Source organism: Telmatherina bonti (assembly GCF_933228915.1).
Source record: "Telmatherina bonti genome assembly, chromosome: 18".
NCBI classification, from domain to species: domain Eukaryota; kingdom Metazoa; phylum Chordata; class Actinopteri; order Atheriniformes; family Telmatherinidae; genus Telmatherina; species Telmatherina bonti.
The window spans coordinates 24201608-24273696 of record NC_136616.1 but is presented as its reverse complement, the minus strand read 5'-3'; the positions used below and the strand labels follow the sequence as shown (position 1 = coordinate 24273696).

The following is a 72089-nucleotide window of genomic DNA, read 5'->3' as shown; positions in this document are numbered from 1 at the left end:
AAAACTTCAAGCACAAAAACATTTAATAGGATTATACTATAGGTTTTTAAATAATTTATAGTTTTTAAATCATTTAAAAGCGAGAGGAAGAAGGTAAAATTCTGCCTCTTTTATATCAATATATTATGCCAAGTAGCTCAATTACTCTCCCCTACACGGCTGTCTTTATAGGATAATATGTGTGGCATGAGCTTAGATATAGCATGAAGCATTGCCTTGCTTCATTTGACAAGATCTCATGTAAATAAAAAAAGCAGAAGTAGAACTTTGATACTTTAGCATTACCAGAACAGACAACAGTGGGACATTCCCAGCCTCTTCACAGAGCTTGTCCACAGTTTTTGTGACAATAGCCATGCTGTTAATAAGAACGCCTGACTAGAACATGAAGCCAACGCAGAGGAGGCAAAAAAAGCCTTTGATGTGACCACCGCGGTGTAAGATTTCAGACTGGATGGAAGCAGAAAGCAAATGGAAGCAGAAAGAGCAGCCACTGTTAGAGTCTTGTCAACTTGGATTTGATTAGTTTGTCTTTGTTTTGCTCTTTTGGAGCAAACTGTGCAGCGTTTATCGGATAAAATGGGCTCAATCTGAGCTTATCTCCTCAGCCGGTGAACAGCTTTGTCACATTTCAAGATGTCCCGTACTGATGGAGTACTTTCCTCACCCGCTCCTCCATTTTTACCCCCTCTTCAAACAAATCAATACCTCCATAGTTTAGCCTTTCATAGGAAAGATTACAGAGAAATGGCTATTAAGAGCTTAGCCTCTATCACTTCTCCCATCTCAAAGCCACTTAAAGACTCTGGCAGTCTTGGGTTAGGACCCAGGACCCATTGCCCCGTCACACTGCAGGAGTAGTGAGCCAGTTTGAGGATCACATTGACTTCAAAGATCCAATTGTTTGAGAACAATTAACAAAAACCCTAACATGGAGCTTTGATGAGATACATCAGAAGACAGAAATGGACAAGGAGAAGAAAGACGATAAAAAAAAGAAAAAAAAAAAAAAACTGGCTTCTTATTTGAAGTTATTTTTTCAAGTCACCTGGCACTTCTTTCTGACAGTGAGACTGACCGCTCCTTTAAAATGGCTTCCTCCTCTATCTGGCTCTGAGTGAGCGCGTGACTAGAATGAACAGCAGGTCGTCTGGCCTGAGCAACTAGAGAATCAAAATAGCCACCGCAATCAGTGCAAATGTAAAAGGCAAGCCAGTGCGACCGCTGGCCTTTAAAAGGAAGCACCCCAGGTGATTGAAACAAATAGCCACTTTATGGTCGTATCAAGTGATGTGCTGCAAAGATAGTGCTAACAAGCTACAGCAATGCAAAAAATGTTTTCCAGGCCTCTTAATCTTTCTGCTGAATTTTAGTTTATTTTTGTACACTGAGCAGTAGCCTCTGAGAGTTCCCCTTGCACTGGCAGCACATGATGTTGCTCACACAATTAGCCGTCTGTAAAACGCCTTCCTCAGCTCTCGTTTTCCTTGCAAAGCGATGAGAGAGAATATGAATAGCATATAATTAGGGATGTTGGCATTGCTTGTTTGTCTTCTAACTGTGTTTGTTTCATAGTCTTTTTCACTTGCCTAAAATAATCACAATGTTCATTTAAACAAAAAGAACAAGATTTGTGTTGTTTTGGGGAAATTGCTGTGGCTTATTTGCTCAGTATTTCTGGCATTTGTGTCTGAAATGGTATTGTGCTTTCTCTTTCTGTTTCTTCTAACTCTCTCACTAACTTACGCACTTAATCCTCATGATTTAAAGTGCGGCAAATAGGTTTTTCTCCCTCTTTTTTCTTATTTTCTCACATAGAAAATGTGTTGTCAGAAATGAAGCATAAATAATCACCAGCAGAAAGCAGTGAGGGGTAAAATGAAGCTACTGAACCACACTCATGGGCGGGATTAGCATGCAGTCAATCATTCACTGATATACTCCAATGAGCACTCCTCAATCAATAAATGGCCTAGCTCGTTTCAGGTGAAAACTTTTAGGGCTACCACCTCCAGTGACCTCATCACCCAGTTAAATGATGAACCCTCACTGAAACCTGCACATTTAAAAGCTACTTAGGAATATTTCTGCTTTGCAAAAGGCTGCAGCCCTTCTTTGCATAGCATTTATGAAACTTTAACAGTTTCAAATAAGTCTGAATTCTGTTCAAAGAAGCACACAGAAAATGATTTTTATTCCTTAATGCCTTGTGCTGTCTTAATGAACAAAGATTGATGTGTACAACCTGTATGATGGATTTATAATCCTTCTATTTTGATAGAAGGATTTGATAAAAAAAAAAAAATTTCTATGGTACATAAAGAGGAGTAATCAAAGACTGAAAGGAATGACCAAAAAGTAATAATCTCACATTCGAGGTATTCATGTACTTTCTTCCAAATGGTCAGATAAGACACACCACTGGTTCTGTGTTGGCTTTACATGATCACATAATAATTGTGTTATCAGAGCAAACCCTAGCATGTCCAGGTATATCTTTGTAATGCCACTATTTGTTGATTTTAGAATAAAACACGTGCAAATAAATCAATGATCTGTATACATGTCGATTGCCAGATTTAGTTGCTTTCCAACAGTGTCAGGATGTCCACTTCCTGTAGTCTTAGTAATCAGTTAGCCAAAGAACCAGACTGCAGTGGTTTACCATTAAGCCATGACAATGATACTGATTCTGTAAATGTTGATCAGTGAAAAAGCAAACATGCAATCTTCTGTGCAGTTCTGGAATGGACCTTATTTTGAAAAGTCTTTGTTTCTTCCTGCCCTATGGTGGAGGTGGCCTGAGAGTGAAGCTTGTACCACTGCTCCCACAGTGCAGTCAAACTGTCTTGCAGAATTTTGCACTGACATAAGATTTATCTTAATGTGATGAAAGAGTCTCTGATTGGGTTCAGTACAGAGGGGTGAGCTACATCCCATCCCTACCTCCAAAAGCTATGCTGCTTACTTTGTTGTTGTTACTGTTATACCCAATCATGACACCTATGCTAGTCTTTTTTTTTTTTTTCTTTTGTGTGTATTGCTGGCATCAATTCTTAATTGTATTTGTTTGTCTTTGTCTTTGTTCGTGTGATTTGGTTCAGTTTGTTTTTATTGGTTTGTTTTCAAACTTTTTTCTGGAAATGAGGTTTGTATGTTCTAAAATTTGAATCTATACTCTGTAACTAATCTAACCTGAGGCACCAGATGGTTTATTACACACATCCGTCTGGGAAGTTCTTGTTTGTTGGGGGACTATTTGGACAAGTGCCATTGGTTTCTAGAAATACTTGGCAGGTGATTGGGTGAACCATCTGCCTATCGCCATCTATCATGAAAGATCTTCATTGAATCAGATCCCAGCAGTGAAGCCTGTTGGTACAATTAAAGTCTTGATCGATCCGTTCGGGAAAACAATCAAAACATTTTTTCTCAAACAAAAGCTTTAACTTTGTTTTTGCTTTGTTTTTTATTAAAGACACACCCCCACCCCCTTTTCTGATATTACTGTGAATCATGCTAATCTGTTTATGAATTTCCATTGTTGACCAAGTTCTCACCAAAAACATGCTTAATAGCTAATAGCACGACCTCTGGACAATACATGGCAACCCTGAAAACATGTTTTAAACCTGGCAGAATTTATTCAGTCAATCTTGTGATATTGGACATTTTTAAATAATCCATCCTATTCTTTAATGTGAATTTTAAAATCCTAAAAGCACATCAGACATTAAAAAGGAAAACTGCATTTGAGTTTTTTAACTCATTGTCGATTCACAGTGATTAATCACTCTCTTGCTTTTTTACATCATCAGTTCAATATTTTTGAAAATATGCAATTACTTGTTAATATACTATTTGTCTTTCCTGTTACTGGAGCAGTATACATGTGGAAAACTTCTATAAATATAAGACATCATGACATGAACATAAGCTGACTGACCAAACTGCTATGATTATTTCTCAAATAATATTCAGGTTTTCCTGCTGAAACCATACCATTTTGATCCAGCTCTCTCAGATGGCAATATAGAGCAAATCTACAGAAAATTGTGCCCCAGAGCAGTACACCAGAGTTGTGTTATGACACCTGCATTTATGATTGGTGGATGTGGGTGGATGTGGCGTTATGAGCAGTTTCACAAAAGGAGTGAAAAGACATCTTACGTTAAACAGTTTTTTGAGCGAGGGTAATGTCACAAAATGGTTTCAAGCTGAGGCTGGGTTGTTCTGAGCCATGATGTTGAAAGATGTACAACAGTTTCCAGGATATGCCACTGTTTTTTGTCTGCTGTTTTTTCAAGCCTCGTTCATTTAAAGCGTGCAAGAGCACTGTTTCAGGGTGAGAGCGTACAAAGTAGTGTGACTGTTTATCACTAAATGATAAAAGTATGTTGAAGCGGTTCGTACGATTTCTACTTGCTAAAATTCAGTTGGTTAGCGCTTTTTTTAATTTAATCCTCTTGGCTCAGTCCACCTTTTTTTCTTTCTAGTTCTCAGTTTATAACTGCCTTTCTGGCTGCCCGTGGCTTTCTCTGGCCGGGGGTAGCCAGGAACACGGGTGCTGTGATATGGACAGCTGGTCGCTCCATCTCCACGGGCCCCAGAAGGTGTGAAATCTGGGATACCTTTCATAGCACATTACCCTCATTTTGGCAAAAAGAGAAAGACAGCATACAGCCAGCAGAGAGAAACTAGAGGCAGGCAATATATACCAGAGTAAAATTTCTTTAAAGCGCCCTGGATCATGTATCTTGTTACTGATAGTCTCTCATTGACTACTTTTCTTAATTGACTGCGGGAAAAGAGACCTAATATTAGTCATTTTGACATGTCCATTATGGCTGTGGTTCCTTATTCATTGAAGCTTCAGATGTGTCAATAGATGCAAATTAATTGCAGGTGATAGTGAGCTTTTTGGTTAACAAGCATTGCTTGTTATTAAGTTATTAAGGTTATTGCTAAACTTGAAGTTTCACTATTATTTGCACAAATTTGTAGCTGCAAGCACTTTTTTGTCACAGCTTGTGCTGTTTTTAACCTTAGGGATGAGTTCAAAACATTACTCGGCTCATGTCAAAGATGATAAATAGGTGAAGTTGTTTCCTAGCCTTTGAAGACTGGTTGAGAATGGCATCTGTACAAGTTCACCAAGTTCATCAAGTACTTGGGTCATGTCTATTTAAGAAAAACTTAAGAAGACTACACCCAAACTATCAAGTTCAATGGTAGTCTTAGGCACCAAATATAGTGGCTCTCCCTGAGAAGGACAGGCACTGTATTTGGTCCTTTCTGCTACAGCTACTGGAGAGGGCAAGGTAATCCCATTGTGAGCAAATAGATGCAGAAGCACTCACTCCCTCTCTATTTACTCTGTCTAAAACAGATATTAGAGTCAACATTGGTGACAAAGAATGCCAAAAGGGGAAAGAAAAAAGGACCAAAGTTTGCTGATGTGTGAAAGCAGATAAAGTCAGGAGTAGAACTGCAACTTTTGCTTATCTGATGGCAGACCTTTCTAAATGTATCAGAAGCGCCCTGGCTCAGAGGTCGTCCGATTTTGCCGTCGATATGGTCAGTTCTCATTCGATTAGAGCACCCATCATCCTCCTCCTGTGTTTGGATTAGTGGCCGGTCTGCAGCGGGTGTCGCACATGTACCGGGCCTCTGCGTGTTTCATCCACAGCTTGTCAGTATGCGCAGAACACAGTGGATCAGTGTTTATTGAATCATTTTCCAAATAGGGAAAACGATAATTATAAGAAGTGGCGGCTCTGCACATTATGCAAGTGCTGTGCCATGACTTTGGAGCCAAACGGGCCTTCTTATTAAAGGCGGCTGGGCCAGCGAAGCTCCTAATCTATTTCCAGGATTTCCAAAGCTTCAGCAATGCAGGGATTAGACATTTTCTCACAGATTTAGACCCCCCCCCCCCCTTCCTACTTCACCCCCACTTTCTCCTCTCATCCACCCTTTCTGCTCTGTCTCTCTACGCCTCACGCCCCTCTACTCCTGCTTCCTCACTCTTGTAGTGTTGGCGTCTGCAGTTTGTCAACTTGAACCCTTTCAATTTTAACACATTTACACACACGTACACAGACATACTCTTTAAACACGGCATACACACTGTCACCTGCCTGATGTCACCTTTGATTTGTCTGTGGAGTCATCCGGGCAAACGATCATGGACATTGAATTAGCAGTATCAGAGTCACAAAATGTTAACTAACCTGCCTTGTAGCACTGTTGAACCTTGCACGGCCAAATGTGCGATGTGTGCTCACAGTTGCTGCTGCCAGTTATCAGTGTTGACTCTTTTTTTTTTTTTTTTTACATCTCGAGACAAAACTTACAATCATGTTGCACACATAAAAATACACCCTTCATTGCACCCATGCTGTGATGTCTAAATTAGCTAAATCTGTTCGAACAAAAAGGCAGTTATCATCCTCAGTAACCACTAAAATACCTCATTATACAACTAATTAAAATGCTATGGATAAATGTGATTGTTAACTTATTTCACAAACCACTTTTTTTCATTTTTCTGGCAATTTTGGGACGACGCCCTTGGAGCGCGACTAGAAGGGTTGTGTTGTCGTGACATGTAGTTTATGAGGAAGACAGCTGTGCTAAGGTCAAACTAGTGGCTTAAGAGAATATGACACAAGGGAGCAACAGGCAGGATATAGTTTTAACACTAGTTGTGATCAGCTGTGCTCAGGCTATAGCCCGGATGTCACGGTGAAACGTGCAGATACAAACAAAGACATAAAAATTGGAAAAGGTGGTGAGATGCAAGCATACACAGCCATGCAAATCTCTGACAAACATACACACATTCACATTGTAAACATGTGCAACATGTTTGTTTGAGTTGATGTAAAACAAAATAAATCAGCTTAATTGCTGTCACATTCACATGCATGGTTTGTCACACAACAGACTTATCTTTACTCCCTTTGTCTCTTTAATTAGATGTTGCGTGACCCACTCCTGCAATTTCCTTTGTCACTTTCAGTTCTTCATACCCCCGTGTCGCTTTTACTCACAAACAAACAAATAAAAGTCATTGACTAGCGCTCAATAAATTGAGATACCAAACAGATTAAGCTTTTCGGTGAGTTTCCTGATGCTATCAGCAGGGTCAGGGAGGTCATATTTGGATTTTTAGATTTTGGAGAGAGGTATTGCATGCATGGACATTTTCCCCAGCTGTTGCAGTCCAAGCTACTCTCAGAGGTGTTGATCAAAGTACAGATTTTTGCTTCTTCCTCGCTAATACAACAGATTCAGCTCCTGTGTAGCTTGCAGGAATCCCAAAAATGGTCCAGATGAGAGGTTTTGGTAATATAGTCTCATTTCCAACTCATCACATGGTGCTGCTTGGTCAAAGAGCTTTTCACATCAGTGTTCAGTGCACCGCTTATGACTTTATTGTCACTCATTTGAACTGCACAGCATCTGCATATTGCCAGTTATCCCTTGGCAACAGCAAATGAGGCACTGGAAACATATCCAGATAGCTTAGTTTTAGTGGCTATAAAAGGTTTTGGATAAGCTGAGATGTTCACATTGTAAGCTGTAAGATAGTAATAGGTAGCCAGTTTATTTGATGACAAGTAAGTGAACCAAAAGATGTTTAATGAGGATGAAGAAAATTGAACAGCAGCTATAATCATTTTGGATGACGAGTTTATTTTAGTTTAAGTAGCTAGAATTTAATATCTGATGCAAATAAAAAGTACAATTTTGCAGAAGTGGTCTGACAACTCTTGAAATAAGACTTTTGCAAAGCCAGGCTTCACGTAACAACTTATTTCAGAGATGCAAACTGAATGTGACCAGATGAGACAGCCATAACACACTTCTCCTTCGCCAAGTCCAACCCCCTTCAGGGTGCTCAGGTGGGACGTGGCCTCAGACGAGACATGTCACCACTCGCCTGATGGGATCCACCGAGCGGAATAATCAGGTCCGACAAACAGTCCCCTTCCTCCTGCTTTCTAGTTTTCCTGCTCCTTCCCTGTTCTCCTTAGCAGCCCATTCTTGACCAGACATGGGACACTGGTGAGAGACCAGAGAGGAGGAGGGTGGGTGGGGGTGGGGGGGGGGGGGGGGGGGGGGGGGGGGGTTGGATTAGATCTGATCCCTTCTGCTTTCAGCCCAGAGCTGGAGGAAGGCTGGAAAAAGAGGCATTCTATCAGCGAATTAAACTAAGATTCATCCAGGGCTTATGTGATTAAAAGGGGAAGAGGACAGCATCAATTAACAAAATCCCTCCCCAACATTTTCACCAATATTTGTTTGAGGACGTGCCGTCTGCGATGTAAGCCCCTTTTGATGGCATGCACAAATATTTGGAGTTTATTTCACTGGGGCTTCTCACAGAAAATGAGCCTGTGGATTACAGCGAGAATTTTAAAAGAACACATTATTTGTGTATGTTGAGAAACTGACATGTTTACGCCCAGATTATGCTCGAAATAGCAACAAAAGAGACGTATTGTGTCACTAAAGTTGACAATGCTATTTTGCTATCAGCGTAACATTCAAAAATCTGTCGGCAGCTTTTTCTTCAAAAGGCAATCCTGGCTTAGTCTCTCCAGAAAGCCGGTTACCTCCCAAGACCTTGTCAACGAGTGTCACCTCAATATGACCCTTTCTGAAATGTCACAGTGAGCTAGCCATCGCACAGAAAAGATTTTACAACACCTTTGTATACAATGTGTCGCCATCTCATTAGCCCTACAATACGGTGATCTGACATCTCCGAGGGCTTTTGCTGCTCCCCGAGATGTCCGTAATCTCAGTTGACACTGACTCTCCATTCATTGTTTCTTCCGTCATTGTTCACCTGCCACATCATCGACAAGATAAACCACAGACATGTCACTTACAGCACCTCCTCCCGTTATTAGCTCAGCCGACAAATCCACAAACCGTGCACACACGTGAGCCCTTATAAAATGACACACTCAGAATTCACACGCAAACAAGTGGCAGCTTATAACATGGCCTTAATGCAGCACAAGTGCATCCTTAAAAGTTGCTTCTGCAACTATTAATCCTAATTAACGGGACTGGTGTGGAGGAGCGATAACTGCTGAACAGAGATTATCGTCCAGCTTGACACTCAAGAAAGAGCGGTGCTACACACACAAGCCTTGGCTGAACTTAGTGGCGACTGGCAGCGAGGAAAAGGGGAAGAGGGAAGCAGTAGGGGATGGGTGTGGGAGAGGATCTGCGGGAGAGGAAGGAGTTAAAAAAAGAGTGAGTGACAGAGGCAAGCAGTTAAGACAAAGGTTAGAGGAATGTTAGAGAGAGAGAGAGACACACACACAGAGGAGGGAGAGAAAAAGCAGTGTTGAGAAGAGGAAAGGGTCCTTTATCCCTGATCCCCAGAGTGTGGACTGGAGTGTGAGCAGCCAGATCAGAGGGCTCTGCCAGCCATCAGGGGGTTCACACTAGTGTGGCTGCAAAGCGCAGCTTTCTAAGGCACACAGAAGTGGCCCCTGGGTACATGCTGGAAATAAGATGTTATAAACAGGTTTAAGGGTATGGCTGTGAAACCCCTTAGTTTTAGTCACTGATGACAGTGTCAGTCTTTCTTTCCTTATGACATTGTCTGCTGGGTAGAGGTAGAAATGACTGCTGTTTGATGACAGTTTTGCTCTGTATTAATAATGTGAATTGCACTACCTTTCATATCAAGTTAATTCTTCCGCAATCCCACTATTGCTGAGGACATGAAGATTTCCACATTTATGATTTAATGTAATATAAAATAAAAATGACATGGGCTGTGTGGAGAAGTTTAGCAGGATCGTGATGTTAAATGACATGGTCTCACTGAAATGAATTTGTAGGTTATGTTTTTTTTCATGCTGTGCTAATTTCAGTCTGCACACAAACACACACAGGGATTTAATAGTGCGGACATGGCTCTGCCTTTTAAGGCCACAGGAACAATAATTGTCATGCATTTTTTGTCTTTATTATTATTTTTTATTCATTGATTTGAAGAGTTTAAAGCAGGGTTGCCCATGTCCGGGCCACAATCCTGCAGGTTTTCCATGTATCCCTGTTCCAACACACCAGAATCAAACTAATCACTCATTGTGCAGAACTTCATTGGCTGTTGGATCCATTTAATGGAAGCCAGGTGTGTTGGAACAGGGGTACTTCATGAACCAGCAGGACAGTGGCTCTCGAGGACTGACTTTAGGGACCCCTGGTTTAAAGCATACAAATGTTGAGAAAAGTCATTTATATGCAACATAAATTCATTCTTTATATTATCACTGGAAGCAGTTTTAGCTTACTCAGTGGAATATTTGCAGTATTTGCATTGAATCTGCAAAAACATAACAGCATGGGCGCTCAAAGGGACTGAATGAAAGTCTATGTTCTGTCATGAACAGTCGATTCACAAGTCTCAGCACATCATCTCCTGCTTGTTTTTTGGAACGAGGGAGCCGCTGTCAGTTCACTGATGTCACAAAAGAGCTAACGCTGTTCTGCAGTAATCAGTGGCAGGTGTCATACTTAATACTTCAGAAATGGATGCTCATTACAGAAGGTGTCATTGAAAGCAGACCAAAACAAACAAACTAAACCAAGGGCTCTGTAGATAATCAGATGATGATTCTCTTTGAACATAAGATTATATAACGTGTAGATCTAACATGCTGTTTATGCTTTGTGTCAGTTCGAGTTTGTTTCAGAAATAATCATTACGACTCATTTCTTAATGCTCTGTCTACTCAGCCTTCAGATATTTTTGAAAAGCTTCTCCGAAGCAGATAAATTTAGTTATCGTGTGTTGGTAGTCTGAGAGCTCTCTTTGCATTTGATCAAGAAGAATGCGTCTGGCATCCCTGATTTCTACTTAGTCCCACCCATGCAGGAACGATCGAAGTTTATACCACACAGTGATGTTTTGATACAGAAAACTTGACATAGTATACATATATATGTGTGTATATATATATATATATATATATATATATATATATATATATGTATATGTATATGTATGTATATATATATATATATATATATATATATATATATATATATATATATATATATATATATGTATATATATGTATGTATATATATGTATGTATATATATATGTATATATATGTATATATATATATATATATATATACATTTATACATTTATACATATATATATATATATATATATATATATATATATATATATATATATATATATATATATATATAGGATAAAAATAAACTAAGCTTGATGTGTCATCAGAAAATGGCCATTTATGCTTGGTTACACACTGCTTTACTAAAGAAGATAATACAGTATTGGCGTGAACAAAACCTTGCCCACAAACAAACACTAATGGTTACATGTGTGATTAAAAAAAGATCAAACTGGGAGTTGCTAGATTAGAACCTACCAAAAGAACAAAAGTCACCTTGAACAGAAAAAAAAACAGAAATAAAAATTATTGTGCTTTTATTTTTTTAAACAAATTTGTATTTTCTATCCTTTCCTAAAATGCTCCTAACTTAAAAGAAAGATGCATGGATGGAAACAGAATTATTGCCTATTATGCAATTTAACATAAAACTGCAAGGTAAATTTGCATACCGTCTTATCTCAAATGTCAAAATTTAATGTAGATGTAAATTTGAACAGCAACTTTAGAATTAACTATAAAGTTACAAATAAACATAAGTGAAGCTTTGCTATTAAGGCTGATATGTGTAAAAAACGAATCGCTGAAGGTGAGGGATGACACAATGCATAAGCTTGATGAAAGAGACTTGTCTGAATATCAGTGTGTGTGTGTGTGTGTGTCATTGGGGGAAAAAAAGGAACTTCATCTCTTAAAGGATGTCACACGCCATCAACAACTTGAAGTGTCATCTGTCCCTGACATTCACCTTTCAAAGGAGCTTCCTAAAGCATATTCATCGCATGAAGGTGTTTGCCCAGGACATATGGAGCTTTCGTCACCTTCATCCCTTCTTTTTTTAAATAGTTCTCCGTAGCTTAATGTCAGAGCGATTTGGATTGACAAGTAGAAAGCAGGTTTTTCTTTCTTTTTAGAAAACACAGTTCCTATTTATGTTACTTTAATCAAATAAATTAGCTGTAGATTTACTGCCTGTTTGCACTGTGAACTGCTAGTAGCATAAATTATTTTAAATTGAAGCTATAACAAACAGATTTGCTCATGTATTATTCAAAAAAAGAAAATTAAAATGACATTTTGTAGTCACGGCTGTGTGCACAAGCTTTGCAATGTCATAACCATATAGTGCCCAGAGTGGTAGTTTGCGATTACATGCACATCGCAGTCCAAAGCAGCTCTGACTTGCACGTGATGTGATCCCTGACTTGGGGTTGCCAGTTCAGCCGATACTTCCAGCCTTGCCACACCAGGAGAAGCCACTTTCCCTTAGCCTCATATTTAAAAGGCCTGATGTGTGTGAGCTGGCGTGCAGCATGAGCAAACAAGCGAAAGCGCAACGAACACAAACCATGCTTGACGTGGCCATCTCATGTGGAAGGCGAGAATAAATAAGATTCCAGCAGGGAGGAAAATGCACAATCATTGCCTGGAAACTGGGGCCTCCCATCATGCAATTCATGCAAACCTAAGCAGGTTCCTTCTTAGATTCTTCGCTGAGTGCGTTAAAAGTCCTTGCCCTGCTAATTCACTTGGAGAACACGCCTGGTCTCCTGGAGCAGCTAGCCTACTCTCGGAGTATCTACGTTAGCTTACAACACTTCAGGTTGTGACTGAGAAATCCACCACTTTCCTCCCCCTCCATTTCTAAATGTCAGCCTCTACAGTATGTTCCCTGTACAGAAATGCTGCCCTTCAGCATGACTGAATTCTCTCAGGAAGAGATGTGAGAAGACACAGGAAAATTCTCGGCTGTCAATAGAAAAGTGTCCGGTGTTATTACAAGACTGTGTGCACTCATGTCCAGGCTATAACTTAATCTTCGTGAGGAAATGGTGTTTGGGTCCTGGGAAAGAAAGGTAATTTGCAAGTCAAAATAGTGGCTTTAATAGAGGACTTGAAACGAGGTTACTTGATATCGAGCAAGTTTTAAAATCTGGTTTCCCAGCTATCTCACATGAAGACCATGCATGACTTAAAATACCCAGCAGAAGAGCCAATCATAATACTTTATTTTGAGAATGTAATTTTCTCATGCCTTGCCAGTAATTAACCTCCGCACAATAAGGTATTGGAAGCACCACAGACACAATTCCAGACTCGCAGTTTGTTTAAAAGACAAGGCTATATGATAGGCTGTGTGTAACGGGGGAATGGAGGAAGAGAGAAAAAAGGAGCCAAGATTCGACTTTATCTTTTGCAAGGAACCTTTTCTTCTGCATTCTCTCCCTGGTTTTATTCAAAACTGCTGTTTCTTCACTTCTGCTGAATTGGGTTTTGTTCGTGGCTAATTCCAGCCAGTCTCAGTCTAGGGCTCGTGGGAACTGCCGCGATCGCTTACAATCACTTCAGTCAAACACCTGGGAGATAATTGACTGGGCTTCGGTCAAACTTGTTTTTTTTTTTTTTTTCCTTCCTTACGCCTCTTTCTCGCTCTCTCTCTATTCCTGAGTCTTCACAATGGAGACAAAGAGCATGAGCACAAAAAAAAGATCAGAATCACTAAATCCATTCCCAGACAAGGAACTGCATAGATGGCCTGAGAGCCAAATTGCCTTGCCCCAGCCTGGGCTAACTGAATGTGAAAATGGTTGAGGAACAGTTGCTATATGAGCTTGGCAGTCCTAGAGGAGATCTGCTGTTGGAGAACATAACAGAAAAACACACATTTATTGTCTTTTTTTATGCCTTAACAAATGCTTCCAGATCTGAACCCAAACCCAGAACCTGTAGCACAGCAAAAATTTACACAATTCTCATTTGCAGCTAAAATAGCTTAACAACAGGTCGATGTTGCAGGTGACCAAGATTTTTTTTAAAAAAAGTGTTTTTCCTGCTAATTGCTACAGCAAGGATCAAATCAAACAATGGCTTTACAGAGAGCCCACACTCCAGACGTTCATGGACATGCTTGTATGGGTAAGTCAGATCAGTCCATCAAAACCTTTGTTCAGATGTAAAAACACACTCAGAAGACATGGGATATGTTAAGATGTCTGACAAAGACCCGATTTAGTCACAAGTTATCCTGAGCTAGGCAAAGTTAATCACTTTCAGGCAAAATATTACCAGTGTGCCTTGAAACAGCTACAGCTACCACACATACAACCACAATATATAAAGCTGAATTATTCTTTTAAAATAAAGAATGGAACATTTTCTAAAGGTAAATGGGTGTCAGACAATGACAAAGGGGAAATGTGAAATAAAGAATTAAGTTCATCCCAAGGAAATCCCATTACAAATCTGCTTTATTTATTTAGTTCAAAATGGATTTTTTTTTTTTTTTTTTTCCTTCATAAAACAAATTCAGTTTCAGCCTCAGATCATGTGCCTCCTGCAATCCTTCACAGATTAACCTGAAGAGAAAACATTTGCAGCATATGATACTGCATTGGACTTTCCTACAACATGCAAAAAAGTGTGTGTGTGTGTGTGTGTGTGTGTGTGTGTGTGTGTGTGTGTGTAGATTCAAGATTCAAAGCTGTCATATGCACAGTTAAAAAAACATGTCTACCTGTGCAATAAAATTGTTACTTTGCTGCTCGCATTGGATGCCAAGAGTATCAAGAAGGTATAAAATCAGGTATAAAATCAAAATATAAAACAGATAAATAATAATAATAATAATAATATAAAGAGAAGCATAATAGAAATAAACATGCTGCACTCTGACCTGCAACACACCCTTAAACCTAAAGAACAGAACAGGTCCTATGGAAATCTACATTTGGTGGAAGGCTGGTCATATTTTATGTATTTTTCTTTGACAGTGTTAACCTGTTAGATTTTTAGATCTCAAGTTACAGTGTGTATAATTCTTTTTTTAAATGTATTTTTATCAACTTGCTTAACACTTCAAAGTCTCTTAGATAATCCCTCAATATTGTCATTTTTCTCATTAGCTCAGGGTGGTCAGTTGATAATTGGCCACCTCAGTTACCCCAATGTACTACCACGCTCCCGCATTTGATTGCACACATTTCTCTCCAGGAAAGGAACTAATCATTTTTGAATTAGTGCATGGCAGCAGCAGGAGCAGTCATTAAAATCACACTGCCATTAGTCATTATGCAGCAGTTAGATGTTACAGTTTTACTGTTAAACATAATCACGCCCTAGTTTCATTATCCATCGGAAGTATTTATTATGAAACAGTTCTGCGGTGTGGCCTTATCAGCAACTGCAATTTGGTGAATTCATGTTATTGACTCAGTAATCTTATTCGAGGTCATGATCCACCATAAATAAAATTCATAAAAAGGAAGCTTGTAAACAACAGTGGACTAAGTTGTCTCCTTATCTTACTTGGCAACATACACACACACACACACACACACACACACATTAATATATATCTTTAGAAAATGATTTATCTTCCATACCATGTGGCCACCTCCTGATGTGAAATCACATTTAAGAATGGATGTGGTTATATTCATGGCCTGCTTACTCCAGATGCCTGGGGGGCAGAGGGTAAATAAAGGGTAATTATTATTAGGCTATGGAAATGTGAACAGCTTTACAAAGCTGAGTTTGCCTTACTTCCAGGACGACTAACAAGAACACAAAGTGGCACAGTAACCAGCACTTGTTTGTATGGGACTTCTTCCAGCATGTTCTGAAATCAGTGGAGGGATTTTACTGACTTACTGTTTAGGAGATCTCCTTTCCTCATTTGTTCCATTTCCTGTCTCAACTGTAATGCGACCATGTTGGCAATGTATCCATTCATTATAAACACTCTTTTCCATGTTGTCCATATGTGTATCTAATGTCCCTCGTTGCTTGGAACATGCATGAAAATATAATTGCTTGTCAGGAAATGTTACATGACTGCTGTTGCATGCTCTACCAATGCTCTTCAAATGTTGCCCTCAACCCCTATGCCTGCTGCTTTCCCATTGATATTCTTCACAAATACATTTGCGCATTAAAAATGGTCACCCGTCATCCCCACAAACTGGAATCTTTTTTATGTCAGTGGTGGTGAAGTACCCAACCATCCACCCAACCACTAAGACCTAAAATAAAAGATAAAAGATAAAAAGCAACATTTTTCAACCTAAAACAGGAAAAAGCTGTAAATCAGACAATACTTATGTGTTTGAGCAGCAGCTGGAATGAGAAGAAAGAGAAGAGTTGTTGCTAAGGGGCAGGACGGTGTGAGCTATTCTCTCCGTCCCTTTGAGCAATCATCAAAGTCTTAGAGGGTCTGCTGCACATGTGATTGCTCCACGGTGTAACCTACTCGGGTTTCATGAAAGCATTCTTCAATGGCCTGCATCTTAGCACTTCTCCCTGAACCCCCTGCTGTGAGAAGTTCATACAACAGTAATAATTATGTCATGACAGAAGCTGTTTACCAATGACCTCAACCTTTTATGACATAGTGGGCTCCAATGGAAAGCTAAATTTTCGTTTTCATCCATGGGGCCATGTGTGTTTGTATCACCCCTGCTCTTGTACATCCACATTATATTCGGCTAAAGATACATTATTTTCCTGCCGTGACACCTTTATTTTCTGTTCTATATTGGAATGACTGATGTCTTGAAATGAGAATTGATACCTCCGAGATGATTATCTAAACACCGTAGCAAGAGCATTAACAGATTTCCTTTCCATTATCAGGCTAGACCAAGATTAGATCATGTCATTTTCCCCTTTCATATCTAACTTTGTGCTATGTGCAGCCTCCTGGCTGCTCTCACATGGGGCTTTGGCTGTGAGAGGTATTTTTCACATTTCTGGCCCATTACACCCAGCTAAGCCTTGATGAAGCCAAAAGTACCTGTTTTAATTGCTGTGTTTTATAGACTGTACACGAGGCTACACTCACTAAATACAGCATGCTTAAATTAATGGAAGCGTTCAGCGTTGGTGCATTTTTAATGAGGACTGGAGGCTGCCAGGATAGTTTTCTATATGTTTTCGTTTGTGACACTGGCATGATACGATGTGGCGCCCCAGTGCCCACCAGCTGGTATCCACTGCAAAGCTGAGAGAAAACTGGTGTGGTTGGTAAAATACATCCCACAAGCTTTCTTATAAGTTTTTTTCTTTTTTTTTTTTTTTTTTTTACTCACCCACTGCAGCCTGAAACGCACTGTCTGACATGGTAATAGCCACATTTACAGACATGCCCTCACACACAAATATACACACGTGCACATGAACGATTTGGTATATTTCCATGTCCATACACAAGAGCGCATCTGTTGTCACCATAAACACACAAACACACACACAGAGCTTATCAAAGAAAAACAAGAGTTTAGAGTCGTACATGTTGCAGGATGCAGGGTGTGACCCTGATTTCCATTTGTATATGGAGTGCAATGGAGTACAGAGAGTAGAAACGACAGTCAACAGAGAAGATAACCCCAAAACATTCACTCTGAATTTATGCCAGGATTCTATTCCCTCTCACTGAATTAATGCTTTAATCTCTGCCTCTTTGTTGCATGTGTACTTGTGCTCAGTGTGTGTTTGTGTGTGCGTGTGGTGGGAGGTTGGCGGTGGGGGATTATATTTCTCACCAGTCACTGTTTTAGTAGTTTTTTTTGGGGGGGGGACTTCACCACACAAGTCCGACAGTTAGGAAATTGCACCTTTTGCCATTTCACTCTTTCTTCTATTCAAAGCCACACCAATAGTCCCCATCAGTTCTGCTGTCTTTGCATTTCTCCCCGACAAAGGAATAGCTAGTGTTCTTTAATGGGAGATTACCTTCAAATGCAAGCTTAAAAGATTATGCGCTTTCATATATATCTTTGAGGTCCATTATTCGATGTCATTTCTTGAACATGCCCAGCTCCCCCTCACTTTCCCATCTCTAACTCTTTTGTAGTTGTTCTGCGCGTCTTTAATTCACTCCTTTATCCCTTTAAATAATAGTCACCTGTTCACATCGTGCGCCAAGAATTTTTTTTTTTTCCTGCCCTGGAAAATCCTTGCCACATCTGCGACTCACCGCTCTGCATCTTTGATCCTGCGGCTCACTCTGCATGCAGCACCAGCAACATGTCCACTGACAGACCGAATCCATAATTTATTCCATTCTAAAATGAAAAATCAGACATATGCCGGGGAATATTCATTTTTCACCATAACTGTCCTGCCACCTGAGTCATCACTTTATGAATTATTTTGACAATTGGTAATGATGTCCTGCATTGGTAGGCCATTACAGAAGGGGATCTTAATTCGTCCATTGTTAATTAATTGCTTCATTCTTAGCGGGAGTAATAAAAATGCTATTAAGTAAAATACCTCTATCATTAACCTAACTTTGTTAATATGGGTATCAGTGGGGCTCGATAAACAAAAGCTGTAGTGCCTACTGCCGCAAAGGGGTAATTAAAAATGTGCAGTCATTAATTATATGGGGCGGAGGATTGTCCAATGAGTTGGAGTCTTGTTGACTGTCCCCCTCTCATGCATGATCACCATCAGTTGTTCAGTAGAAACAAAAAGTTTTTCTACAGATTTGTACTTCCCGATGTTTATCTGCACATGGCTCTTGTATTTACATGCAATTAGGAAACTTTTCTTCATTTAAAGAGGTTTAAAGATAAATAAATAAATCAAACAAAATCTTTAATAGCACATTCCCCTGTCTAATTATACAGTTTTCTCCTGCAGAGGCCTTTAATGCAGTGTTGTATCAGTTGATGCTTTACTATTGAGACACAATCTTCCAACTTGCCACAGATGAAAGACAGGAGTTATGCAAACTGCTATAAAATCTATTTGGCCTAACGGCCATAAAGCACTTCTCAGGTTAAATATCTGCTATTTTAGCCTATATAAACAGACGTGCTTATACCACAGATAAAACTGAACACCTTTTGGAGTTTAGTGGAAAAATTTTTGTGGACTGGGTACTCTTCCTTTGAGGCCTGACAATGATAAAGTCCATTTGAAAAGAAATTATATACTTATGTGACACTGATTTAGAAAGCGATAAAACAAAAAAAAAGAAAAGAAAAATGGAGTAAAAGTCTTGATTATTAAGTGCTCTAAAGGTAACAGAGGGTGTATTATCTATTATGTATGGGACATATTTTACTGTTGGCTAACAAAACACAGAATGTCTGTTTCTGCAGAGCTACAACATAAGGTTTTTGTAAGGTTACAGAAAGGAAGTGTGGCACCAAAAGTAAAAGATCCCTCAATTATAAACAAACAGAAATAGCAGACTGAATTGCTGGAAGAAATCCTGTGTTGCATCAGTAAATTGAGAAGTGGGCAAACTGTCAGCGAAAATATTAGTTTTACAGATTTTTTTTTTCATTTGTTTGCTCACAAGACAGCTCTGACAGCAATCACTTGCACCCAGAACAGGCATTGAGATTAACATTGCCAGCTTCATGTATCTCCAAACTCATTGTTTTCTTCCACTGCGCTATCTCCTGCATCCCTTCTTCCCACTTTCTCTTTTTCCTTCCCCATCTTGTCACATTTCTGAAGAACTGGCAGCACAGGCGTGAAATTGATGTGATGAAAAACAACTGGGATATCTCTATGAGCCGTTTGCTTTGCCGTTATGGCCACCCTCTCTCCCCTCAGCGTGACTCTGGGCTTTCTGTTGCGATTGAGAGCATACTGCAAATTAACTAGCAGCTATCAAGGGTTAGCAGCCAAGTGCATGGCTGACCTCGCTCCCTGCCAAGCTCAACCTCTCCTGTAACCAGCTCCACACCCAAACTTTATTTCGGTTAAGTCGAGGGTTTCTTTTCTCCTGCCTTTCATTGTCTAACATTCACTCACCAACATATACTACATGAGTCATAACACCGGTTCAACTTTAGAGCTTCATTACTTCTTATTTAAAGTAAGAGAGGAATAAAAACAAATGTGCATTTGGTGCATTTTAGATCAAAGTTTTGGCCTCTGTCTGAAAGCTTAGCTGTGATTTTGTTCTATTTCTTTTCTTTTTTGAATTGGGTTGTCATTGGATCGTCTTCAAACTACAGAAAACCGAAGGGCAAATATTCATCCTAATATATGCTGCATGAGCAATGCAGTCGCATTCAGACTTATCCAGGAGCTTCCTGTTTACAAGTAAAGATAAGGACAGTTCAAACCTATTGATGCAGCCAGTCTGACCTCATACATGAAAGGGCATCTTGGCCATCTACAATTGTGTGCAGCTTCACTGTGTACCGAACTGCAGAGGCCCATCATTTAGTGTGAAGAGAAAAGACAGAGCTTCTTAATTAAACAAGTAATAATTTAAGTGACTTCCCACATGCATAAATGAATACTTGAGAAAGCAGCTGTGTCATCCTGGATGTGGATAAATGAATAAGTTGCAGAATGCAAGCGGCAGTAAGTGGGTTAGCATGTAAATAAATGAATAAGTTAGCAAATTAGTGTTTAAATGTGTTAGCATGTAAATAAATGAATAGGCAAGTGAATTATAATGCGAGAGAGTTTGCAGAGTGAGTAAAGACATTAAGGAAGTGAGAGTGTCAGCAGCGTAAAGGAAGTTATCCCTCTTCAAAAAGCCTTTGAGGACACAGTTGTTGGAGCGGTGCTTGTTGTAGAGCTGCATAGTGTGTGCATCTGGCTCTTGCATGTCATATTTCCTCATGTACAGATGACATGCCAATTACTCCTTAATTACACGCGTCATCTGGACCAAAGTGCCCAATGCCAGTGCTGATTTATCCTGTTTATTGTGGCAGTGATGATGGTCCCTGTGGACACAAAGCACTGCAAAATGCACAACAGGGGATTGCAAACAGGACCTGGGGAAGGCTGCAGGAACATGGAGGCCCGATTGTATGATTGCTGCCCGGTCCATTTTACTCTTGATTTCAACCAGTGATGATCAGATATGATGAAAATAAGTTATGGAAATCATTTTATTTCCAGATAGTGGAAATGGCTAAAAGAATAGCAATGTTTAACTGGGGGGGGGGGGAGAGTGCATCTGCCAGAAACAATAAGGTCGCTTACCCACAAGGAAAAGCCACTTTATTGCTCAGCACAATCTGAAAAAATGCTTATACACACTCTTCTGTTGATGGACGGCTGCCAGGTCATTTAAATATCACATCCAGTTAAAATCACAATTCTACACGTTTCAAAGCCAATTATTTTCTGACATCGTCAATATTCTATCTCATTATCACTCATGGTTATCACCGACAAGAATTTGCATTCGTAACTTAATTTTGTGTCCAAGATGTGATAGTCACAAGGGGCAACGGGGTCATATTGGCAGTGGGAGGGATTATTTGTATGTTTGTATGTTAGTATGTGTGTGAAAATCTAGCCCCTCCTGTCAGTGAATACGTACAACATGTCAGCTAGATACCCATCGTAAGCAGAAAGATCGAAGACCGTGACTAGAATATGCGGGGGATGGGAAGGTGGTAACAATTAGATTAACACATAGATAGTGAATGCGGTTGGACTGGCACTGGGAATCAGGCAGGGAACCGGTGTCATCCCCATAGGAGACAGTAAGATGGGTTATCTCAAGATGAGATACGGAACTGCCTTACAGCATAGCAAGGTGGTTTCCAGCCTCCCATCTTTCCAAACCTTTCGTTAAAGTCGACACTTCCTGTTCCCTAATCATTCCTTCCTGTATTCAGCTGCCATCTTCATTCCCCTTCTTCTATGTCTGCCTCTAATTCATGCCCCATCTTTGTCCAACTCTTTCTATCACTCACAGCAGCTCGCTCTTGCTTTTGTTGCACCCTGTCACACTCTCTTTCAGTATTAGCTCCATCTCCATCCATCTGCTCCCTTTGTCTCTTTGCTCTTTTTCACTGGGATGTCTTGGCAAAAATGGGTATTGACTGTGCCTTCTCTTTGCTCTCATTCCTGCCCTGTCTTTTTTTTTCTTTTTTTTTTCCATCACAGTGTACTTCAGCAGTACATGTTCCTTTTAGGAGGTGATGTGAAGAGTAGTAGAAATGCAGCCTGTAAGGGAAAAAGGTGATGATACAATCAGTTTTATTGTGCTGTAAGGATTTTTTCAGGCTTGTGGTTATACACCCCGTATGCAGGCTGTATGAAAGAATTGCAATTCGCATGCATTTTTTTCCCCCTCTCTCATTCCCCTTTTCCTTCTCTTTTCATTGCTGAAAATAATTAGGCTGCAGTCTGGACTCAGGGGTGTAACGTTTCTGTTCACGTTTCCATGATACAAGAATAAAAGAGAGAGAGAGAAAAAAAAAACAGGTTGTGCTGCTCCAGAAATTTCTACCTGTGTGTCACTAAACATCCCCCCACCTCCACCCTTCATCTCTCCCTTGATGCTGTTTTAACGTGGAGTTCCACTAGGCACAATGCACTTTAGCTGACCTAATTCTTCCCTGGCACTCCTCCAGAGCTAAGAGTACATAAGGACTGTGCTGTCAAGGTATTCAGTCCTGCCTCTCTATTATTTTAGAAGTCAAGCAACATCTGTTGTGCTTTGGGCCCTCCTTGTGACTCACAGGAGGTTTTTGCAGTTTGCAGAGAAATGCACCTAATTTTGCCTGTGGCTAGTGATGAAATCTCAATAATGTAGTTTTTCACATCTGAGAGTTCATTTAGATTCTTTCTCCTCTTTATTTTTTGGTTTAAAAAACCCATGAGCTTTATGTGAAATGAATGTTTCATCAGAGAAGTCAATCCAAACAAGATCCGGCAAAGAGAAAATTAGAATTGTTCCATCCTTGTTTTGCCTGTGCTGCAAAAGATATTTTGTTTTGCAAGCCGAGTTTTTTTGACTCACCAAGTTTAAACTTATCCAAAGTTTGCTAGAAATTCTGCAGGACAACATGTGCTATTCTTGTAGATCCTGCGGCATCTAGGCATGTGGCATCTGTTTGAATTTTACAGCAGTTTCAAAGTAAAGATCTGTAGCATTTTAAAGCACCATGAGTGTGCTAGCCTTGTTTTTATGTATGTTCATTTGTAGCCCAAAACCTCATGCTCCATAGGTTTTATAGTCGCTTCGAGTGCAACATCCAAGCAAAACACAATGTGCATCACAATTCCCTGCCCAAAGTGCTAGTTTAGCCTCCACATTGATGCATTACACACCAGTCCTGCACCTCTCTTTGCCACTGCATGCATTTTCCATGACTCACCAGCTATCTTAAACAAGCCCGGTAACAGCCTCCAAACACATAACCCCAACAGGAGACTACAACTCACTTCACCATGCAATAATCTTCAACTGAAGAGGGGAGGGACGGGGGGTAGGGTACCGCTTTTCCACACCTCTCCCAAAACAGAGCTAGAGTGCAGGGAGGGGAGGGTAGTCTTGTGTTGCGCCCCAGGCTCCTTTTTGTGTTTACCAGCCCCTGCATGGGGTTGATGCTATTTTCAATTCCAAGCCTCAGCCATGGCTAACTGGCCCTAGCCTCTTCACGCCATTTGCCTTAATATCGTGGGCTGGACTCTCTGCGGGGAAAGTAGCCGTCATCCTGAGAGTGGCTAAATGACACAGTGGAGTTCATTGATGGAACGGATTACACGCTTGCACGCAGGGTGGCGAAGCTACGGGTTCTCTGAAGGGCACTACAAAGAGAGGCGATGTAAAATCTTCACAAGGTGAGAATACACCACCTTACTGTATGTCAAAGGCCGATTGCTGGCATAATTTCAAGGCATCACACTGTTTATCTTGCAGGAGTTAGGAACCTATGGAGGCCGAAGAAATGTATACTGATTATGAGACCAGTTTTTGTGGCAGCGAAATGTAAAAAATTATAAGCTAACATTAATATTCATACATGCAAGCTAAATTTTAACATGTCAGCTAATACGGTTTAATAAAGGGCACTTTTGCAGACCATCAGATTACTGAGAAATGCAACCACTTCCTGTCTAAATAAAAGCAGAAAACAAGATGACGTATCAAGTGGAAAAATGACCCATGTGCCAAAGATGTGAAAGCACATCAAATCACAACCCAGACACCAAAGCATAAGCTGTCTTATTATAGTCCTGAAGGATACATGAATAGATGTAGCACTCTGTTTTACCTCTGCCCTCAATTAATTCTCATGAATCCAGCCACCATGTATTAAAATGGCCAGATGCTAGGATGGATTCTGTTGGGAGCAATGACATGCAACAAAGTGATATGAATCATCTCTCACACGCTGCGCAGCTACACACTCTCAGAGGGCTGGTGACACAATTTATGGAAAAAGCGAAACAAGACGCAGCCACTTAAGAATGGATGGAGTGTCAAAACAGATGCTGTTTAAGAGCAAAAAAAAAGAAAAAAAACTGTATTTGAATCTAACATAACTGTCATTTCTACACAGGATTGATGCAAATTCTGATCTTTAATGGAAATGTTAATATCAAATTCAATAAGACCAGAAATGCAAATAGGAGACTCTCTGCCATAAGCCAGGCCATGGTTAATATTCAAACAAAGATAATTATCTGTGGATTAGCCTCATTTTGGCTTTTTTAGAACTTCACTTGTCAACTAACCCTTTGTAAAAAAAGGCCTTAATAACGGAGAATCATAAAAGACCCTGTGGTCAGTCTGCACGTGAAACCTTGCAGTTGTTGTGTTACTTTATTTTTCTGTCGGATTTGTTTTCAAATGGTTCAGTGTGAGCTGTATTTGCAAGTTATATAATTATCGGCAGAATTAACAGCCTTTAGAAGAGGCCTGGGAAGCTTGGATCCATTCGATATGATGACAACATGCATCAAATGAGTGCAAACTCATTTTCACACTCTATCCCATATATTCAGTTCCCATTTGGAGGTGATATCTATGTAAGTGGGTACATGTAATGCCAGTGTGAAAGCAAAACCTCAGGGCATTTGTGGGAGCAGAATGATCAAAAGTACAGTAAAGTAGGTCCCGTAGATTGCAGCGCTTTCGGCCTCATATACTCCCATGTTTGTACTGCTAAACGTAACATATTCCTCATCCTGTCCAGCCTCTTCAATCTTAGCTATTTACTATCAGCTTTGTGCAATTGAAACAAAAGCTGTGGCATTTCGAAGATTACCTGTACTCCAAGGGGGTTGTTGAACCCTTTTTTTTCCCTTTTGAAATGGCTCCAATATCTACAAATCTCTACCTCTGCACACATAAATATCCAGCCTGTTTGCTGGAGAAAAAAAAAAGCCCCAAAGGCTATTCAAGAGAAGGAATCACATTATATTTATATCTAGCTTCTTTTGTCTTAATTGGTGTGAAGAGTACAATCAGATAAGCCGTTTGACTGTGATTTATGAAGAAGGAGAGAGAGAGAGAGGGAAATGCAGAAATATAATTTACAAGCATATATCCCCTGCAAAGAGTTTTTTTTTTTTCCTTTTGGAGGGGAGCAGGTCTGTCTCCATTGCAATGCTTTGAAGTCTCTATCCACCTAACCTATCCATGCAGTTACCTACACATACCATACCATCTGCACAGAGTCAGGGAGGTTAAAGATAGACCTTTTCATCAAAGAATAACTAAGACCTGCTATTACATGATATTTTATCTCTTCCACAGTCACAAAACCACCTCCTACCGAGCTCCATGTGACACCCATGTTGCCCCTATACTACTATCTGTGCAGTGCCGGTCCATCTGGGCTGTGTGAGGTCACTGCACACGCCACCTGCTCCGATCAGGTTTTGCCTTGGCTTCTGGGTGGCATCTCTGGGCACGCGTGGAGAAGCAGATGTATGGATTTAGTAGTACAAATGCCCTGAGATATCCATAAACATAGCGCACACTTTCACTTAATGTCTTACGGCACAGAGGGAGCACACACCCGCTTGCTCGCACACAATCTGTACAATTTATATTTCTACTCCCAGAACCTTTTTATGGGTTTCCGTGCAATTTTGTGTTTAATGAGACTTACTGTATGTGGTTCACTAATTTAGGGAGACAATTGCTCTTTGCATGCTCAGGTGGACTTAATAGGCTTACAGGACTAAAAATTGGATTGGGGTTAGCATATTCCATGGAGTGAGTCTCTTATTACACAAATGTATTGTCAGAATTGAACTTGGTGATTTCGTGAGCACAAAGTCCACATAAGGAAAAATAACTGTCATTATTTCTAACAAGCTCTATTTGTGTACAGTCTCATGCAACACAGTATTATCTGATTTTCACAATTCATTTGAAATGCGAAGAAAATCTGTACGTGACTATCTCAGCCACTTTAAAGGTTCCCTTTTTATACCTGTCACCCCCCCAACAGAGAAACCACTCTGTTTGAAATGTCCACAAAGCTTTTGTTTTTATTTCACCAAGGTTGTGTTGCCTATACACATCCTGTTGACACTGTATACACAGTTGATACTGCCACCTGCCCTTTTTATTGTCTCTGAATAGACAAAGAAATTCTCCCTGAGAGGACTGAATTAATTTCCTTGTTTTTAAGCACATAAAAGGTTTTTTTTATAGGTTGCAGGCATGGGAGGGGGGCAAAACAGGGAAAATCACCTTCTCTTGTAATGAAAAAAATACTTTAAATGTTGATGTCTCAGAGCAGAAGAAAGTGGTAGATTTCCAACGCCAGAGCTCAGAAATGATTTACTTGCTGAAAGACATCATTTTTCACCTACTTTCCAGCAGTGCCTGCATAATAGCTAATGGTTATTGTGTGTTTTTTGCGAAGGAATCCTGACAGTGTAATATTTTACCAGAAACTGATTTTTAAAAAAAATAAAAAATTAATTAACTTTGCTGAAAAACTACTTGCAGAAGAAAAAAAAGCTTGAGGCTGCGCTGTTTTGAAGCCATGGTGTTTGCATAAAAAAGAAAGAAAAAGAAAAAAAAAAACATAATAATGAATTCCAGTGAGACTCTTATCTATGTAATGGGTCATTTCAAACAAGTATTTTCCATAAGTAGATAGAAATCAGTCTGCTCGTTTATCGAAATGGTGGAATCGAGTATTTCATAGGCAGAATGTCTGTCCTGTGTTTGAAGATGCATCATGTACACACGGGCAGACGATAAACTGATTTTTTAGTCTTTTTTTTTTCTTCTTCTCGCAGTGCATGGTGAGTGTATTTTACTATGTGCGCAGCCAGACTCCGCCTGCTCAACGCGCGTCACTGGCGAGTGGAGTGGACGCGGAGTCACTCCCCTGCCTACTTTTAATAGCTTTGTCATGTGATGGAAAGCAGTTGTAAGACAGGTGCCCTCGGTTCATTCTCGGCGAGGGGCAGCAGTTGCCTGTGTGCGAGCGAGTGGGAAGCGAGTGTGGATTTCTTTTTTTTACTTGATTTTCCCCCCCTTTTTTTTTCCTTTTTTTTTTTTTTTTTTTTTTTTTTTACGTTTTTCTTTCACGGACCGTCATTCAGTGGCTGAATGGCGTGGGACAGGTGTAATCAGGACTCAGTGTGGAGAGAATTAGAGGTGAGCGCATCTGAAAAAAGCAGACTACTTTCATCCTTCTAGCCCCCTGGACTTTCTCCCCCACCCCCACCCACCCCTCCTTCCTGTCGGAGCGATGGACAAGTCTGCGCTCTCTCCTCATCCTGTGCCGGTGCTGTCTGTGGCATGCTGGGGTAGTGCGCGTCTGGACACGGTTAAGGATGCGAGGGATATCCAACTCGGGGATGTATGACAAGTGGAGGGAATGTGCGGAATCTTCTTTTTCACCTCAGTTACTCGTTGTAATGCGTGCACGGGGCTCAGGAGCATCGCTTTCCTCATAGGATCTGTTCAGTCGGAGCTTGCAAGCTGACGGGAAATCTCTCCAGCCGCGGAGTTCACGCGCTCCTGTGCAAAGAAGGGTTTTTGGGTTTTTTTCATGGCTGATATGTCACAAAGTCAGGTATTGCGCTGACGCATGAAATCCACTGACGATAATAATTCATCTGATGTGCCGTGTCGGGATAGCGCATGTTGTTTTTCAAAGGCAAGTGCAAAGGTTTCCCAAACAGAGGCACCGCTATCTGGCATCGCGCAGGAGCATCACGATCTGAACGTCACCGGCCGGCTGCGATTGTGCGCCAACATCCCGGCTAAAGGAGCGCTGGCTGGAGAGCAACATCCAGCCAAACTCGATGGTTTTATGCGATTTTCATTCAAGCCCTTTAAAAAAAAAAAAAAAAAAAAAAAAAAAAAATCTTTATCCACGTATTCGTTCCAGCCGCCTTTCCTTTTATCTTATCATACCTGGCTGAAGTGCATGCAGATAAGGCAAATCAAAACGATACCTTTTTCTTCTTTTTTTTTTGTTTTTTTTTGTTTGGATTCTTTGAGTCCATGCAGCTCGTTACAGACGCGTAGATCTACCTGAAAATACACTGTAAGCCTACTTGGCTGCATTCATGATGCTTCAGACAGTTTCACAGTAACTATAACATGACCGCAGTCTGAATGCAAATTTGTGATTATCCTATGTGGGCTGTGAAATCAGATGAGAGACAAACTTTGCTCTGAAATGATCACCAGCTTCTCTGTAGAGGTTTCGGTGGTGTTTTCAGTTCAGACGCCACTTTAATCCAGGTATGCGTCAGGCGAGTTTCCCGTTTGTTATTACCATGGCGTTCAGTTTGTCAGCAACCCAACACATGTGGCTACTCTGGAGGCTCATTTTCGATCGATTCTTGGAAACGTTTGCATGCTTGCTTATTAAAAGCTTGCTCTTTAAACAAGAGGTGCTGCCATTAGGGCCACGGTACTTCCTGTAATAACCATCCTAGCAGGTGCTTTATGTGCGAAGCGTGCGTAAATCACTGGAGCGCTGTGGTGCATCGTGATTGTCTGGCTGGCGGCGCTATTTCATTAGTTTATTAAGAAATTCGGAAGATAATTGTGCATATAGGACGTCCAGTTCCTGAATTTCCGACCAGCTTTGTTGTCGTTTGGTCACACCATGTCTTGTCCGTCTGGATCATGTCAGGGGGGAAACCTAGGACGCAGTGACTGTGTCTCCTTCCCTGTTGCGTTTAACATAACGGATTTGTCTCATCATGATCTTAACTTATCGTATATTTGTGCTGGCATGATGAGTGGACTGATGAACTGTGACACAGATGTCTGCTCTCCTACTTGGCACAGCATCCTTTTCTCGGCTTTGCCCTGAGTCAAACCCGACTTCCAACCCTCTTCGGCGTGCGGGACAATTACCCTCTTGGCTTTGCCCGAGGATATCTTTATTATAGCTTTCTTAAGACGTCCCTTCGGCGCTCATACGTTGTCAAGCAAATTATATGAATGTAACATCCTCAGTGGCTTATATAAAACATATTCTCGAGCTTGGATTTGCATTTGCATGCTTGCATAAAGTCTGAACATGCCCCAAATCTTTTTTTTTTTCCTTTTTATGTCTCTGATTCTGAGACTTAAAGGTTCTTGAAAGTCTGCTTGGCTCTTGCTTACTTCACTTATCATTTACAGTACATAGATCTACAAAAGCAGCAAGCCGTGCGAACTTGTTGCCTTCTCTTTTCCCCTCATCAAGGCACCTTTCCAGCTCCCATCCACAATCCTCTTCTGCTGCCAGGCCAGAGCTGATGATTTGTGTGCGGAGGAAGCAGGAACAGCTGCTACAAACAGTACACACTGGCTAGATTACATAAAAGAGGCTGGTGAATAAAATGTCAACAGGCAGCATTTAGGAGCAGGAGGCCAGCACCAATCACAGTGTACACTGTGTACTGGAGGTAGAACAGAAACCAAGTGGTAACAGGTTGCACGTTTGTACATTGATCCTTAAACCAGCTGACCTGCAGTCTGTCAAATCGCTTCTCTGTTAATGATCAGTTGGCTGATTGTACGAGAAGTCATAGATTAATTTTAGCCAGTAAATCTTGCCATGTGAAAGTTGCAGAAAGATTCCATTGAGATGTTTCTTTGTTCACTCCATTCAGAATTGTCGTCTACAATTGTTTCCAAGCTAGCTCAACAATTTGCTGTTTTTCTCTACATATGAAGCGTTTGTTTAAGCATCCCCGTTTTGTTTGTCACCAGTGTGCTGCCTTGGTTGGCGAAGACCAGCCCCTCTGCCCAGACCTCCCCGAACTTGACCTCTCAGAGCTGGATGTCAGTGACTTGGATGCAGACAGCTTCCTGGGTGGCCTCAAATGGTACAGCGACCAATCAGAGATAATTTCCACTCAGTATGGGAATGAGACATCCAATCTTTTTGAGGTAAGTAAAGCTTACACATTCACGTTATAAATCACTCTATTTATTTATTTACAACCTTGTAAGCTGTTGCTTCCATGAGTTATGGCAATAAGTCAAAGATATCATTATTCCAAGGGGTCAGGGATGAAATAGAGTAACAGCAAACACAACATCTTATCACGTTCTTGAATGAGAACCAAACAAATTGTACAATTGTTACCAGTTTACAAACATTGTGCCAAAGTACAAAAGTAGAGATAAGGTGATGACTGATAAGCCAGGGAGGACCTTTGTCCCTTCGTTTGGTTCCTGGCCTCGTTGGTAAGATGCCTTATCAAAACTTAGAGCATTTATTTCAGCTTGAAGGCAGTAATCCGCCACAGATCTGAGACCTCGCCGTAATAAATTGTAGACATGGCAGCTGCATTGCAACATGCTTCTCAAAGGTTGGAGTGTAAAACTTTAATCTTTGCCCCACTTCTCTCTCCTTTCGGTCTCCCCTCCCATCCCTTTTCTTTCCTTCTGTCTCTCCCGCTCTGTCCTCACCTGTGGCAAACGAAGTCCACAGAGCTCAATGATCTGGCCATGGCCATAAAGCCATCGGTTTGGGGACTGAGTTCCAGCCCCCAGTTCATTAGAAGTCTTTATCAGCGCCAGAGAGAGACAAGAAAGTCTGAGATTGGCTGCTTTAGACTTGCCTCAGGAGAAAAATCCCTGTCTGAGGTGGCAGTGCATGTGCATGCCGACGGTCTTGTCATGTAGTTACTATTCCAGGGTCTCTGCTGTGTGTTTTTATGTGTGTGCATCCACAGCGGTCTTGCAGGCAACAGTTGATAACAGACTAAATTCTTTCCACGTTTGGCTTCCTCCCTACCAACTCCACCTTTTCAGTCTCTTTATATCACATTCTACTTCTATGGACCACCCTGGATCCACTCACACACACACACATTCACTAAAGAAGGGGGGTCTTAAGTACTAGCTGGTGTGACCGTGGCTCCTCTGTCGTCTGAGAGTGATATGGCTTGCAGTCAGTGAGTGGCTCTGGGGATGGATAAAAATACCAATGAAGAGCGTATGTGTGTGCATGTGTGTATGTGTGTCATTTTAAAACACAATGGAACTTAGCATCCACTGAGGACCCTGATGAAGGAAGTAGCTCTAAGCATAAAGCTTTGTGTGACTGGCAAAATGGGATTGAGTCTGTAACTTCTCGCTCCATGTGCACATGCACACCAGAGCACGTGCTTGCCTCCACATGAATACTGTATATTGCAGAAAGCGGGTGATGTTTTCACACACTTAACAAGCCAGCAGCTATTGTGATACTGCTGAGGGCATGAAAAGGCTTCTAATTAAGTTGTGAAAACTGGAGTTTTAAAAAGGAAGTCATATATTTTCCTGACCCGAGTTTTTTTTTTTTTTTTTTTTTCTCCTCCATCTTTGGTACGTTACCACTCACCATATAAAGTTCACAGTTCATCATTCTGCAGGACGCAGCTAATCCCGCTTAATCTGACAGAGGAAAGTTTGCTGCTTGGGAAGGATCAGAAGGCTGAGGCTGTAGCTTCCCTGTGATTGGCCTCTGCACAGAACAGAAAGACTTCCCTTCAGAAGTTGAAGATTATAGAAAGTGTTAATAACTGGCCAGCTTTAAAGTCAGCAAGAGCATTTCTTTTTCTTTTTCTTGTCGCTTCCCATCCTCTCGTGCATATACCTGTACTCTAAATTTCAGAAGGTAGTGGATTATCAAAGCTGCTTTGAGTAACATGTGGAACAGCTGGGTGCAGATGTCACAGTAAGGCCCCTCTTTTTAAAGGTCTCTCATCAAACACTTTGCTCTCTGGAAGTTTGAACCTGCAGGCACTGGTTAAGTCCACAGTTGAAATGATTTGCAGCTTTGACAGAAAGACAAACACCTGCTGGTTTACTTGTTCTCTGGCTTGTATTCAGGTTGCAGTTTCATATGAGATGAATGTATAAACGAGGTTCGGCTTGGTTATACTGTAAAGTCAAGCCTGAGAATATTGTCTTTGCTTTAGAAAAGTATTTTCTGATAACTAAAGGGTCAATGTGCGTTTTGTAAACAGCATACAGCCTCAGATCACATGCTGTCCCCTGGCTGGCCTTTAACTCCATTCCCTGCCACTCTCCCAACTGTCCCTGACACAAAATGTGGAGAATGATACACCACACCCCCATCTTTTAACACACACACACACGCACACATATCTCTCCTTGCTCGGCGTGTTTGACACCTCTTCAAAACAGGCCGACCATGACAGTCCGGTCTATTTTGGGCTGCAGTTGTTAAGGGGTAGTTAGTCCAATAAGTTCCCAGTGTACTGCCAAAGATAACAGCAAAAGAAGTGTGACCCAATGTCTTTTTAACCACAGGTCTCCTCTCAGATTTCATGTCAAGCTTCGGCCTTTTGATTGATGGAAAAGCGTATCCTCAGTTTTGGCTTATTCGGATTCCAACGTAGACGTCTCAGTGGCGGTCACACTGGGATGTGTCACCGCCAAATCACACATACACAGATGAAGGAATTTACAGCTGCTGTAAACTGTGAGTTAGTGTACATGATTCTGAAAGAAAGCTGGCACTCAGTTTACATGTTTGCATGCAGTCACCGCTGTACGTGTCCTTTTGCGAGGTACATCTACGACAGAAGCACAAGTGGAACACGGGGGCAAGAGCAGAAAGGGAAGACTGAAAGAAACCGAAGTGGACAGATGGAAAAGGCCGGCAAATGACAAGACAGACAAACAGTGAGGCATGGGGACAGATGGGTAGTGAAAAAAAAAAAAAAAAAAAAAAAGCAGTCATACAGACAAGGAGAAGCTTGGACCTAAGCCAGCCCAAACCAAAGCCCGTGGATTGGAAGTAAAAGGTTGTAGGCTTAGTAGGTAGTAAAATAAGATGCCAAGGCTTAAAGCATTACTATGACATTGGACATGCAGCGAGTGTACACACATGAGCTCACGTATGCGGGTCTTTATTTGTGAAAACTCTTTCACTCCGCTGAATGTTGTACGCGATGGCATCAGACTTCAAAAAGGCATTATGATGCCTTGTTTTGCTTGTTCTGTGCCTTATTGGACAGATGCACAGGCGCTTATTCTTAAGTAAAGGCAGATTGGATTGATTGGGTCGTGTTTAGGAGGCTTTGATAAAACATGCTGTGATGAAATGTTTTTTTCCTCAAGCAGCTCTGCGTTTCCTTTCGAACACACATAAACACAGATTAGCTCACACATTTGTTGGCGATATACTGTAGCTCCTGGAAGCTGAAACAGAAGCGTGCGGAAAGTCGCACACACTACGAGAGGGATCGTCATGCCCACGCACAGAAATACACACACACACACACACATATGTACGCAAACAGCAGAAACCCTTATTGTCCCTTCTCCTACTCCCTGCTGAATGCCAGTTGCGTTTATTTTGCAAATTTATGCTGACATTTGAGAGTACACCACCCGCACCAGTTCACCGCTCCAGCATAGGGTGTATGAATTATCATATTCTACTGTATAATATGATTTTCTCAAGTGAGTCTTATTAGAATACACCATGCTTTCCTCTTCTAAAGTTCCCCTCAGTTCTACTGCGCTGATGCGTTGTTTGCACTGTCTGATGGAAGAAATCCTCCATCGCTGTCGAAGCGCGCTCTCAGACCTGCAGCTATGCTGCTTCAACATACCAAAATGAAAGGGAGTGGAGACAAATAGGCGCAGATGTATAGCAGAGAGATGCAGACATCGGCTGTCCAAGCCTGTGTCATCTTGGAGCGTCTGTCAGATCCTCTCCACAACAAGAGCTCTCAACCCACTGTGGGCTCCCCAGCCCCCCCTCCCACCTCTCCTCCTCTCTCCGTCTTTTCACTCCTAAGGCAAAGCATTTGTTCTTGGCTGATGGAAAGTTGGAGCATCAGTGGCTAAACAAATATATTCTGGCCTACAATAGTTGCTTCTGGAAAGAATGGCTGGGAGGAAGAAAGGGGGAAGAAGTATAGTAAGCAGCAGGGAGGGTGAAGCCAAAATAAAAAAAAAAAAAAGAAGAAAAAACAGTCCCCTCAGGGAATGTATGGAAAAAGAGCAAAGGGAACATCTTTTTGGTCTGGTGGTAGCTGCTTGGCTGCCTGTCTAGCTCTGTCACACATTCACACACACACACACACACACACACTCGAAGGATGGTCCCAGTGGGGCACTGCTGCTGATTGAGGCATGGTTTGGTGCTGCTGCCCCAGCTGATCCTACTCCCCCCCCCCCCCCCCCAGTGGATACCCATCTCTGTCATCACACCGGAGCCACTGATGTGTGCATGTGTGTATCTTTGCATAACTGAGACACCCCACACAAAGATCAGATAGAAGTCCTCTCTGGCCAGACACAACACTTTTATCACTTTCAGTTTTGTGTTCATTTTGGGTCAAAATGACTATTTTTAGTTCCTGGGGTAATCTTTACTAAAAGCCTTTCAGGCCTGTTTCACTTTAACCTGGCCAAAACACTAAGCCAATAATCCACCCCCTCTCCTCAGACTCATGCTCTCAAACACACAGGAACATGCTGCAATGATGCTTCGCGATAAGACCATCCTTACTTGTATTATTTAATAGAGCGCTCTTTAGAGTGGGTAGGGCGGCACGATCACGATTCCCAGAGTTTTTTTTGTTTTTTTTTACATTCCTTTCCTACTACAAAGAAAAGAGGTAAAGAAGCAGGAGGTGTAGGGTGGCGTAAGCAAAGAGATAAAAATGAAATGATAAAACCGAGACTGGAGGAGATGCACAAAGGGCAATGAGAGAAACAGTTAATAGCTAGAAACAGTCTGAAAAACAGACCAGAGAAATTAAACAGTGTGAGAGTGCAGAGGAGCTTTTGGTCAGTGTGTGCCATAATTCGTGATGAAGCATTGTCAGTCTTGGAGGATAGGTTGCTTTCTCCTCTCCAGCAGAAGCTGAGCAATGCCAGTATTCCCAGTAAAGGTGGTAGCCTTGGCCAGTCTTTCTGGCCTGCCTCTGCCTTTGAGTTGATAATACAGCTTCCAAAAACTTTTTGAATTGAATTGATTCAAAATTATAAAAAATAGTCTTTTAGAAATAATTTGTCCTCTAATGTCAGGATTTATCATAATAACAGATAGAGTAAGGAAAGGAAATTCAGAGTAAGTTAATTTTCTAGACAGTCTGGGCAGTCCTGGACTCTTTGTCTATAACCAATGGACATAATTGGGCACCAAATTGAAAAATGATGGGGAAAAAGCATCTCTAAATTTGTTTTGTATCATTTTCGTCTGTTTTAATGTTCTGATTTTTTTGAATTGATGTGAAAACAGTTGGCTTGCTTAATACAATCCAGTGCTGCGCAGGCGGCAGACCAGTTTCTTCTGGTGGTGGCAGCAAAGTCTGAGCTTTGCTATCCACGCAGAAAAGAAAATTCCATATTCTAACTAAGCTTTATGATGTGCACTGCATGCCTGTAGCTCCAGCTTATTCCCCCCCCCTTCCTGAAGCATTTAAGTCTGCACAGGCCTCAAATAGTTCAAGAGGCTCTCTTAGGCTCTGGTGATGCATGAGTGACTTGATGCTTGGATGACTCACTTGCTGCCCAATCAGTAGCTCCCGAGTCTAAAGTGAAAGCTTTTACAGACATTTTGTCTCTGCAGATAGAAAGCATTGCTTTAACTTTGGGTGAGGGAAATAGTTAATGTATGAAAATTGTGTTTTTAAATAAAGAAAGAGCAGGAGGAAAACTCCATCTCAAATGAATGGCAGTGTCACAGACACAGTGTCACAGTAGTCTTTCAAGTAATTACTTCAAAATGATGTTTAAAACATATGATCATTTGACAGAAATTCAAAGGAAAGATGGGTTTTTTTGTTGTTGTTGTTGTGCATAATGGTAAAATATGTGGGTTGTAAATCTGTGAAGTCTGTCTGCTGCATGAAAACACTGTTGACCTCAGGAAGTCAACAGCTTTAATTGTCTGCCTGTTGATCAGCTCTTTTCCAGAGAACCAGTCTCAGGCTGTTCTCAGGTTCGCCAAACCTCTTTTCCCATCTCAGCAGACTTTTTTGTGTTATAACTTGATGTTCAGTAAGAATTTTGTCATTTAAGTAGTGAGAAGCCACCAGTCATTGTGCATGTGGCAGGCGTTGCAGAGTCTGGTAGTGTGTGCAGGTGTGGTGGTACGCTCAGCTACATGTAAGCTGTAAAAGCCTATCCATACTAGAGGCAACATATCAGTATTCCACAGAGAATAGATTCAAGATTACGAAGGAATTCAGCTCAACATTCAATGTTGCTGCTACAAAGAAAGACTCAAAGAGCTTTCACCCCCCTCTCCTTTCTCATTGTATCCCTGCCTCACGTCGACGAGCAGGGATTCTATCGACTTACGTATACAGTTTCTTTGATGTGTTTTTCATTTTCCTGCTGGTAAAGAAATGTGCACCCCCACATCGTCACCACTCGCACAAAACGCTTGTGAAGTCCTCCGTGTTCAGCCACAGCAATCTCATGAGCATCTCATAAACATTTGGCACTTGGAAGGTGTGCAAAAAAAAAAAAAAAAATTTAAAGTTAAGATAAAATGCTCACAGAGTCATGACATGGATAAGAAACATACTGTAGAGGCTTTCCCCCCCACCTAAAAAAGACAAGACACTCGCTCTCACACAGAAGTAAGGGGTTTATTTAGTAATCAGAGACTGCTTTTGTCCAATGGGTGAGTGTGGAAGCTTGTTTCCCTGTTGCATCATGTATGGCAATGAGTGCAACTTACATAGGGTGACCTTTTATTACAACAGAATCAAGGTAACTTAATTTCCACCAAAAAGCTTCTGCTATGTCCATTACCATAAATTTGTGTTATTTGTTTCCCCGTCATAAATACAAACCAGTGCGCATAAAGGAGAAAAAGACACTTTTATGTGTCTATTGTTTCAAACGCTAGACCACTATATCTTGTCCACTCTATCCTGACTTCTCCTTGTGTTGGCATTATTCCAAGAAAGATATTACTTTGACAAATGAAACGCCACAAAGCCTCGATGGGCTTGGCAGGGCCTGAAAGGTCAGGAGCTGCATTGTGCAGGTGTCTGAGTGTGCGTATGTCCATGTGTAGAAGCGGTACAGCAGAAGATAATAACAAGAAATTCTGGTCAATTCTGCGCTCGCCGCAGATGTATGTAAATGTCAGAACTTAAGTGACCAGCATTTCTCTGTGTGTGTGTAATTGTTTTATGGATAGCTACGCTTGACTGCTGATGACAGACTTAACATTCCTGCAGGGAAACGTGGCAGCAAGATGGACAGTGGAAACAGCCTGTGCACTCCTTTTTTCTGTCCCTCTGTGCTCAGTCTGTCCCCCCCTCCCCTTGCTCCTCCAACACATTATCAGCAGCGTAACAGTAGGTTCAAAGGCCCCTTGCTTAGAAGTGCACATTCAGAGCTGCCAACTTAAGCAAATAGCTATTTGCATGCCATTAGGAGAATAAAAGCAGAGGGAAGACCATTCCTTATCCAGATTCTGCTCTAGCTGAAGATTCCTTATTTGAGCATCCCAATCTCTGTTTTTCTTTCCTCTCCTGCTGTGATTGTCAAGGCACAGTAAGAGCAATCACAGCAATCAGTGTTTCCTCATGCCAAGCCGTTTGCGAAGTAGCTGCCAAAACAAAAAGCGTCAGTGTCCAGTCATTGTGAGGGTGTGTGATTCGGTGGCGCTAGAAAACGGATGCTTGGACCATCTGTTTAATGGCTGGAGGAGGAAAACAACAGCAGCTTGGGGCAAGACGGTCGATGAGGAGCCTCCACAAGGAGACACTTAAGCCTCCTGTGATCTTATCAGTCATTTGAATATCTTTTTTATAATGTGGGAGCGTAAATATATAGATGAGTTAATAGATTTTACAGTGTTATCTTGACTAGGTCTCTCAAGTCACTTGGAAATGTACAAATCTATGAATTTGCACAACTAACTGCATGAGTTTTGACTGAAAATTTGACAGAAACGGCTTGTGACGGCATGTGACAGTCTCAGCAGATGTGTGACAGGGTTTGGGTGGTTAGCTTTCGCAGCAGGCTTAATGGTTAAAAGATGTTTTTCCTTCACAGAAAACTAAATAGAACAGCCCTGCCAACAGAATTCCAAGTAGGTGGCTCAATTGGATCTGGCCTGTGTCAGCGAGCGTAACAACAGCTCGCTTTTTTCTTTTTGGCTCACTCACACATCATTTCCCTCTCTCTTTACCCCATCAAATCGTCTCATAGTGCTGTAACAGTTTCAAAATGGTCCCAGAATTTCTTTGCATCCATGTATCCAAGTCCTCACTGATGGACCGAACCACTTTCTAGAAGTTAAATCTGAAAAAGTCAGTTCCAATTTTGTGTAAATTTAGGTGCGAATTCTGAGCTTCTATTTTATGCATATTTTGTCCAGATAGCAGGAAATGGACGGGGCGCCCTACAAGCCTCTTCATGGTACTTAACCTGGACAATTTTCTTTGCATTTGAAAAGGGAAATATATAGTGGCGTAGTTCAAACCAAGTACAAACCTAAAGATGCAAAAAATACTGAATGTTAAATCTCAAGTGCAGACAATCGATTTAGGGCGTCCACTCTGTCGTATGAGCACACGGTAATGGCTACCCAAACTGTAAATGTTGAGTCCAGAACATGTAAATCTAGTCCACTGGATCATTTGCTCTGGAAATGATTTCAGAATAACGAGACGCTCTATTGACTCTGTAGTCACATGGAAAATGACCAGAGCCTTCAGTTCACTGCTACATCATGTGAGCCATTCAGAGCCCTGACCACAATGGAGCTTTAACATTTAGTTTTATGATTTGGAACACCATCAGACTGTGCCACCGTTGCTTCACACAAACACACACACACACACATAAGCAAGCACACGGAGGAACTTAACAGTGTTATGTATGGTTTCATTGCTCTGTATAGGCTATAATCACCGTCTCTCCATCTCAGTAAGCTCATGCTAAATGACCAGACGTCTCTGGCGGCTGCCATGATTTGTCTCTCCGCCGTGCATCGCGCCGTACCTCACCCTCTCTGCCTCCATCTCCTCCCTCTTCCCTGCCACCATATGTTGTGCCTGTGTGACCGGCCGACGTGTCAGGCCTGACTAACACCTTAACGGCAAGGCTGACTTTGATTTATTTGCTTTGAAATCTGGGGGCTGAGGGTAATAACACAGAATGACATTATTTGTTTATCAAATCCGAGGCTGCTTTTCTTGGCAGAGTCAAGATGTGATGACTTGACACCAGCACCCCATTTACCATGCATGCACTCGCTCCCGACAATTCCTGATTGTCCCATTACAAGGAAGTCTGTGGAGTTGCTTAACTCCATCTGAAGGAATACCTTTGAAATCTGAAAGCGCAAGGGGCAATGGAGAAACAAATATAGTGATTTAGATGAACTTAAGAAAACCCATTTTCAAGTAGCATGTTTCACACTGCCACACAGTTTTGTAGTCAAATGTGCAAAAAAGACACATGAAAAACATTGTTTTACATACCAGATGGCTCATTTAATAAGCAATACGTTAAGTTCTTTCCTCCTTTCGGATGTTTGCATGATCTGCTTCTCCCTGGAACATTACAGGACAACAGGGCTGTTGGTATCCAAGGATTAGACATGTCATCCTGCTGCTTTAATATTACAATTTGTTTCTTTTTACATGTAAATGATGCATTTCCCTGAGAATATTTGTCAAATTTAACCCCTGGAAAATTTGCTCAAGGGCTTGAAATCCTTAGGATGCAATTACGAGATCTAATATGGCTATTTGCCTCACTGTTCAGGGGTTTGTGTTTTTTTAAAACATCACCTTTACCTTCTGTTATCAGCTCGGTGAATAGTATCTCCGAGAACACAATGCTGTGCTGTACAACCCAATAAAAGAGTAAAAAGCAAGGACAATCTCAAAGACTGCCTAGCTGATAACAAAAGGGCCTCACCTAATAATGAACAACTTGGTTTGACTTTACTCTCCCTGATGTGGGGAAACTTGGGTGAAGAGGGGTAGGGAAGCTCTGCCAGCTCTTGCCAGCGTGTTTTATGGCTAATTGAGGCATTTGGAATAAAACTGCTGCAAAATGGCACCCTTTAGAATTGGAGCGGGGTTAATATATAGTGATCCCACAATTAGCCTAGGATTGTTAAGATCTCTTTAATTCTGTGAGGTCCATTAAGCGGGACGGCCGGGAAAATGCTTCCACCAAGACAATTTTTCTCTCCTCTCTTTGTTCTTCCTGTCCTCTTTTCCTCTCAGCAGCTGCTGTTGTAATCAATATGAGTGGACATGGCTGTCTGCAGGTTGCCAGGTTATTCAGCCCTCTGGGTGCCATAGCTCCTGACGTTCACCCACAAAGTGATTTTGTTTACAAATGCACAAGAAGCAAGTGAGTTATTGGGAGTAGATTGACTTTGGTACAGAAACTCTGTACAGTGTGGTCTCTAAGCTCGTGTGGAAAAGCTCGCCCTCCTGGACAGAGCTATTAGATCATTTTCTCTCCTGGGTAGAAACGATCACTGAGGTTTGCTCTTTACCCCAGTTTCTCAAATCCCCACTTGGCCTATGAGTGCCTGCACTAGAGCCACAGCAGCAGTTGCTGCCTGACCATCACGACTTAGGGTTTTACAAGTGTCTCACAGAATACAAGAGTCCCTTCTGAGTTATCTTTGGGGATACAGAGTGACTGTGGGAGCTTGCCAATTGGCTTTTTTTTTCTTTTTAAACAGGATTGAAATCATTACATCTGAGCCTGCCACAGCCTCAAAAATTTTGCTAATCCTTTCTAAACCGTGATATAACGGCATTTACATAGCCCAGTTTTTGCTGTTGCTATGATCATACAGTGACAGTGCAATTTCTACACAATGTTAATTTATAGGTTTAAAGAGGATGTGAGAGGTGGATGAAGCTGCACCTAAATGCAACGTTGATTGGATAGTTGATGAGTATGGACCTAAACAGATGGTGGAGTCATTAAAGAGTCATTTGTGATAATCTAAAATGATTCCAAATTTCAATTTTTCATACCAGGATGTATGTTTGGGCTAAGCTAAGGCTCCAGCTTTATCTGCAGTTAATACCAACCCGCTTAGTGCTCAGGTAATGATTTGGGAAGCTGGGAAATGGCGAGCCTTTGAATAGCACTAGGTTCCAGCACAGTGGATTTTGAAGCTTTTTGCAAGTAATTAAACAGCATGCCACCTCATACAGAGCAATTTCCTGCAAGGCATTTGCTTGCCAATGCAGCATGGCCCCAGTCTACATCATATTATCTCTGTGAAATATGTCCTCTTTATCATTTTTTAATAATGACTGAGTGTTTATGTTGTTAGGAGAAAATCTACTCAGTGAGCATCAGATTAATATTTCCCTCACTGTTAGTTAGCTAACTGAATGGCGAAGAAATCTGTGTCATCTATAAATGAAAATTGGAAAGGGAAAGCATTAAAATTGCTCCTACCTCATTTGTAAATCCAAAGCTTCTCTTGGGGGGGGGGGGGGAAGCAACCCATGGTGGGCCTGTAATTGTGTAAAACCAGTGGGGTAGACAGAAAAATATGGTTGTACATGTAGGATTCTGAGTAGTCTTTGGTAAAGTGCCGGTATTTGAGATGTTGGTCCCCCATCCCATGGCATAATGATGGCCACACGCCGTCACCGAGTGATGATAATCCTGCCGTGTGCATAAAGGGATTTGTTCTTGTTGGGCTGGCCACAGAGCATCCCAGGGTGAAAATGCTGTTTATCTTTCTGCTGTCTCGAAGTCCCCTGGGCTTTTATGCCCCTGGAGCTTGCACTTCCTGTTGTCAGTGGTCAACGCAAAAAGACACAGCCATGCACACCCGTAGACACACACACGCCCTTGTAAGCAAGCTATGACGATCTCACTCTTAATATCTATCTATATCACACAATCTCTTTTCCTGTTTTTTTTCTCACTACACACATGCAAAGCTATTATCCCCCATAACCTCCCAGCTCACATCTCTCCCTGGATATCTGTCTCTGTATATTCATTGCTCTTTATATCACACAGTCAGTAATAATCTGAACCATTAAAGAGCCAGTTGTAGCAAGCACGCGGCTCTTCTGGTGCGTCAGAGTGGGGCTGAGTGGCAAGATTAAGCTTTATTTGTAATGAAATGTTGACTGCAAATCCTTATCCTGAATACCAGTTGTCAAAAATTTTGAATATATCACATTTATTTGGTGTTAGTGGGTTGTAATTGTCCTTATCTGGGGATTGCTTGCAAACATTTTGCATGCACGCCATTTGTCTGAAGACTTTCTGGGTGAAAAGAGAGAATAGATAACTTCTGTTTATTGTTGCCTTCAGCTTTCCCTTCTCTATACACCAACCTGCTCCAACACAGTTGGTCTTCCTTGGTACTTGTCAGCGCTGGTAATGGTTTTCTTTTTGGTGATGTTATTTTGGTCCAGTAAGCTGCATGCTTAAAATATGAGAGTCAGACTTGACTCACATACATGCAAGTAGAATTTTGTCTTTCTGAGGGTTTCGAGAATACACTGGGTTCTACCACTGCAAAAGAAATATGAATAAAAACTCCTATATTAACACAAAAAAAAAAGGTTTCACACACCCAAAAGCACCTTTACACCCAATGTAAAATATATGTTTTTCTCTTAACTAAAATGCCCTATTTTTCTTGTCTTCTTCCTTTTCCCCCTCCTAAGAAGATAGATGAAGAAAATGAGGCCAACTTGCTGGCAGTGCTCACAGAGACCCTGGACAGCATCCCGGTGGATGAGGACGGATTGCCTTCGTTTGAGGCCCTGGCAGATGGGGACGTGACCAATGCCAGTGACCGGAGCTGTCCTTCCTCTCCTGACGGCTCACCACGCACCCCAGAGCCCGAAGAGCCGTCTTTGGTAACACCAACAGCTACTACACCATCCTCTTCAGAGTCTAAACACAAGTTTCTCCCCTGGCACCATGTCTAAAGACATCGTTGTTTCCTTTTTTAACAATCTAAAAGCAAAGGCTTTGAACGGTTGCGCACCAAATTTTTTGGTTAGCCCTGCCCAAGTTGTGCTTCATATTTAATTAGAGATGAAGATGTAATGGAAAGGGAATGGATAAGAGTGCTTGCTGCTTTGTGTTAATTACATAACACTCCTATTGTGGTGGCAATTCAATGACATGAATACTGTGGTGGGGCCAACTGTTGTTGACACATTACTGCAGCCCAAGAAATAAAGCTGCTACATAACGAAAGGGGGGAAACTGAAATTCATCCTATCTCATTTATTTTCAGTTGGTCTCAACTCATCCCAGCGCACCCATAAAACCCCCTGACTTCCCAGTAAAAGGCAGCAAATAATTGTCCTGTTATATGTACTCATGACCGTACCATATTGGCATTTTTCTAACTTTAATGCTTTGACCCAAAATGTTATGTTATTTTACCGTATAGTCCATTTTATTCCATGCCTGTTTTTTTCCAAATGACCTTTAGTGAAATGCCTGAATGTGTTTATTCAATCACAAGAGAGAAGCCTGGTATTGTTTATACAAAAACACCTACACAAGATGAAAAAAACGTCTTTTTTCCATTTCTATAAACTGCATACAGCTGTCTTGTCACAGTGTATGTTTTTTTTAAACTGTAGTAGCAGTCAACTAGAATATGATGTGTAATTGAAGGAAAATGTTCATTTACATAACATAGTGCGTCTCCCCTCCTTCTCCTACCCTTCTGGTGCTGTTTGGGTCCATTTGCAGCTGAAGAAGCTCCTTCTGGCACCCGCAAACTCCCAGCTCAGCTATAATCAATACACAGGTGGCAAGGCACAGAACCATGCAGCCAGCAGCAACCACCGGATCAGACCACCACCTGCCGTCGTCAAGGTAGGGACACACACACAAAATACATGCACTGCCTCGCTGCTTATTTCATTCTGTTTATTTATCTTTCTCATTCTGCTCGTGCTCATTTTTGTTTCTCTCTCTCTCTCTCTGTCTCGCTCTCTCTCACTCTCACTTCTTGTCACTTTTTTTTTTTTTTTCCTTTTTTTGGTGGCCACCTTCAGAAGATTTTAGACTTCTGCTTTAGCAGTCTGCTATCCCAGGGGGCTGTCTTGTAATGAAAACAGGCTGATTGCTGTTGGGCTTTCCAGGCGAGGCATCGGCACTGTTGTCTCATTAGCTCCAACACTTATATGCCTTAGTATAGTGCCTGTTAGAGTAAAAAAAAAAAACAGAAAAAAAAACCTAACACTTGGATGAGATTGATGTCTTGAGATACCAAGATCAAAATATTAGCTGTGATGTTCTCATTAGATGACTTGAAAACAGTATTTACTATCAGGATGGGTTTGATTAAGGTATAATCTTAGTCATTATAAGTACCAGTTGATGATGTGATTACATTTTTTATGTCAGAATGCAACATTTATTTACACTGCCATGTACAGCATACACTTAAGAGCTTGTTTGCTCTTGCTTGGCAAAAATGTCTGAAATTTTCATTTGCTATGCTTTATTGAGTGCTTAAAATCTGCTAAATATGAAAAGGATCTGTATCTGTTCACATTGCGCGTAAAACACATCACAAACAGATTTTTGTGTGCCCTGCGTACGATGCACATTCAGTGCGTCAACCTTCCTCGCTGAGTCTATTTTCATACTGTGCCTTTGAGTCATCCATTTCTGGAGCAGAGCGAATGAGGACTCCCGGAGGACATGGTGCACGTACAGAGTGGCGCGGTGGTGCTTGGGGGGCCACGTAATTAAGATGATGGGCGGACGGCACTCCCACCATCCCCTCCCAGACACTCGGGCGACTACTGTGCTCTGGCTTGCTTGAGTCACCCATTCAGCCTCTCTGTGGCTCCACTTCGTTCTACTTTTATGTTTTTGTCTTGGAGTACTTAGCATTTCTCACAACTCGATCAGCTGTACTGTACACACAAACTTTTATCTTAAGCAAACTTAGCAATTGTGTCCCTTTTTTTCTGTTTTGTACAGACGGAGAGCCCCTGGAATGGTAAAACAAGAGGGGGCTCTAGCCAACAGAACCGCCCGGTGAGGCGGCCTTGCACTGAGCTGCTGAAATACCTAACGGCCACCGATGACATCCTGCTCCACACCAAAGCCAGTGAAGCCAAGGGCGCCTGGGGAGGGGCCAGTAGCAGAGACAAGAGTGGCCTGGGTCTCGGTGCCTCATCCTCCTCCTCGTCGCCATCCTCATCATCCACCTCTTCGTTCTCCTCCCTGTCATCCACCTCTTCCTCCTGTTCCACCACCACCTCCAAGAAGAAGTCCGCTGTGCCATCTCAACAACAGCAGCAGCAGCAACCGCCGCAGCAGCATCACCAGCGAGGTGAGAGCCGGGCTGCAGGCGAGTGTAATATGGCTGGTGTTGGGGCTGGGAAGTGGCAGCGTTGCGCTCACGATGACGGGGTTAAGGAGTCGGAGGGTGCCTCTATCCCTGTTGGCCACAGAACCTACACCTGCGGCCATGCCCGCCCCAAACTGGAGCACAGGCCGCCAAGTGAAGAAGGAAGGCCGCCAGGCGATGTGGGCCGCCTGGCCGCCGCTAGGTTTATTAGGTATATGCATTCTTATTCCCTCCCTCCCCGAGAGGTGAGTCACAGCTGTGAGCATTGCCGAGAGGCTGCAGGCGCCACTCAGGCTAGTGAGGGCTTTGGCAGGCAAGGCCGTAGTAACAGCAGCAGTGCCAGCCGCACTCCGCACATCACAGTGACAATAAAGAAAAGAGATGAGAAGCCGGGGCACCCTTTACTTAGCCAGCTGCTTACTTCCAAACAGAGGCCCTCTCAGTTCCAGGCCAACCTACCCTCACCCACAATCGTCCCTTTACATAGCAATAAAAGCAGATCAGCAGGTAATAAGAGATCTGAGAGCCCAGCCCAGGTTTTTTCGAAGAAGGAAGAGAAGGAGGTCAGACAGACCACCAATCATAAAAAAGAGGGAGAATGTCTGGTTGACGAGCCTGATTCAGGACTCCTGTTGTCACCTTTCACCTTAGACCTTGAGAACTGGGTCAGCCAGCTAGAACCAGGGCTAGACATGGGCTTTGGACTTGACCTGGTGTGGCCAAACCAGGGGGGCTATGGGGAGGATGTTGACCATGATGATGATGGTGATGGTGTTATTGATGATGATGATGATGACCATGTCATGGGCAGCCCTGCAGCGGTGCTCTCACAGGGCCCACCAAGCCCACTCATCCCATATACTAGCATTGCAGAGCCCACCCCTCCCTGCATCATACAAGGGCAAGGGCACCCACACAGGCAGGCACTCAGCGAGCACCCAGATGACCAGGGCCACCCGTTGTTAGGTAATCATGACTGCATCCCCCCACTGGCCTTATCTCTGCTCTCTCTTCTCCCGCTCTTGCTCTAACCATTTCCGAGTTTGATTTCACAACTAACCCGTATTCTAATGTGAATCTAACAGTCATTCTGAGGACATAAACACCAATGACTGCAGAAAGCCTGCTCGCCAATGCTTTTCGCTAGTCCAGGAGGCATTTTGTTATGTTTTTAGGCTGGTTGTTTTTTTTTGGTGGGTTTTTTTTTTGTTTTTCAAAATTAAAGAGTGAAATTTAGGAGAGAAAAAAAGGAGGGGATGGAAAAAGGGGTGAGCCTTGTCTTGCTACTACACACCCTGCATTCACAAAGTTGATTCCTTGAACCATCTTTGGCTGATTGAGCTGAGTGTGCTGAACATGTACATTTAGACTGAGATCCCTGGTCCTGCTCTTTAGCATCGTGCTACCAAAGCCACATTTTCTTAGCTGGAGCACAAAGTCGGCCAGAGCCTCGGGCAACTGCACAAGCTTCCTTGACTCTCCTTTCTTCCTTCTTTTTTTTCCCCCCTCCTCTGCTGATGGTGCATGCGATATGACTTTATTGTCTAGCGAGGGGCTCACCCACTGTCATATGTCTTGTTTGTGGCATTGTCTCTGTATGTTTTTATTCCATTATGATCTGTATGTTGTCTTGAGCGCAGTCTGTCTGTGTCTAGACACTTCTTAAACCATCACTCCATCCTGCCTCACAGAGTAAACAGTAAATCCTAAGAGAGTAAATTGTTAAAATTGGGGTCAATTTGATTAAAAAAAAAAAAAAAAAAAACCTTTGTATATTAGTGTCCATAGAAAGTATTTATAACTAGGGATGGTGTTTTTTTTTTTTTTTTGTAGTAATAATTGTATTTGTTGAGGAAATTTAGGGATAATTGTTGCAGAATGTGGACCTTTTCTCTTCTGCCTTGAGTGTCATACTTAGGTCAATAATTACCCATGCTCCTTTGTGTTCTGCAGCCAAACCAACCACCTTGCCACTACCTTTGACCCCAGAGTCTCCAAAGTAAGTGTGAGAAGTTTTTCCACATTATTCTAGGCAAAAAGCAACAACTACAACAAAAGACAAAGCCAAAGAAAACTATACAGACTAAAATCCAAATGGAGGCATTTTTGTGACTCATTTCCATTTCTTATATCACAAAACTTTCACTTTCCAAGTCTTCCACCTGACAAGTAAGATTTTGCATATTTTTTGTCTTGCAGTGACCACAAGGGATCACCGTTTGAGAACAAAACCATTGAACGCACATTAAGTGTGGAGATTGCTGGAACCCCAGGTAAGCATACTTTAACTTATCACCTCTAAAATCTCTATATATTATACAAACCCCGAATAACTTTCATTTCTTGGGTATTGTAGCTTGTTTTGGGTTAACGCTGAATTTTTTAGCATCTTGATCACTGTCACCATTCAGAGTTCAAAGTGAAGGCATATGAGATTGCTTTTATGTGTAGTATTGATTAGGCTTTCCAATCTCTTTGGGGTTTAACAGCAAAAACCCGCCCATGACTCCCTGTTCTTCATAATTGAAGAGTTAATATGCCTTTTTTTCCATTGGATCCTAATGCTCTCTGACTGACATCTTACCTTGCCCACGCATCACAGGGAAATCGAAATGGCAGTGGTATTGCCTTAATTGCTTAAGCTTTGTAATTCAGTTTTGTCATGATGATATGTGCCTTCCCGTCCGGAAGTCTCTTCTCATGCAGTCCTTTTGATCCATTGACTTGGAAGTAATTTCCAGTGTAATATGCCGGTGTGAGGGCATCGCTGCATAATTCAAAGTATTGGTGATGCAGTATTTGTTTTGTTGGATTGTAATTCATTAGAAGAATAAATTGTGCAATAAGCCATTAAGACACAAAAGTGATAATAATGGTTACTACACATTTCTTTAGGCTTCATCATTGTAGATCAGTAAAAATGAAATGATTGCCCTTTGGCCTCTCACTCTGGCCCTTCTGGGTATTCATTTACCAAGAGGGGGGATATGATCCTTGTTCTTGCTCATGTCTTTCCCTTGCATCCTCCATTTGTGGGGGATAGAAATTCAAACCTTGGGAAGTATCTCTGTGTCCTTCTGACTTTGGCTAAAGTGTTGTTTAACCCTCGTGTGTGGATAAGCTTCAGGGTCAAATGGGATGCCTGTTGGTCCTAAAGAGGGGAAAGAGCAGTGCTCCTTAAGCTCCGGGGCAGTTAAGCACAGTTAATATTTCCTCCTGTTTTACTGCACGTGGTTGAGTCTATTGACCTGTGGCCAAATCTGCGTGTTCGTTCTGTTCCACCACGTCCATTTTACAAGCTTGGTCAAATAAAGCCCTTCAGCTGACTTCTCCATCCTGGGTAAATTTAAGATTGAATATTAGCAAGAAAGTCATTAGTCCAGAAAGCTCTGGGTTATTGAGCCCCATTTGTAGTTAGAGATTAGCTTTTGAGGCTCATGCTGTATGAGATTGATGGATATAGATCCCAGAAAGTGCAGGGGGGTAAGCTGCTGCATGTCCTTTTAGCTGATTTAGAGTAACATTCCACCACAATACAGATAATGGGTGCGTTACTGATAGTCAAATGGAGCTATGTTGACTGTGTGGCTGAACTTTAACCTTTACTGGGAGTTGTCGTGGATGTTCTTGTTTGAAATAAATATACATTCAGTTGTCAGGAGTTGTAAATTGTTTACCTTGACAAATGGTTTCTTATTGCAAATAAAAACAATACCAACATGTTTGCTGACCCTTCTCAGACAGGTACGGTAAAGGTTACAAAAAGCAGTGAGGCCCCCTTGGGATATGACTGTTCAGGCCTAATCTCTGCCAAGCTAATAGATTTACCCAGTGCTGCTGTGTTGTCTTTAATTACTGTATCTCATGACACAGAGGTGGTCGGTGTGTTGCTATTTGCATAGCTTACTGCCGGATCAACTCTTTAAGCCTGGAGTTGTTATTCGCTCCGTGGTCTCCTTGCGATTTACAGCTGGACAAAGAGAGAGAGAGAGAGTGAGAAATGATAAAACCATCCTATTTCTTTCTGCTGTGCTCACTTGTTCCATCGTTTTCTTGCCAGTGTCTGCATGATTGGTGTTTGTGTCTGCAGATCATCCATCAGTAGCAAGTTTGACTGAGAGGCACATATTTATCTAACTCTGATTTATTTCACCCCCACTGCTAATGGCTCCTAGTTTATGATCCCATGCACAAATTGTTTTGGGCAGATGGCGCTTCATTGGTGAAACAGAAGTTTTTCAGGCATTGTCTACCATCCCCTATCCTTTTCTTTTGTCTCCTTTTTTAATTGGCATAATGCATGTATATATGTGCAGTCCTACCTACAACCATGTCAAGAGAATAAGTTTATTGATAACCCTTTGGCCCATGGATCCCAAACATGAGCAAGTTATTTCAGAAACGTACACATTTATGTGTCAGGCTCCCACACTCTCTTTGCCAAGCTGTCTCTCTGGTGCATATTCTAACACAGGATTTGATACTAATAGCTGTCATTTGGTGCAATTCGCTGGCAAGGGAAGAATGATGTGCATTATAAGAATGGCAAAGAAGAGGGGAGAGCGTAGGTGTTTCAAAGTGTCTGAGCTTGACTCCAGTGAGAGACTGTTAGTGACAAGCGTTCCTGCGTGTGTGGGCACATTTGTTCTGTGTGAGAAAGAAACAGGAAAAGATGAAGAGTGACAGAAAGGGGGAATGGAGATTGATCCAGGGACGATAGCAGACAAAGAACGAAAGAAAGGAGTGGAACACAAGGCTAAACCAAAGAAAGAAGGAGACCGAAGAAGAGGAGGGAAGGGAGAATGAGAGTAATGGTGGCGGCTGTTTGTGTGAGTGCATTAACAATGCTATAAAGGGGGCTCATCTCAGGACTTCCCATATAACTGCCATCTGTCTGGTTATAAATCTGTAGGAGGCAAGGGAAGAGATGGAGGGATGGGGGGGGCACAAGCAGTAGGGACATGCCATCTGAGAAGAATGTCAACCCAATCACCAGTTCTTCCTATGCTTCCTTGACATAGCCAGCATCTTGCCACGGTAACATCACCAGGCATGACAAAATGAAAATAAAAACGTAGTGACGTTCGTTGCCCTCTGATAGAGTTGCCCAGAAAATACGGATTTGCTACATAATCATGAAAACACGAGTGACAGCATGTTAGTTATTGCATGTTTAGGTTCTTTTGTTAACCGCTTGTAGAACTACATCATATCCTGGACACATATCTGATACATTTACTTCTTTTTTTTTTTTTTTCACCACTAAATGTATTAACTTCGTAGCCTGCAGGGTTTTATGTTGTTTTTTTTCCCTTTAAAATGGATCTTTTCAAGGTCAGAGAGGAGGAGAATGGCAAGTCATCCATATTACAGCGCAGCTATATTAAGTTACACCAAGCATTACATTAATCTGTCAAGATTGCAATAAAATAGGATTAGACCAAGTGAAAGTGAATATTTTAATCAGGCATGTATCGGCGTCCACTGTCCATAAACTGACCTGGGGGTTTATAGATGACTGAGGGGAGAAGGGAAAGGGGGACGCTTGGGGTGGGCTGCATTATGATTCTATTTTCATTTTACTGCTCTCACCCAACCTCTGTCTCTTCCTCCCTGTCTAGGTCTGACACCACCTACAACGCCCCCACACAAAGTCAGTCAAGAGAATCCTTTCAAAGCATCTCTCAAAACCAAGTTGTCCTCATGTTCCTCCTCAGCCTTGACATGCAAAAGAGCCAGGCTGAGTGAGTTGGGCGCCGGCGCTCTGGCCCCAGCCCCGGCCCCAGGTGCCTCAGCTGGTGGCCTCACTAGGAAGGGTCCTGAACAGACTGAGCTTTATGCACAGCTGAGCAAAGCATCCAGCGACCTCCCTTATGCCGTCACTCAACATGCAGTGGGGGGCTGCCTTGAGGAGCATTGCAGCACTGGCAACAATAAGAGGTCCGCTTCCCATGGCCACAGCGACCATGACTATTGCCAGGCGTCAGCTTGTACTAAGAAGGATGGGGGAACAGCCACCGTGGCTATAGCTGTGGAAATGACATTCACCCCAGGTGCAACTGCTGCTCCCTTACCAAGTGCTGGCAAAGTGAAGAATGGTCTTGTTGAATGTAAAGACTCAGCCATGCCAACATCTTCTTCATCATCATTTTCTTCTCCATTATCACCTTCACCTGGCCCTTTGGCTAAGCAGGAGAATTTTGTCTCTGTTGATGGAGAATCAGGCCATGTCAGGGGCTTAGGAGAGCAGACCCTTAAACAAACCACTCAGATCCCCGCACGAGGGGCCACTGCTGTTAGGGACCAACAACAGATTTCTGCCACCAGCCGGAAGCCCCTGTGCGACCAGGAAATCAGAGCAGAACTCAACAAGCACTTTGGCTACCCACTCCAAGCCCTCTATACCAAGGGTGGCCAGGACAGAGAACCAAGCGGCAAACCCAACAAGGCTACAGCTGTTCAGTCCTTCAAGGAGGAAGAGAATGACAATTACTCCCAGAGGCTGCCTGGCTCCAGCTACCTGCACCCAGGGTTTCTACCCTTCCATGATGAGCTGGAGCTGGGGGAAGGCCGTGAGAGTCGCTTCATCTATCCATGGGAGGGCACCCCTCTGGACCTACTCTTTGACTGCTCTCCCTGCTCTCCCTCGAGTTCTCCACCATCCAGCTGCTCCCCCTCACGAGGCTCCGTCTCCCCACCTTCCTCCCTTCTCCTGTCACCCAGCAGGCCTTTCTGCTGGACCACCAGCGGGTCCCGCTCTCGCTCTCGTTCCCACTCCGGCTCCCGCAGCTCTTCATCACGATACCGCAGGCGCTCTCTGTCCAGCTCTCCGGACAGACGCCCCTCCACATGGTAAGTAAATCTCTTTTCATCCAGCTCATGCAAACATCCTTGTTTTTCTGTGTTTTATGAAGACCTTACACTGACATATATGGGCTTCTAATTTTTCGCATTTCTCACAAATATAGATAAACAAAACCACACACACATATATGCACCTTGGCTTCTGCCCAAAAATACACTTTAAACAGAGCGTGGCAGGGGGTTCAATTTAAGAGTGTAACACAGACCGGATCAGTCATCAGAGCTAGTGTGAGACAGGGTAGACCTTGAGGACTCTTAAACAGGATTTATAGTCCGTCTGAACTTAACGGCGGATGATTGCATTGCATCGGAAACCTCCTCCCTTCACACCTTTCAAACATTTTGCACAGTCTTGCATGAAAATCTAGGCTGTTTTCGACACATACACACCCCACAAGTGTTTTATAACATGGTCAGACAGCACATCTTAACAACTAGTTCTGAGAGTCTATTAACTTTTAACAGGAGTATTTGACTCCCTGCTACTTTTTTTTTTCCCATAATGGATTACTAGCTATATTATCTGCAGTCGTTGTATTAACGGAAATAATTCATTTGAGCAGGTGACACTTTAAACTTATCTGACAGGGAATAAGAATTAGCTCAAAGGTATGGTCTCCCCAAACCAACAAAAGATGAACAAGAAAGGAAAGAGTAACAGAACATGAAAGGTGCCAGAGGCGCTGGACTTTTGAACAGGATGAGTTTTCATCTCTAGGCAGGGAGTTTCGTTTGACTGTCTCTGTAGCCCTCCTGCTTTACTCACTCCCTTGCATGCAGTGCTTCTGTTTTTTATGTAATTTATTTATTTATTTGATCACGTTTGATACTGGGGATATTGTTTTAAGCGGCAGCTGTTGTTTTTACTGAGTGGAAAACTCTTCTCTTTTACATCCCGAGAGATGAAAGCCAAATTTAGTCTGTGGGAATGTGGTCTCCAAACCCCTCTCAAAAAAGAATGCTATCATCATAGCCCTGTGTGAGAACTACATTTCCCATGTTTACCTTTGATCAAAACTGAGGGAGTTTTTGTTGTTTTGTATTTTTTCTTTTTCTTTTTTTTTTGGTAGAGGAACTGAAGCAGACACTAGTTGCTGGAAATGATGTGAATAAATTCAGTGTGTCAGAGGAGGTTCGTTGAACGCTTGACAGTGTAGGACTCCACGCCAATGATTCACTTTGTTTGCATGATTACTGAAAGGTCAGTTTACTCCATAAAACCAGCAGAATTGCTTTATTCTGTTCACCAACTTGCTCACAAATGATGGTGTAATAGTCTTTCGAGGCGTTTGATCAAAAACTGACATCAACAAAACGTAGATTTTCCAAGTAAGAAGGGAGTCTTTGCCAGTCATTAAATGAAAAATAGAATTTTAGCAAAATAATTCTGGAAAGCAACGGTCCCGTGTTTTAGGTTTCACAGCCTATGATCCTCAATCTTTCTAAACTGACATTCCTTTGCTTCACTGAGCTTCCAAAACTTCTTTCTTTCCATTATTCAGGTCTTCCTTCTTCTGCAGCTCTTCAATAATTGAGCATCAGAAGTTCAGGGAGTGCTGGGGTACAAGCTCTACAGTGAGGCCACTAGGGCTTAAACTATTGAGCACTTCTGTATAGAACATAGATATTAGGTACTCGCAGAGCTAGCTGAGGTGTGTAAAAGCAGATAAAATAAATTTTAAAAAGCAATATGCCACATACATTTATTGTAGTTATGATTCATGAGAGAAAACGCTTTACGTACAATTAACTGTTAAATGTTATCGCGTTTTGTGCTTATCTGTAAAGTCAAAGCAGTTCTGGTGGCATTACCAAATCAATCAAGGTGTCAAAAGTTTTCAAAGGCGTTCTAATTTTTCCCCAGGCAAAAAAATTAACGGCATTCCAGCATTAAGGTAAAGTTCTCACCTTTTTTTTTTTTGTTGTTTTTCCCTTCAGGTCTCGTCACAGCACAGACTTGAATGCTTTTCGCTCAAGAACCCACAAGAGCCCCCACCCTCAGTCTCGATCTCCTCTCAGCCGCAGGCCAAGGTGATTGCTTTAAATTAATTATTTAACTCCCTATTTATTATGCGTTGTTAACCTTTGTTTAGTTGCATGCTTCAGGTAAGGACAAATGTTAAATCCATGGAGCTGCTTAAGATTTTGATTTTTAAGATGTATGATGGTCTGAGCAGACGTGATAAGCAAGTTAGGATACTGTTTGTCTCTCCACTCAGAAAAATGTGCAATTTTTCAGATATTTCCTTTTCACTGTTGTTATGTTTAATTAATCGTGTTTTAAGGGATAAAAATGAAAGAATTACAAATTTTGTACAGTCATACAACACACCGATAATGACGCATATGCCACTTGGTGCATCTGTAGCTTTCCACGAGCCACTGCAGAGGGGACTATTTCATATGCAGAGAAGTACTGGCCCAGATTGACACCATCTCAGTGCTCGGAGCTGATTTGGCACCCACGTGCCTAATGACACCCGACAAGCCAGAGAGTCGCTCATCAGTTGAAAACTTAACAGACACGTCTTGTACTAGTCTGGGGTGGGGGAGAAAGTAGCACTTTCCTTCTTGATGAAGCCCTAACTAAGCAGAAAGTAATGACATGTGAAGTTGTGCTGACAGTTGCAGCTGCCTGGCTCCCCGACCGCGCTGCTCGTCGGCACTCCCGCGGGCCTATCCTGCAGGCTTCGCAATCATAGCAGTGGTGGAAAGACATCTTATTAAGGCGTCCATCTCTTTTGCTTTGCAACCAACTTCTCAGCCATCAGCGGACTAGTCCTCGGTGGATTCTGCCAATTGTTCTTCATAAATGTCGACAGTAAAGGTGCATTTAAGGGCCTGGGGGAGGACAGTGATTGATGTCATACATGTCTCCTCCTTTACAGGTATGACAGCTATGAGGAGTACCAGCACGAGCGGCTGAAGAGGGAGGAGTACCGCCTGGATTACGAGAAGCGGGAGTTTGAAAGGGCTGAGCAGAGAGAGAAGCAAAGACAAAAAGCAATAGTGAGTGAAATGACGCAACCGCGGTGACATTTCCTCTGTCTATTTCAACTTCATCTTCCTGCATCAGGGCTGATAAAAGACCACTTGTAATCACCACTGTGGCACAACCCACAGAAACCTCCCACAGACACACAGATTACTTAAAACGAGATAGCCTCCGGCCTCGTGCCATGTGCCAGAGCGTCTCTTTGGTGAAAGAACACATACAAAGTGAGTTCCTGAATGATTCAGGCGACAGGCCCTTCCTCTTTATCTCTGGGTTGTGTATTTTTAACATCTCTGTCATCTGGAAACGCTGTCGACTCTTATTAATCACACCACAGGGGTAAAACGTTAAAATAGTCAGAAATAGAATCTAACAGAGCAAGAAGAGGAGAGGGTATACAAAAAGGAAATGGACTCTGATTCTGTTGAGATCGTTCCCTTTTTTCTGTATCCATTTCAAAATTCGCCCTGATTCAGTGAATATCACATTTCTCCCTTATCTCCACTCTCCTTGTCTCAGTGGGAAATTACTCAGGTTTCCATTGGGACATCGCTGCTCCCACCCGTTGATAAAGCACACATTAAGTGATGCAGTAATGCAAACGTGGCGCAGCATGCAGGCATTTTTCTGAGACGGAAAGACAAACAAGTATGAGCAGTCCAGCTCAAGCTGTCAAATGAGGTTTGGGAGGCCAGGGATGCGAAAGCCTCTCTGTGCGTCTGTCTCGCTTGCTCGCTCTGTTTTTGCCTCATTCTTTCACTCATTCACACGCACAAAAAGCAGCCCTCAGGGTGCCATCAAGAAAAGACCACCTATTTATCAGCTGTCAGCAACAAAACCCCTAATTCAGCAAGTACTTTTTTTAGTCGCAAACAGCATATAAGCAGGAAAGAGGGTGGAAACAGCTTTACAGTAATCTGTAGTTAATTTGTATTGTTTTCAGCTACAAGCCAAATGGGCAAAGGTGAACTTTGAGTTGAGTACCAGGCAACTGATTTACATATATGCTGCTACAATTCTCAAGACAGCATTTAGAAATACTAAAAGCCTCGGTGGACTTGGCCCACTAATAGCAAGTACATGGATGAATAAATATATCATAGTAGTGATACAGTATAGCCCTGGGACTCAACTGTATTATATGATTAGCAGATGCATGTAACTACTCAAAAGCTATAATTGGAGCCCGGCGCAGTTTGTTCCGAAATTATTCCACCGTGACCCCGATGTCCTCTGAAGTTCGTAGAAATCAGTGTTTTTCTGTGTTGTGGCTGCGTACGGCTGCTTTTAATGCTTCCTGTCGACTAGTATTCCTTTAAAATTAACAGACTTCTCATTTAGCGACCAAATTTTTTTCTGTGAATTGTGACTCAAAAGCTGTGATGGAAATGGAGAGAGAGAGTGAACGAGAGAGGCAGCATCTTCTGATCTATAAGCAAATCACCCCACAGCTTTATTTTTAAACTTCACAAAAGAAGAAGCAGCCCCAAACTTAAGACATGGCATCATTTGATAAAAATCACTCTGCCTCTGGTTGATGAGTTGCAGAGAGAAAGAGGAATTGTAGTGTCAAGGTAGATTGAAGGCGCTTCCAAACTACAACCCCATCAGATAAGAGGAAGGAAGCTAAACCAATCACAGCGGAACACAAACAGATAGACAGACAGAGAGGAGGGACGAAAACAGGGACCCAAAGTCAGCAGCGGTATCCACAGGAGTGATCAAGTCCAATTCATTAGAGCCTGGTGAAGAAAGAGAAGGGGGAAATGGAAAAACAGCCTCCCCCCTTTTAATCTCTTTGCACCGGCTCTGTCTTTCCTCTTAACGAGCAGGAGGAGAGACGGGTGGTGTACGTGGGGCGACTGAGGTCCGACTGCACCCGGACAGAGTTGAAGCGCCGCTTTGAAGTCTTCGGAGAAATTGAAGAATGTGCAGTGAACTTGAGGGATGATGGGTAAGGCCCCAGGATTTTCTCAGCGTGTGGGTTTGCATCTTTATGGCAGCCAGGTTGGGTGACGTTTACTTTTTCATTCCTAATCTCTTGATTGTGTCAGACCAAATTCCTCCACTGTAACGGCTGAACTTTGACAAAGTGACAAAGATGGAACTTTAGTAGTCTAATAGTGTCTCCTGTTTCATCTACCTCTACACCCACTTTGCCCCAAAGATACACATTTATTGATTCTCTTTTGCATATAAATAGCATGATCGTCATCGAAGTCTTCTGTTAAGTCACTGTTACCCCATGGCAACACTCTGACGTGTCGCTTTCTATTCTTAACCAGGGACAATTTCGGCTTCATCACGTACCGCTACACTTGTGACGCCTTTGCCGCCCTTGAGAACGGACACACCTTACGCAGAGCCAACGAGCCCCAGTTCGAGCTGTGCTTTGGCGGACAAAAGCAGTTCAGCAAATCGCATTACACAGACTTGGGTAAGAGTAGTTTTGTTGTTCTCTTCATCAACCCCCTGCAGGCAGCCATGCAGTGTATTTGCGTGTCTTGAAGACTGTCAGTAAAAAGAGGCGAAAGGGAGGGTGGATTGAATAAGACAGCAAAAAGCCTTGAGTGATGCTTCTAGATCAAAACATAACCCGTCTTTGTGCTGATAACAATTCCTGCAGCCTCAGATGTCTCCACGAGGCATTTGTGGCTCAAGATTGCAAAGCAAGGGCAGAGGTCAGTTGGTGAACATGCCAAGAATAGAGCTCCATTTCCTCTATGCTGGTAGCTGTGGTATCTTAAGGAAGAACAAGGCACACTCCATTACTCATGTGGAAGCATGTTTCTACTGTGTTGAGATGAAAAGTGAGATATTAGTGGGCAAGATAGCACTTGGAAGCGTGTGTGTTTTCAAGTACTGGTAGGTAATGTGGAAAATCTTTAAAGAGTACGAGGAGGTAGATTGTAAGAAGAGAGATTATATTAAAAAAAAGAGAGATGGGGGGGAGGTGGAAGGAGCCCCCTCCAGGAGTTCACTTTGCTGGGAGTGTGGGGGTGGCGGCAGACTGCAGTATAGCGGAATTCATCTAAGTGACTCCCCAGAGTGAACATACATAGCTTCTATGTTGGTCAGACACATAAACCTCAAACAGAAATCTAACTGGAATGGATGCAGCAGAAGCCTGAATGATTCATTTGATAAATAATGCAAGCAATCAGTGAAATCGAGGCTTTTTTCCTTTGGTGTGATGCTCCACTTTTGAGACATGGAGAAAGTCAAGTACTTTATTTTCCTCTGTTTGCTGCACAATAACTAAAGGCAGTGAGACGTGCAAGCTATCCGTCATTATTTGAGGTATTTGCGCAGGCACAAAAGATCATCTCCTCCAATTGATAATGGCATGTAAGATAGGTATTGACTCTTGCATTTTAACAGCCATATGTGAAGTCAAAGATTCTGAAAGGAACTGCTTCAAGATGGTCAATGGGCTACTTGAGAGGAGAAGAGGAAGCCCTTTACCCAATAATGAAGCGGTTACCACATTTTAAAAGCACATGCTTTAAGCCTTTAGCCTTTTAAAGGAGTACATGACACACAGAAACAGTTGCTAATCCCAAAGCCTAGAGGAAAGACATTATACTAAGATTGACTAATCAGTCTAGTGAAATGGAAAGGCCTTCATTCAACTGCCTCTGTCAGAAACAGGCTATTTCAGTCAGCCTCATATTGATAGTGCAAGATAAAGAGATTGAGAGGACCATTTTCTAATAGTGTGGTATCCAAAACTCTTCTCATCCTTTCTTTTTTTTTCCTTGAGACACTGTCCATTAGTTTTAAGTAGAGCACCTGGGTATTTTTCATCCCTCAAGGTGTGCGGTGAGACACAATCCAGCCCTCGGCCATTGCATTAGATCACTACTGGCGTCTCCGAGCTGCCACGGTCATTCCCATTTCTCAAAGCTCGTGGAGTGTGCTGCTGGGCCCTGTAGGTGCCCCATTTGTGAAGCTGTCTGTTGGCTCAGATAAGATACTCTTTATATATTATCAGGTCGATCAAAAAAAAAAAAAAAGAAAGAAAGAAAGAAAGAAAAAAACAGGACATATGAGAGATGGGCTGATGGAAGGATGCGGTTTAATATCGGTTGCCCGTATTCTCGTCTCCCACTGCCTCAGAAATTTCATACTTTGAATGCATAATCAATATGTGTACGATCATGCAACATACCTTTGAATGAATAATCAGTAGCATGTGTCTCTCCAGATGCACTGGAGTAATGCATATTACATGTTGCACCCTGACAGCTCCGTTTCCAGAGAGAAGCACTTTACCGTTGCAATTTGTCAACAGTTCATCAAGAAAAAGAGTTGATGAATTAAAATATGTTTACATTTAAAATCAGTTTCCAGCGTTTGAACGCAGCAGCATTTTTTCCTCAAACAGAAAAAAGTACCTCCCATAGCATTTATGTGACATGTTAATACTGAATTTGAAAGTTTTAGAGTTGAGACATTTTTAGAGAAATTCAACAAAAATCTTGAATGAACTAATTTATTTGCTCATTTTTTTATTATGGATAAATTACATAAGGCGTGTACAGTTGACAATGCACCCAAACTGCTGTCACACGTGGACGTCAGAGATTCTAATGAGAAAGTTTGGACAATTCGGTCCAGTGTTTTTCACACAAGCACTTCACAGAAGGAGGCATTCTGCTGGGGATCCGCCCTCCCCACTGGAAATGCAAAGAAGTTGATGCATGGGAATGGCTGTCACGCAGCACGTGATGCAGACGCACTATGTGGAAATCATCGGAAACACTTTGAGAATGGCAGATGAAGCTCCTTATTGCGTTGATATGAGTACCACATGGATCGGTATCTGTATGTATCAACAACAGCAGGGAACGAGCAGAAAGCAGCATACAGATCAGCAGAAAGGACAAACTCTTACCGCCTCACACTCCCACAGGTCATACACACAGCTGAGATATTTGTCGGCACATTCGTACGGTGATCTGGAGATTTCAGTACCAGCCTGAGTGGAAAATCTCTGATTCTGGAGCAAATACAAATGTTTTATTTCCCACATGCCCCCACTCTAGAACATCTCCAAAACATTTTAGGACATCAATGCATGTGTGAGAGTGGTTTTAATGTCTATTCTGCTGGTGAAACCTTTGTCATCATTAGTAAACATAGCAAAGTATTATATCAGCACATCAAAATTTAAGAAAAAACAAAAACAAAAACCAACTATCCTTTTATACAATCAAAAACAAAGAAAAGAAGCAAAACAAAGGGAACGGAAACGTGTTACAATTGCATTAATTTGTAGACCACACCGCGAGTCGTTAATTATCATCTTCTCTATGTTATCACTTGTTTGTATTGTCTGTTTGCTGTGTTAATTTTGTTTAGCCATATTTCAAACCTTTATAAGGTGAATTAAAACAAAAAAATTAGAGGCAGAATCAAGGTTTGAATTTCATGCTATAGGAGCAGACTGTAGCATGCAGTTATTGTTTGACAAGTGTTTTTAACTACTGACTCCAGCCAGCCATGAAATTTTCTAGCATCTAACCAACTTACACTTTGACTCTGTCAGAGAATATGCCAGGTTGTGTGTTAATGTGAAATGTGGTATCATTTTAGGAGAGTTCACCACCACTGTACTTCCTCTTGTATTTAAAACAGAAACATTTCTTTTGTTGGCAAGATGCTGATGACAGAAATTAGCATTGAGGCTACACATGACTGAGCAATACGTGTGCAAGCAGAATATTCTGTGAACTCTGACACCATGAATCCCTTTTCTGAGAACAGCAAGGTAAACCTTATGGTGTTCAAAGAAGCACTGTTCTGATCAACATTAACCACAGCCCTGCTTTACCTTCCAGACTCCCATTCGGACGACTTTGATCCGGCTTCCACTAAAAGCAAGTATGACTCCATGGATTTTGACAGCTTGCTGAGGGAGGCCCAGTGCAGCCTGAGAAGGTAACCAGTTCAGTGGCACCCGCTGTCTGTCACAAAGAGGGACTTCTTATACCTCACTGTTGTTTCTCGCTTATTTGATGAGACTACCAGAAGTTTTACACTCTGTCAGAGAGTGTGTAAGAATAAGTCTAAAGACCTTTATCAATATAAATGAATATATTAAAAATAAAGTTTACATGAACATAGCTGCTGAAGAGCTGGGAAGAGACGTTGTGGGAAGGCCAGTGAACCCTCAGAATCTGGTGCACAGGTTTGATGCACACTACTGCTGTACAACCATCCGTGGAAGAGGACGAAAACAAAAGAAAAACCCGTGATTTATTTTTCTCCAAGCACTACAATACCCACAATTCTTCTTTTTTTTGGGTGAAGACATGAAGCTTGTTCAGCCAGATCTGTTTCCTTTTGCTGTTGATTTTTTTTCTTTCCTTTTGCTTTTTTGAAATCTGGTGTTTGGATCTGGTGTTACATTACAAACAAGAGTATAGGTAATTGTATCTTGGAGGTGACTATTCTCAAGGTAATATTGTTGTCTACATTTTAAGGAGAAATGTAGCAGTGTATTTACAAATACTATTAAAAAAAAGGAATATTTTTATTTTATGTAAATACTGAAGTTCTTTATTTGTTACAGCTATGCACTGTAAAACGCAGCCTTTTTTTAAATGAAGAGAAAATTTCTTAATTTAGAATGTCGATCTGTAGTAATTACAATAATGTAAAACATATTGTACACCTACATGATGTTTAGAAGACATAATATGATTGTACAAAAAAAAAGAAAAGAAGAAAAAAAGACATGTCCGATTGCTCATTTTGCAGGAGCATGCGAACAAATGTCCTTTTTTTTAAGTTATTTTTGGTGGGGAAAAGAACAGTCAACCATGTATAGTTTTCTCTGTTTTTTAAAGTTTCTCAATCAGTGTTTTTGCTTAAACAACCAGTGTAAAATGCATTTTTAACGTGTTTTTCATGATTGTAAACAAAAATGCCCCATTTTTTAAATTATTATCAATGATTTCTGAAGCAATCATACAGACACACACACACATACACACACACACACACACACATATATATATATATATATATATATATATATATATATATATATATATATATATATATATATATATATATATATATATATATACATATATATATATATATATATATATATATATATATATATATATATATATATATATATATATATATATATACATATATTTGTATGAATATATGTAATTCTGATTTTTCTTTTTACATTTTTCATTGTTCACAGTAAAAGCAAAAACGTTCAGATCATTTCAATCATTCTAAACATATTTATCTATTTATTTAAATATTTGAATCAGAAATATTTATGAACTCCATTTAACATGGTGTACCTCATGAGATTTATTTGCTTTTTGTGTTTTGTCTTTTGATTTATGTTTTTGGTTTGTTTTTTTTTTTATTTAACTTTCAATCACTAGACAGGGTGTACAATAAATGGTTTGGTGGGATGATATTACCTTCTATGCCTTTTGAAACAATCAAAACATTCAGCTAATCAGTCCAGCAGTCAGACTCTCATCCTGTTGGTAATTTGTCTCCACTCTCAGTCCCATCTGCAGCACCTAGCTGGGTCGTCTCCATACAAATGCAGAACATGAAGCAATAAAATGATTTTACAGGCATTCTGTTGCACCGCTGAACACGTGACATGCTGTCATCACTCCGCTCATGCTTGATTATGTGAATACCAAACAAAAGTTTACAATTTCATTTTCCTGAATTTTTTAAAGATCTTGTATTTGATGTAAAACACACACACGCACACACACACACACACATATATATATATATATATATATATATATATATATATATATATATATATATATATATATATATATATATATATATATATATATATTAATATTATTCACAATAATTACAAGATGATTAATAATGATATAAATAAAAAAACTATATAAAAAGCAATAAATTATTTTTCAGAGTTGTATTTTAGCTCCTATTGTGTGATTTTTGGACTTGACCCATTACCCAGTCGCTGGTAGTTAGGATTCCTCCACTCCAGTATCTTGGCATTTCATCACATGACTTGTTGAACACTCTAACATCCTCGCTCCCACTTGCGCTTCCCTTTAAGATGTAGCCGAGTCTATGTGATTGTATCGCACGCATTACCTTGTGACATCTGTGCAAATGTGACTGCCTCTTAACTCCACCCTGTGTGTAAAAAAAAATGTGTCGAGTTGAAACTGTTTGTTGTGTAGTGCATGGCTATTACCGGATGCCAAGTTGGTACAGCCTAAACCACTCTGGGTGTCTGCCTGTCAGCCGTCTCAAGTGGCAGATTTTCAGTGACATTCTATAAGCCTATAGAAAATTAGTCAACAATGTATGGCATGCCACACCCTGTTCCCCGTTCCTTCAGCTCCCTCTCCCTTCCTCCCCTTGCTTTTCCACCCATTCCCTCTTCCACCCTCTCCCCAACCTCCCCTCCCCTGCTCACAGTCCAGATATCACAGCGCCGTCAACGTGACATAAAAGGTAACCTTGCGGTTTCTGGTTCAATTAATATCCCGTTTCTAGCGCGAGCCAAGTAATGAGAGAACCAGCTTCCATCACAGGAAGGAAAAATCTTTTGTATAAAAGCTTTGCTGATCACAGGCTTTCTTTCATGGAGTTTGACTGTGGAGACAAGAAACAGCTAATTTCTATGATGCAAAGAGGCAAAAATTGGTTGATGGAAGAATTGGGGGTGGGGTGGTGGGGAGAGAAAACTTGTACCTGTGTATTAAGACATTGTTTTACTTTTTTGCTGTCTGTATAGCGTTTGGGTAATGGTGTCGTGTCCCATTTGATAGATGTGGCTTTAATCATTGTAATAAAAAGAAAGAATGCTTTGTAAATTGCCTAGAGTAGCAATATATTATAACAACTCCTGGTTCAAATTTCAAACTGTGGCAGACTTTTTAATAATATGACCCATTGAGTACTCTGCCACTGCTTAAACGTTTGTTGGGTAATCATGTTTCTTTTGGAAGGACAAAATGTTTATTGGCAAATGTGTGTGTGATTTTAGGCTGCCATGTGTGCGTTCTGGATGTGTGTGTGTGTGTGTGTGTGTGTGTGTGTGTGTGTGTGTGTATGGAGAGGGAGGGGAGGGGGGCGAGGGGGGGGGGGTTGCTCTAGGTTGTTACCTGTATGCGTCCTATCCACGTTGCCTTCTGCCAAGTCCTTACCAATGCCTTTGTGGTTCTACCTATTGTACTACTTTCTTGTGAATTTTATTTTTTATGTGCAATTCTCATCAGCCTCACCATGCCAATAAAGGGAAATGTGTTTGAAGAAAAAAAAAAAAAGGAAGAACTGTCTATCCTTTAGTGGTTTCTCTGTTATCTGTCTTTCCTTGATGTGATGAATGTCCCTTCATCAAGCAGCGTTGTACCACTTTCACTCAGCACCGAGGAATGATTATGATTTGTGCGCTCTGATTACTATCACAGAAACATATCCTTGAAGTTTTTTTTTTTTTTTTTTTTTTAAATTGAAGAAGTAAAAGGTAGGAACACAATTCTTGCTTCAAAAGTGAATTCGCCATAAATTTACCTTCCTTTTAATCGCATGCTTGCTGTATATCAAGGTGTTAAATGAAAGCTGACGGACGAGGACAAATGACACGTGCACATCCGTGGCACATCTGTCTCGCTGAGGTTTACCTTCCTAATAAAGAAACTTGCTCTCATTCAAAGCTGACTTCCTCTTTGAAATTCACATCACCTGCGAAAGAACATTGTAGTCTTTGTCTGTGTCCACAACTTGACTCCACACCGTGAGCGTGCAAGTTAATTAAAAAAGTTAGGGGGAACAATTTCATTAACGCGATGGAGAGCTATAGTGACTTGATGGTGTGCTTGATATTCAATGGGGCTTCATTATGGCTCTAACAACCCCCACTTTTATTTCTTTTCCTTTTTTTTTTTAAACCCACACACACACACACACACACACACGTATTCAAGTCGGAGAGCTGGGATCACACCAGGACCTTCCACCATCTCCTTTCTACAGGTGCAAAGAGAAATATGGGAAGAATGTGCATTAAACTTTAAGGTTGGGGGTCTGATTGTGTTTTTTATTAAGGCCGCTGTTTAGCCCCAGAGAAGAGAACGGCCGGCTTTCATTTCAGCTCGGCTGCCGTATTACAGCGGGAGGTCTCCCTCTGCTTGCCCTTTCCACAGAATGAAACTGTCCCTGGAAATCTCTCCGCTCCCCTGTCGGCCCTTTTTCCCCCCACCTCTCTCTTCCCATCATGATAGGATGGCTTCTTTTTTTTTTTTTATCTGTTATATGTCTTTTTTATTATTAACCACCAGATAAGCAGCTATCTCTTCTCCAGTTGGAAGTAAGTGGTAGCCTTGGAGATAATAGGGTTTGATGGGGCTGGGCTCCCTGTGGGACAAACACTGAGATGTTGCTGCTGAGTTGTGCAGCTTTGTATTTCATTTGGCATCTACAGTCGCTGCAGCTGCCTTGTTGGATAATGTTGAAATCCTGAAAATGACACCCTCTGTTTTTTCCTCCCCAAATTCATTTTTTTAGGTGGCAAAGGAAGTAAAAAGCAACTTGAAAATGAAAAGCCTGCAAAGCTTTGGCAGCTTTTTTTCATGAGGAAACCCTCTTTCTGCTGCATTTCCCTCTCATGTTCTTTGCTGTTTAACCATCAAGGTGTGGGAAAAATCAGATTCATTTTAAACTACCTGAAACTAGTTAATTAAAGCCTGTGGGGTGGAACATGAGCAATCCTGTTGGTAATTTACTATAAAGAACTCATTCCTGATTCTCAGCCGGCCACAAGGTGTATTAAGTGTGCAAATTTCTTCCCAGTATGAAAAGACAACAACTGACACTGAATCAACATTTATCACAACTTCTATCACAATAATTAAAGTTAGCTGACACTGATTGTGTCTGACTAAAAGGTTGGCAAAGAGAATAATGACAAGATTTCAGTGCCAAAGAGGTTAGGGAGCTGCTGGCAATGTCAGGAAGACATCAAAGAATTGATGGCAGGATACGCTGTGCTGCTCAGTTCTTGCCTTTGGTGTCCCTTCAAGGTTTTTCTGTACTCAAATCCCCCAAATTTCTTTTTCTCAATCTGCGCCTCTCCCTTTCACTGTCTTAGTCTTAGTTTTAATCTTTTGCCAGGCAGAGATGAGTCCCTCTGGAGTGCCAATGTGAAGCAAAAGCAACATGATTTTGCTGCATTTGGAGGAAGAAGCTACCTCTAGACACTTTGTGATATCATCACAACAATAGCTGTAGGCAGAAAGCTGTTGGTCCAATCAAATTGCATGTACCTATTAGGGATGATTGGTTAGGTCACATGGCCTGCAGTGGTGTTCTGCTGTAGTCATGTGAACTACCCGCTCCAATTTGATCATCAGGAAAATAAACATATCCTGCGGCAGTTTGTGAACACATCATCTTGAATAGAACTGCACATTTTGTTCCTATCATTTCTGAAAGTGGTCTTTGATGAATCTGAGGAGAACGAACCACAAGATGTTGCTTGGCTTTCAATTACTGCAGCTCCTTTTTGTTAGCAACCATTTTGTTCCACCAGCCTTCTATCGTATGCCACCTTATGGGAGAAGATAATGACAGTGCTATTAAAATCACAATCTCCCTATCCAGCATTGTAGTTTCAGCAGTTTTTGCAGTTAAAGAGTAATGAGGAACAGAAGGACAGTATTCTTCTCTCCCCCCCCCCCCCCCCCCCCCCCCCCCCCCCAAACTATCAACTTTGGGGACTGAATGTATTCTTCGCTAGATAATTAATGGCTACAGACAAATGGTGGTTGATTGAGCGACTCATCCCTCTATTTTCAATCACCATCTGCTGTGTGTTGCTGGCAAAAAAACAATGTTAATTACCTCGAGTGTGCCCAAGACGTGTCGTATTAATTAGAAAAACAAAAAAATGGAAACCTAAAAGTTCCCATTGTTTTAGTGTCAGTAATGATGTGTGGGTATTCATAGATTTTGTTGATGGATTAGCACCGGAATCCGATCCAGAAGGCAATCATTTGTTAATTTGGCCTTTTCGTCATTTACTAACAGATCAACATTGCTTTGACACACTTCCATTTACCTGACTCGTGTGCCTCCAGGCTATTGCAGGCCTTTAAGATTGCTGGGGCTGGCAACTCTCTGCCACACAGACGGGACATCAGCAGAAAGATGATTCTCCACTGTGACCGCAGGAACAGCCAGCTGACAGAGAGCGTTAGGGCTCCGGATGCAGACGGACGGGCTTTTTCAGCAGGTGCATCACCTGACCAAAGAAAGCAAGATGGGGAGAGAAAAGAGACGAAGCAGGACTGACTCGACATGACAAGGCTGCGATAGCGCTCTTTGGGCCAAAGCCGTGATGGCACCCAGCAGACACTCCTTCCCAATGCTCCCACACTCCAAAGTATGCAGGTGGTGTGAGAGGATCCTGATAGGCCCCGCATCACAGCACCATCGCTAATAAGCTGATGTAGAGATCAGCATGTAAATGTGGTGATGATGTGAGAAGCATATCATTGGTAATTATTTAGCAATCACAGAATAGCATCAATACCAATTAGCATAATTTTCATGGCTTCTGTACTTAATGACTTCATTCAAAATACCAACAAATCAAATATGCTAGTTTCCTTCCCACATGTAGGTCATCTACAGTCAGTTATGGACTGGATTAATGATATGAAGCAGTGCAAATGAAATACAGCTACCTCACAAGGATTTATTATGTACGCTGTAAGCGCTGTAGTTCTTGTAGCCTCTAGAAACTTCGAGGTTTGAGTGCCACTATCTGACCCAGAACAACAAAGTAGCAAAATGCATCAGTAAATAAAATAGTTTGTGACTTGTCCTCTGGTTAAAGTGTATAACAATTTTCTATCTAATAAAACACTTTTCAACATTTTCTGACTTTCTACATGCAAATTGGAAACAGATTTAAGTTTAACAGAGTTTAAGTCAAGCAGTGGAGCAATGGTGGGCGGAGCCAACTTAGGCCTGTATAGCCAGCCAATCGGAGCAAGTTGGGTTTTTTTTTTTGTTTAGAGGGAACTTTATATTTGATAAAGTCAACATAAAATAAAGTCAAGAAAACATCCTTAATGACTGCTCATTTTAAGATGTTGCATCACTGAATGTTGGACCATTTCAAAGTTGACTTTCACGTTGCTCAGTTCATTGTTCTCTGAAATTCCAAGGATGCTTCAGTCTATCCTCAATATTCTGCCTAAGACACTGTATTCAGAAGATGAGTTAATGTCAGCGCAATTTAAATTTACGATAACAAAGATTTTAGTTCATTTGTGTCTCATCAAATGCCATTGTTGTTAGTGTTAGCTGCTGTTTAAAGTCAACCAGTGTGTGTCAGGTGTGATGGACATAAGGAGCGTTTCAATTCACTACTTCTTCAGACTGTTCTGTTATTTAATGTTTTAAATACATCGATGAAGGCTTTACAAATGATTTCGGTTGGGCCCAACCTGACGCCTCCTCTGCTTCGAATGTTTTCAACAAAACAAGTATTTAGAAGCAAATAGCATTTTCAGGCTTTTTTGTTCTATTAGATGCTTACCTTATATTTCCTACATAAACACAGATCACTATCCCTGATAAGACAACAGTATGTGACTCTGCTGGAGTTAGAAAGAGTTGGAGAAGAAACATTTTCCCTCTAGACTAAACTGCCTATTCAAATGATAAGGGAACATTTCACTGGAACAATGAAAATTTGAGGAAATATGAGTTCTTAACCTTTTCTATGATCTTCAAACCTCTTGTTCAGGTCAAAGCATTTGGTTGAGAATCCCTTCTGTAGAATATGTACAGCTAGCAGTCCAGTTTTTGTTTGTTCCTTAAACTATCCCAAACTCTTTGGATCTGGATTTCATAATGGCTCCATTCAAGCATTCTCGACAAGATGGCTTAGGATGGGAGAAAAGCTGAGTGCCCTCTCCCTCACTGTATTCTCTCCAAATGTCTTTTTCCATCTCTCGCTTATCTGCTACTTGTATGTTATTTAGCAGAGTGGTCTTGGCTGATCGGGTAGTTGTGTCTAAATCCAGTTCCCAGCTATTTGGCCCCCACCCGATTCGCTCCGACACAAGAGCATCTCTCTCTCTCTCTCTCTCTTTCGCTCTCTCTCAGACCCCAGCTTGAACCCATGTATCATACAGCAAGGCTTCACAATACATTAGAATGGGCCCATGGACAGTTATTGTTTGTTTGGACTATTTATATCAGAGTACAGTCTGCAGCAAATGACTCCATAATGCAATCATTCATTCCTGCCATCCTGTGCTCACGTCCATTAGGCTAATGACACTCTGCAACCATGTGGGGTTCCCTGGTTGCTGAAATCATGAATGTGAAAAGTGGAAACACCACTGCTTAATTACAGGGTCATGATCAAATTCCTGCATCAGGAAACATCTGCCCGTGGTGCCTCAGAGCAACAGACGGCCTCACAAGACTCTTCTTGTGATCCCATGATAATATGAGGTGTAAGAGGTTGAGAGCAACAGGAGATCAATAAAGCACTAAAAGAGGAGGTTTGATGCTCCATCATTTCAAAGCATGGATACACCTCCAGTGACATTATCACTCCACGTAAAGACCTCAGCTTCTCTCAAGACAGTTCATCTTGAAAACTTCTGACATTTTACCACCAGAACAGCACTGACTATAACACAGTACAGATGTGTTCTTGTCTGCAGTTTGCCAGCAACTCTGCAAGGGCAAATTAGCTTCAAGCTAATATCATTATACCAAAACAAGGAAGATGTCTGGATTATTGTAAGGTTTAGCGTGTTTGCTACCAATATTAGGACCTGAAGTAGCACAACTGAGACTGATGGGAATCTCATTAGGGAATGAAACTGTTGCTCATTGTGAAATTTTAACCAAATAATTGCAAAAGAGAAAGAAATCTATTCACTGACTAACAGATGGACATGATGAAACCAACACATCTGACATATAAAGCCAGTGCCAGAGTGGTAAGTTTAATATAAATGAAGGCAGAAAAGCAATTTTTTGGACTTTCGGTGGTCTCATGTCCTTTGTCTGGGTCTTCTCTTGACTTACTGACAGAGACTTTCATATCTGTTATTACATACAATGTTAAAGTAATCTCTTTGATACTCTGAATGTATTTTTCTGAAACTAAAATATAATAATAAAATATAATGTGTCTGGGATCCTGTGTCTTTGCTTGAAACTTTATGTCAGTCTGTTGAAGGGTTGTTGAGATAGTTATGAAGCTGAGCGATGCATGGCTGCTGAGAAGTGAATGAAGATTTTGTAGCTTAGTTTCCAAACTTATAAACATCGTGAAAACAACCTCATTGACTTGTGCTCAACTGATTCTTTTCTTCTGATACATAATAACACAAAATCAAGACCTTGTCCTGTCAAATTAACTGCTTATCTTCTTCAGAAATTCTTTGAATCCTTACATTATGGAAATCATTACAACTGAAGTATCAGTGTTGTCCTAAAGCATTACAAAAATATTTTTGTAATGGAACTTTTCTGTGTCTTTGGACTGTCAAACATTTCAGCCCAAATCATCCTGACTTAAGTGCATTAAAATGCACAGACTTTCAAGCTATAATTACTGGACAAAAATACCCTGTGCCTTAATCGCCATGGTAATAACGCAATTAAAGTGGTGTTTCTTGGACTTGGTAATCTTCTGTGACAAGGCTTACAATTCAATTAACCCCATTTAACACTTTGTTTCAACTTCCTGTAAGGCTAATTTGCTTTAAACTTACTTCTGTTGTTATAATTACGCCGTCAGAAATGTTCAGTTTTTGAATTATCTGTTATTTATGTAAGTAAAGGGGTGATTTTCAGGGGTTAGGATCCGTTCCTATCCAGCAGGAATGCCTTGAAGGGAAATTTTTATGTCTGGCTTTTGACAATGTTACAGCTTTGTCATTTATTGTTAGGTTGGGCTGATTTTATTGATTGCTGCTTATGTGTGTAACGTTAAAGTGCGGTGAACTAAACTACCCCGTATTTCCCCTTGATTCTATCTTTCATTTTGATACCAATTCTCGTAATTTCATTTCACAACAAAGCTCCACTCCTTCTGACACTCGCCAAAGCCAGCTATGGATCTAACCCATTTAATCACAGCTTTCTTGTTCTCTTTTCAGCTCATGTTGCCTGTGACATATTGAGTCGGCAAACTTTCCATGTTCTCTCAGAGAAGGTCACTGGGTCAGACCCAATTTGGCCTCTGAAACTGAGCCAAGATTTCCACTGCTGTCATTCAGATTAGTATTAGACGTGAGCGCCTTTCCTAAGCAAATCAGACGGTGTGAAGGACAGAACCATTCTTCCATTCAAGCACGCCTGCTTCTTGTTACAGAGAGACAGGCCAATAAGTTGGAGGACAAAGGGAAGTTTCAGGGTTTATGGGAAGTCCTCCTTGTTCGTGATTGCTTTTAAATGTGAAATGCAGTTTCGTCATGTTAGACAAGAAGCAACTGTTTTACTTGGATCAGAGCTA

The 72089-nt window shown here is 41.5% G+C and overlaps 1 protein-coding gene across 2 annotated transcripts; it reads left to right on the top strand.

Annotated features, from left to right (window-relative positions):
* Positions 1 to 27383: 27383 nt before the first annotated feature.
* Positions 27384 to 62538, top strand: ppargc1a (peroxisome proliferator-activated receptor gamma, coactivator 1 alpha). 2 transcript variants are annotated; one of them, XM_079257419.1, is made up of 13 exons: positions 27384 to 27539; positions 30105 to 30284; positions 43019 to 43213; positions 44067 to 44192; positions 45312 to 45666; positions 47638 to 47683; positions 47884 to 47957; positions 51306 to 52536; positions 54487 to 54579; positions 55437 to 55557; positions 57376 to 57497; positions 57829 to 57980; positions 61387 to 62538. In XM_079257419.1, exons 1-13 carry the CDS (start codon positions 27492 to 27494, stop codon positions 61488 to 61490), a joined length of 2847 nt encoding a protein of 948 aa, XP_079113545.1. In that variant the 5' UTR covers positions 27384 to 27491; the 3' UTR covers positions 61491 to 62538. The 2 variants fall into 2 exon arrangements, with proteins under 2 accessions (XP_079113545.1, XP_079113544.1); XM_079257418.1 differs by having other exon boundaries at positions 45312 to 46650.
* The last annotated feature ends 9551 nt before the right edge of the window (positions 62539 to 72089 follow it).

Bases quoted from the DNA above. Each gene is read 5' to 3' on its own strand.
- ppargc1a (XM_079257418.1), top strand. From the start codon at position 27,492: ATGGCGTGGGACAGGTGTAATCAGGACTCAGTGTGGAGAGAATTAGAG. The intron at 44,193-45,311 runs GTAGGGACACAC...TGTTTTGTACAG, and splicing joins CACCACCTGCCGTCGTCAAG to ACGGAGAGCCCCTGGAATGG. The intron at 46,651-47,637 runs GTAATCATGACT...TGTGTTCTGCAG, and splicing joins CCAGGGCCACCCGTTGTTAG to CCAAACCAACCACCTTGCCA.